This window comes from Trematomus bernacchii, unplaced genomic scaffold (genome assembly GCF_902827165.1).
Source record: "Trematomus bernacchii unplaced genomic scaffold, fTreBer1.1, whole genome shotgun sequence".
In the NCBI taxonomy this organism is placed as follows: domain Eukaryota; kingdom Metazoa; phylum Chordata; class Actinopteri; order Perciformes; family Nototheniidae; genus Trematomus; species Trematomus bernacchii.
The window spans coordinates 1,342,810-1,414,898 of NW_022987739.1; the positions used below are offsets into that span (position 1 = coordinate 1,342,810).

General features: G+C 40.7%; 1 protein-coding gene across 1 annotated transcript; it reads left to right on the forward strand.

Moving 5' to 3' along the window:
* The first annotated feature begins 4,025 nt into the window (after window positions 1-4,025).
* atp10a (ATPase phospholipid transporting 10A) lies at window positions 4,026-53,701 on the forward strand. Its single transcript, XM_034147968.1, has 21 exons — window positions 4,026-4,605; window positions 12,642-12,846; window positions 13,430-13,515; window positions 16,064-16,170; window positions 16,257-16,388; window positions 18,329-18,459; window positions 20,020-20,272; window positions 21,105-21,322; window positions 22,412-22,606; window positions 24,503-25,052; window positions 34,962-35,065; window positions 36,925-37,051; window positions 37,975-38,159; window positions 38,558-38,909; window positions 43,012-43,088; window positions 45,366-45,491; window positions 46,755-46,955; window positions 47,175-47,255; window positions 47,361-47,465; window positions 49,661-49,848; window positions 50,509-53,701. Exons 1-21 carry the CDS (start codon window positions 4,193-4,195, stop codon window positions 50,960-50,962), a joined length of 4,290 nt encoding a protein of 1,429 aa, XP_034003859.1. The 5' UTR covers window positions 4,026-4,192; the 3' UTR covers window positions 50,963-53,701.
* Window positions 53,702-72,089: the final 18,388 nt, after the last annotated feature.

Sequence of the window (72,089 nt, forward strand, 5' to 3'; positions counted from 1 at the left end):
CAAGGGCTCCCTTAACAAAAAGCCAATGGGAGAATCTCCACATATACATGTAGGCCTACGTACCATTTTATGATTTTTTTAGCAGAAATGCAATGACCAGAAGTAAAAAGATCACATTAGGCCATAAATGGAGATAAGCAGCTTTCATACAGTCATCATTCATTAGTTTAATCCATTTCCGTTGCACTTTGTTGCATTTTGCTTTTATCGATAAACCAACTCTTTCAGCTTAAGCATAAAAGGATTGTTGCGTGCTGTGGTATGTTTGCGTGTGTCTCTCTCTCTCCCCCTCTCTCTCTCCCCCTGATTGTCTCCCTCTGGATGCAGCCTCTCCCTAAAGTAATCCCAATCTCCTTCTCCTGTGAGCTGCATGGACGGTAGTGGGTGCCAGTGCAGCTTGCGTAGCGCTTGGTCTCTGTGGGAGAACGTTATCTAGTTTTGAAGAGGTTATTTTATATTTTGTCACTTCCCTTTCACCCTAGACTATAAGGGAACGTAACAAGGATGTACAAATGTTTTTTAGATATTTCAAGTATTTTTTTAATATTATTTTGCAGTTTTTTCATGTGCAAATAGAAGTCGGAACTGTTCACACTGTAACATGTTCAGGACTGCTTCTTTTATTTTGAAAAGCTCGTCTCGGATGAACCTAACAACCTGAAACAGGATCAGCCTTTTTTTTTATTTTCCAACATCAGAGAGAATATTCAAACGTTCTGTCTGTAAGCAAGACAAGTAACGTAATTAACTCAGAGCTGTGTGTACGGTAATTATAAGAAGCTCATTTTAGTTAAATCACATTTGAGATTTGATAATTTTATGCTTGACAGGAAGTGTTCTCTGTTTTATTTCCACATCTGACTGGAACACATCCACCTCTCAATCATCGATTAAAGGCTCGCACCACCCCACTGTCTCATAATTAAAAGTGATTTACCCTCTGGCACAATATCCCCATTGTTTATGCAAAGATCTCTCTCTGAGTGATTTCCCCGCGCTCCAACAGCTGCATGGTTCTGCAGATTTAGCAGAAATGTCTCGATTTTGCGGGGAAATTCATCAAATCAATTATTGAGTTAATTACTTTGATTTATTTGGGCCTCTGCACAGCGAACTCCTGAATGCATTACACATTCAATAGGCAGTCAGCTAAATCCTTAATAAGATGGTGCACACACAGCAGAGTGACTTCTGCGGATGAACAACAAAACAGTGTGTGAATTATTAACCACTATGGCTTTTTGTGAGACTAAACAGGGAGAGTTTTCTTTTGGATGTTTATTTTCCTATTCAATTTCTATGGTGGCTGACCCTTGCAAACACGTTGTAGGCCCAAAACACTAACAGTGGAATAAATGGTTGCAGCTTCAAAAACGATGCAAATATAAAACATAAATGTGCCAAAACACATCAAATGAAGAAACATCTTCACCAACTTGACAACTTTTGCGCTGCATAAAGAAACGCTGTAAGAAGCTCAAAACACAACGGAAACCATGGGGACAGTAAAAAGTGACGCACACAGCTGGGACCCGAGTGCTTGGTGAAGTTCAGGGTTATAAAGTTGGACAACTGTCTCTGTTGGCAGAGTTAGTCTGTTTCATAACTGTAAGTGTGTTGTTAGTATGACCAGGTTAGCTATTAGCTAGCTAGCTTACAGCAGATCTGCAGTAATATCAGAAGGAGTCATGTGATCTCATAAAATGAGCTGATAAAACATTTAAGGTACGTTTCCAACAACAGACAGTTCTATAATCCTGAATGTCACCAAGCGCTTTGAGCTTCTTGCAGCGCTTCCAGTTAACGCTACACATGTGATGTCAAGAAGGTGAAGATGTTTCTTCATGTGTTTTGGCAAATTTGTGTTTTTATATTTACATCGTTTCTAAATCTGACCGATTTACTACTTTCATCAATCATAACTTTTTTGTTTTACATTCAATTGCATCAAGGCTTTATGATATCCTTCACAGTAGACATTTGAACATATAAAATTGCTGATCACCACTTTCATTGAACTTTGTAACACCCATGGTGTTCCCGGTCAAAAATGACCGCCATAAAGAAAAGGAATTAGTAACCATCCGGATCAGATAAAACACACACACAAACACCCACCACACACACACACACACAACACACACACACACACACACACACACACACACACACACACACACACACACACACACACACACACACACACACACACACACACACACACACACACACACACACACACACACACACACACACACACACACACACACACACACACACACACACACACACACACACACACACACACACACACACACACACACACAGGGCACTGTTTGAGTATCATGCCCTCTTCAGGCTGTTAGCTGTCTGTGAGATGAGTAATATAATACAGATTTTTCAGGAGACACTAATAAAGAGTGAAGAACATGCCCAACTAATAGGTTTAACAACAAAAATACATTAATTGTATTTAGTGAATGAAACACTGGTGAGATTGCCAATGTACAGTAAAAATAATACATATAATACATTTTATTTAAGGGCGCCTTTCACGACACCCAAGGACACCGCACAACTTAGTAAATACTCCAAGAGGTTAAAGGCAACACGATAAAACAAAAAACAGGCGATCATAGGCAAGGCAAGTTTATAGCCCCAAATGTTCATTAACCAAAAACGAAACACAACCGCTCAGTTTCAATTAAAAGCAGCGGCAAAAAGATAAGTCTTCAGCCTGGATTTAAAAGTAGTAAGAGTTGCAGCGGACCTGCAGGTTTCTGGGAGTGGGGCATAATAACTGAATGCTGCTTTACCATGTTTAGTTCTGACTCTGGGGACAGAAAGCTGACCAGTCCCTGAAGAACTGAGAGATCTGGATGGTTCATAATTTAGCAGTAGATCAGAAATGTATTTTGGGCCTAAACCATTCAAAGCTTTATAAACCAGCAGCAGTATTTTGATCATAGTGGACACAAACGATGGGGAGAGGTTATTCAGGGGACTGAGATGATTTGAATAGGTGGGTTTTTAGTTGGGATTTCGCTGATTTTGTTATTTAATATTTTTTGTGTGTGTTTTTACTTTGCATATGTATTTAGTGACTGTTAGCCCAGTTACAATGGCTTATTTGCAAAGATTTGTATTTATTTAATACATTAGTAAACCTGTTTTTACATTTTGATAATTTGTTATGATATTTTTCCAAACGTACCAATCAATGACCTTTTTTCAAATTACATTTAGTATTACATTTCTTTAAAGAAATATATTTTAATGATATTTTTATGCCATTTTCTGTGAAATTATTTATGTTTTTAATATATTTTATGGATATGTTTCTGTATTTAACCCTAAACCCTAACCCCTAACCCTAACCCTTGATACTATGATTTTTTTTAAATTACATTTCTAATACATTTATGATATTTGTAATGTTTTTTCGGATATTTTTAATTAATTTCTTTGACTTTTGTTATGCCTTTTGAAATGATAAACTCTGCACAGTCAGTGTATTATCTGTTGCTCTTATTTGTTCTTATATTTGTATTTTATACTTTGATTTGTATTTTAATGCGTTCACATTTTTATTTATTTTTGCTTTTTATATTGTCTTAAAGTGATATGTCTTCCTACTTTTAATACAATTTCTGATGTAACAACCGTATAGTATTGCAAACCCCCCCAAATAAATTACAAATAAATAACTAAATAAATAACTAAATAAATCACTAAAGGTAATCTTTGTTATTGTTTATAAATAAAGTGTTTACTTCTCTATTTAGCACATTTCTCTGCTTCCTGTGACTCTCCATAATACCGCGTGGCACTTGGAGACACAAAAAACCAAGGAGGAGGGGCGAGCTTCCTGTGGGTGCGCATGCGCTGATCTACAAACACAGCACCATCATTCCACCAATGGCTGAGTCCCATCCGCATGGCTTACAGATCTACTGTGGGAAGTCTAACGTTGCTGAATGCCTCCCTACTATCTCAGCATCCTTCCCAGGGAAAAAAGCAGAAGCCAAACAAGAAAAAGTTTCCTCCGACGGGAAAGAGGAGTCGCCATGGATGAAAAGGAGCAAGTTAATGCGGATAAACCGGCGAAAACTTAAAGAATGATAACATAACTCAGGGTTTGTGTAGTTATTTATCTGAAAAACTCCCCAAAGTGAGGGGAAAGTTTGCAGATATGGCGCGGGACAGCGAGGAGGACCCCAAAGCTGCAAAAAGGCAAAGAAAGAGGAAACAAAAGGAGAATAAAACCAGGACTGTGCACGCTAATATACTGTACGACCACGCCAAAGGGGAGGAAAACCCCAACAGACACTATTCAAATAACAAGATAAAGACCACCAAGTACACCGTGCTGTCCTTCCTACCCAAAAACCTCTTCGAGCAGTTCCACAGGTTCGCTAATGTTTACTTTGTCTTCATCGCTCTGCTCAACTTCGTCCCGGTGGTGAACGCGTTTCAGCCCGAGCTGGCTCTGGCCCCGGTGGTCTTCATCCTGTCGGTCACCGCCATCAAGGACCTGTGGGAGGACTACCGGAGACACCGGTCCGACACCGAGATCAACCACATGGACTGCCTGGTGTACTGCAGGTGAGAGGCAATGTAAAAAGCAACATCAAGATAACAATCAGTAACTTATATATATTTTAAATTTTATATTGTTGCATCGACTCAGTTGTCTTGTGTCTTATCTGTCAGAGAGAAACCATTATTTATTTTATTTGTATTATCATACCTTGTACCTCCTTGTGTCTATTAACCTGATAACATGTTATATTTTGCTGCATGTACCTTTTAAAGTTCTTAACAGGTAATCTGAGGGGGATTTGTTGTTTGTTTTTAACTTGTGATGTGCCATTTTGTAAAGCACTTTGAGCTGCTTGTGTTGTATGAAAAGTGCTATATAAATACAGCTTTATTATGATTATTATTTATTATAAAATTCATAGTATAACATGTAGAAAAAAACATTACAAATATGTCTTTAAAAACTGAAATAATGTCACAGAAAAAAATTGAAAAAGAATGTCACTAAAATGCCATTAAAACAGCAATAAGTGCAGGTAAGATTCATACAATAACAACTGATAACAATTTTAACTTAGTATAAAATCATTGTAAAATTGTAACAACAAAAAACATTACAAATGTCACAAAAACATAAATAAGAAAAAGGCATACAAATAAGTGGAAAATTGGAATTAAAACATATTTTTGAAGAAATATGATTTAAAAAAGTGCATGTGTCATGCACAAACGTTCTGGCAACAATCTGAAGTTTTATATTTTGTATTTAGGAACATGTGTGCTAATTACCCATACCATTTAAGGATGAATGTATATGACAGGTTGTTCACAATATACATTTTAATGGATGAAAATCAGATTTTTAAAATACATTTTCACTACTTAGTATTCACATGTTGTTTCTCAATGAGCATGGTATTGTTAAAGTATGTATTGTTTCACAATAATAGTTTAGTTTTATTTATTTAGACAATAATACAAGCATTATTTATAGTCCAAAACTGCACTGATTTTCTTCACACTCGGTTTTGGGTGAACTATCCTCAGTATTATTTACCTCTCAATTACTTTAGCATGTTCAAAAAAGCAATATAAATGTGCATTTGGGTTAAATATCCTTTAAATCACCCCAACATATCTTGTTTATTTAAATGCTGTTGTGTTGTCTATCGGGACCACTTGTTGCAACCGTCTCCACTCTGTCAGCCGTGACACAACACCATGTGCAGCTACACACACATATTTAAACGCATGCTTCCCATGACACTTATAATTCAACAAAACAAGGATTAAAACAAAGTGAGGATGGATCAGAAATGACTTTATTGATAGTAAAACCTGCCTTTCATGAAGCATATTCAGGCAGCAGCCTATACACCAACAATGAAACACTTGAGCACAAACTACAAAATCTGAGCTGACAGAAAATGCTCCGTTTGAATTTAATACACACAGTTAAGATCACACATACTATTTTATGAATATATAGGTTCACCTACTGACTTAAAAACCGAACAAATGAACCAAAGAAAGTGAAAACCATAAAGCAGATTCAGGCAGTAGGCGTATAGATTCACACTTGGGCTGCCTTTACACGGGAACGTTTACGTTTATGCACAGTATGCGTTTTCAAAAAAGTCTTCCGTTCACATGCATTCGTTTCATTTAACGTGTCTGTTCACACGAGACCGCTGGAAACGCTGTAGTACATATGCCGGGACTGTAAGTGGCGCTGTAACTTCCGCCACAAAATACACCAAAAGCAGCGAAGAAGACCCCGGAGCATGGTTGCCATGGCTACCCTTCTGTTTATGCACTGCGGTGGATTTAGCAACATGTAGTTCATGTAATTCTCCATGTCCACTTGTTGCTGATGGTTGTGGTAGAGGAGCTGTAGATTTTGCACTAACATCTGTAGCATGGTCGAGCTGTAGATGTTGTACTAACATCTGTAGCATGGTCAGTAGCAGTAGCACTAGCAGTAGCTACTGGCCATGCTACAGCAGTGAGCAGCAGAGGCGGGGAGAGGTGGGGCTATCGTTATTTTTTCAGGAAATTATCGTATAGAGGCGATTACACGGAGCCGTTTGACCCCCCAGAGCGTTTTGTTTGCAAATCTATCCACCTTGGGACCCGTTATCGTTTGTGGGGTCCGTTTCTATCGTTTTGTTACGGCCTCGTGTAAATAATAGGGCTATACGCAAGAGAAACTATGCAGATACAAGCCGTTTCGTTCTCGTGTAAAGGGGGTCTTAAAGTAGTAGCCTATAGAACAGCACAGCTCACAGAGAAGAGATACAAAACAAACACTATATGATCACTATTGATAAGATATTTAGGGAGAAAGTCTTGTTTAGCTTTTTTCATCATTTTTCATCATTTGTTAAATGACTTAAGCCCTCAGGGTTAAAGGGACATATTTTGCTGATGTTAAGGTTCATATCAGTATTCAGTGTCTCTACTGTGACATGTCTCCATGCATTAATGTTCAAAAAGCTCTTTATTTTTCTCATACTGCCTGTGCTGCAGCACATTTTTTCACCCTCTGTCTGAAACCAGAGCCCAGTCTGCTCTGATTGGTTAGCTGGCAGACTCTGTTGTGATTGGTGAACCGCTTAGAGATGTCCCGCCCCTTAGCCCTATCACGTACAATGTGTTGGAGCGCTAGCCAATAGACGGGCAAGGGACAAAGGAGTCTTGTCGTGTTGAACGTTTTTTCAAAATCTGGCAAAAAACAATTTCCTTTCAGGGTTGATAACGTTTTAATGTTAATACAGATGTTCCTTCACTACTATCATTAATAATCAGTCCGTAAGTTACCTGACAACCTGTATCTGTCCTGAACTTCCTCTGCTGCTAACTTTACCGTGAGTGTGTGAGTGTGTGTGTGTGAGTGTATTCTCTAATGAAAAGCAGCACTGTGGTCCGTGCACAGAGCAGACTTCATGGAAATCAAAAGGCTCAGTGTGCAGCGGCTCCACAGTTTTAGCAAAGTCTGACCCGAGCTGCTCTGTCAAGGTTGGACATAATTGAATTTTCTCGTGCTGCTGCTGCCGCAAAACATTTCCTCTGTCAACCCGGCAACAGCTGACCGGACTCAACCTGAAGTTGTTTTATTCTCAAGGTTAGATACACACTCCCTTTAAACTTTGTCATTTATTTTTCTGCAGGTGAATGGTTTACCTGATACATCTTCATTTAAAGGAGAGGTGTCATGCTTTTCCGGTTATTACCCGTCCCCTTGTGTGTTATGAAGGGTTTTATGCATGTAAACGGTGTGCAGAGTCAAAACCCTCAAAGCACACCCTATAGCGAGTAAAACTCTAACACAGCCAAAACGCCTCGTTGGAGATACGTCATTGTCCATTTGATTCTTCCGGGTACGGCATGATGTCATCCCGTACCCGGAACGAAATGGACCAATCCGTTGAGCCGTTACGTTACGTCCAATATGACCAATCCACGGACTTCCTCACACACACATCTGGGTGCAGGGAGCAGGCAGCTCAGCTGATTTCTCCTCCCTGGCTGCAGGCTGATAACAGACAGTTGGGATCGCGGCGAAATTCTCTCTGCAGACCCATTCTCACAGCGTTTATCAACCTTTTTCTTACTCAATATCAAGCCACACTTATTGTTTTTACTTCGGCTGTGACTTTGTGTGTGCTCAGGATGAGTTTGGCTGTGTTTCGCTATGTATCCTAAACAAGGAAACAACACCTCCACGGAGCTCAGCGCGATTCACAACGTCCCGACCAATCAGAGCACACTGTGCTCACAGGGAGGGTGGGGGCTGGAGCTTTTGGAGCTACAACGAGCCGTTAAAGGCAGAGAGTGAAATTCAGTGAATACAAGTAGTTTACAGAGATGCTGTATGAGCAACCAATGTGAGTTTGGAAAAATGCACAGTATAAATCTATTTTAGTATACCTCAACAATGGAATTATGATCAGTGGAAATGGCCATGACACCTCTCCTTTAAGCTGCACCATTTGAAAAAAGACCTAAGATATTTAAACATCCGAAAAGACCAAATGTATTCTCATATCATAATTTCACGATATATTCAAGTTTTTCCAAGTGTCTACCAACTGCATTTGCTTAAGTTATTCACAGACTGTGGAGTAGTACCTTATACAAACACACCTAAAAACACTAAGAATACCCCTTTAATCTGAGCTGCTAAATATTTACATTCCAGTGATTTAACAGGGTGTGTCTGCATTTTTGTAATCTACATTTAGGAGGAAATCAGTCATGATAAAAAGGGAAGAGACATCAATCAGCACTGTTTGTAAGTCTTAGCCATTTTTGATAAAAAATCAAATCAAATCCTCCCTCTGCTTTGACACGCCAAGACGGTCTGGGTGAAGGTTAGGGTTGCACAATGAATTGAAATTTGAGAAAAATCGCAATATGGACTAGTGCGATATTTAATGAGCCCAATATTTTGTAAAGGTAAAATGTAAACGATATCTGCAGAGAAATTTCTGATATTTTATTGACATTTTTTGTGACATTTTCTGTCATTCAAGACATTTTAGTGACAATTTTTGGGATTATAAATACTTTTTAGACACTTTTTATAATATAGATTATATATCAGATTAAGTATACGTGAGAATATTATGACTTTTTAAAAACAATCTTATCATTTACAACACCTTTTCATGACATATTTAACATTTGTTTTAATTATTATATTTTTAGACATTTTCTGTGATATTATTTACGTTTTAAAGATATTTTTGTCAATCATTTTTTCATTATAAGCAGTAAACTACTATAGAAATGTTGGGGGGGGGGTGGCATTGGGATATTTTTTTTTTTAAATCCTCTGGAGCAGAGAGAGGAGCTGTGGATTATTGATTAATGCATCAGTGTTTCTTAGGGTCAAAAACACTAAACTCACAACTTAAAATGAAAGCGTTTAGTTTATTTAATAAAAGAGCACATGTTCAATGTGAAAAGTGACAGTAGATATAGATTAATTAGAATATATATATATATATATATATAAAAAAAATGTTTTTTATCTTTTTTTAAACACCTTGAATTTCAGGGGGGGGCGCGGGGCTCCGTTGGCGGGGCGCAGCGCCCCTCCAAGACAATGGTAGGGGAAACACTGTACGTTATACCAGTCTTATTCTGTTTCAGCTAGTTTCAAAGGTCACCTATCATGCTATTTTTAGGCAATAGCATAGGTCTCAGATATATAAAAAAATATAAAAAACATGTCTATGAAGTGTTTTGCTCAAAATACCAAACAGATCACCCATTCTAGCCATGCCTCATATCCCTCTATTTCACTTCCTGTTTCAAAAGTGCTGATTTTGGGTATAAAGCTTAAAAAAAAAAAAAAAAAATTGATCAAATAAAAAAGGAGGAGGCTGAGCTCATGCGGGACCCGGCAGCTACTGTCTAAACTAAATACTGCCGTGATGAAACGCCAGATCATGGATTATTTCTGAAACAGTATGGAGCTCAAAGGCTTTCTCTCTTGCCGGTTATACCACAAGGTGAGTTCCTTTTTTATTTCCTGCTTCTTCACACACATGCTCTCCAGTACAGGTTAGCTCTGAGTGTTAGCGATGCTAATGTAAACATGCACCGACCATATTACGTCCAAAACAGTCGGGCATTGTTTCTGATAGCAACTTTCTGATAGTGCCGTGGGTCCACATTTCAGATATTACGTCATATCGGACGCAAATCTGGATCAGCTCCGTTGTAGCCCCGTTTTTAGAGATTTGGGTATGGAGGAAAAGAGAGAGGGTTTTATTTTCAGACGCTGCATGAGTTCCCTGACACACCGGGGACACATATTGATGTATAAAGGACATCAAAAAGTGCATTTTGCATGATAGGTCCCCTTTAAATGTTTAACTCTCTTGTTGTTTTTGTCCTCTTCAATTATGTGTTTGTTATTTTGGTCATAGTCCACTAAGATTGATGTTGTCAATTAGACTTACTAATTAGTTTTTTTCACACTGAATGACTTAATCCCATACATTTAATGAGCCGATCTTTAATAAAAACAAGATTTATAGTGGTATTTTCCCCTACAAATAATCCCCAACAACTAAATTGAAAATAAGTTAGCAAACCTGCACGGTTGAATTGACATTTTATACACTTAGATGCATGTGGTTTCTGTTATCTTTGACTTCACACTTTATTAAATGTACAAAGTCCTGTGTAAGCATAACATACCAAGATGTGTATCTATAAATACTTTATTGGAAATAACCAGAGCACTCTTCTTACTGCCAAAAAGCCACAACAATTTGCTCTTTAAAGAAACGCAAAAGTACGATTCAGTTTGTTTTTCTACATTTACATAACAACACAGAAAACTATTCTTGGAAGCAAACAAGTACATGATAAGTTAACTATTTCTGCAGTCTACTGGCAGTCAGATGTTTGTCCTTCAATGCTGCAGGAATCTATCTTACATTCTTAGTGCATGCCTTTAAAACTACCACAGTAAATATGGCCCACACAAACTAATCAATTACCCAGTTAGGTAGGAATGTATGAGCTGAGATAGACAACAGCAAGATAACGTTTGGATGTTTTGAAGCAGGGTTGTTTGAGGTTTTCTCTCCAAAGTTGGTGTACTACCTACCTAAAATAAGTGTAATATGTAAGCTTATTACATGGCCACATACTAAATAAACCTACACCTTGACTTATAATATTGATAATAAATTATTTCATTGATTTAAAAATGATTGTATGTTTTCCATTCCACTGCGTATCAACGGCTGGAACTGATACCGTGTTCCTTTTAGTGTTTACTTCCTGTCTGTCTTCTTCTGCTGTTCCCTTTAGTGTTTACTTCCTGTCTGTCTTCTTCTGCTGTTCCCTTTGGTGTTTACTTCCTGTCTGTCTTCTTCTGCTGTTCCCTTTGGTGTTTACTTTCTGTCTTGTCTTCTTCTGCTGTTCCCTTTAGTGTTTACAACCTGTCTGTCTTCTTCTGCTGTTCCCTTTAGTGTTTACTTTCTGTCTGTCTTCTTCTGCTGTTCCCTTTGGTGTTTACTTCCTGTCTGTCTTCTTCTGCTGTTCCCTTTAGTGTTTACTTTCTGTCCTGTCTTCTTCTGCTGTTCCCTTTAGTGTTTACTTTCTGTCTTGTCTTCTTCTGCTGTTCCCTTTAGTGTTTACTTTCTGTCTGTCTTCTTCTGCTTTTTCTGTAAACTTCACTTCTTCCTGCGGATTGATATGACTGCACATAGTCCCTGGATCCTCCTTAGCAACGGTCTGCTCTCCTTAGCAACGGTCTGTTTGTGAAAAATAGCAGACCTGTAGAATGTCCAAATCGACCAATCAGCATCGAGTATTCTACAAAGCTGTGTAATCAATTAAATTAACCACCTCATGGAGTAAGTTCACATCACATATTGCACTGACACTGCTTTTACTTCTATAGCAAACGTTATAATCTGGGGAATGTTATTTAAAAATGATTTGCTCTAACTTTGTAAAGTCTATACTTTTAAATAAAGATCAATATTGCTATAAGTAGTTTTCAGTTGTCTTTTAGATTTTGTTCTGATCGAGTGCATGCAGTGTTTTCATGCACCTTATGCATTTCAGTGACAACATTCAAGGGAAGGAATGTTTTTATATATCCGGAAGTGAGTCATTAATTTCAGGGAAGCGAGGTTGTGATGAATAAATAACATTATGAGTGTTTTTCCTCACAATTCGTTACCGTATGTCGCTCTGGTGTATGCATTATTTATCATAACCTGCTAACAGGAATATCACAATGTTCAGAAAGGAAACATCGGTTACCATTTATGGAAGTATTTCCAGTCATGACTGTTTTCCCGTTAAAAGTCAAGAGTTCAGCAAGTTCCTCAAAATAGTGACATTGTTTAAAATATGCCAGCGTGACAACACATACTCATTGATTAATTGATTGATTTTGTGGACCTAAACATATAGGAAACTATTGAGATTTACTGTAAACAGCAGGAAGCTACCAATGTACTGCTGTGTTATTACATTTTCTGTGACATAATGACAAGTTGCTGTTTTTAGAAACCATCAGATATTGAAATAATGACTCCACATCTTTCTCATTGTTCCTGCAGAGTGGAGAGGCGTTACGTGGAGAAGTTCTGGAAGGAGGTGAGGGTGGGAGACTTCATCCGGCTGCGCTGTAACGAGATCCTCCCCGCCGACGTCCTACTGCTCAGCTCCAGCGACCCGGACCGCCTCTGTCACATCGAGACGGCCACGCTGGACGGAGAGACCAACCTGAAGCAGAGGCATGTGGTGCGCAGCTTCCTGGACCTGGTGAGACCCTTTACAGCCATCAAATAAGAGAACCGTGCTGGGAGAAATCCTGATTAATTGTATTAACCCATGTCACAAACTGTTCTCTCTCTTGCCTACTGGTAGGAGATACAGAAGCTTTAAAGGTCACCTATTATGCAAAATCCACTTTTCATGTCTTTTCTACATCACCATGTGTCCCCTCTGTGTAAAGAGATTCTGGAAGTTTCAGGAACAAAGACCCCCTCTCTTTTTGTCCTGACCCATTTATATAAAAACCTGTCTGAAAATGAGCTGATCAGATTTTGGCCACTTTATGATGTCATAACGATGTTTTGTCTTGTGTCACCATTAGCCATTCACCAACCAAGGTAACCCCCCCCCACCTTATCACCTGAATCTCCTCCTAGAGCACTATTGTGTTCTTTTTAACCAAATATCTCTCAGAGGGGCGTGGGGAGTGGCTCCTTATTTTCATCTAAAGTAACAGACGGAGAATCAGCACTTTTGAAACAGGGCAGAAACAGAGGGGATTATGGGATGCTGCAATGATCTGTTTGGTGTTTGGAAATTAGCAGCTGTTCTGTTTGTTTTTTGTTTTCAGGATTGTGATTTCGACCCCCTGAAGTACAACGGCATCATTGAATGTGAAAAACCAAACAACGACCTGAACAGATTCAGAGGCTACATGTGAGAACTCTCTCTGCTTCATTTTAATTTAAATTTCCCTGTCAATACGAGTAAATGTCGACTGATTTATTCTCCAGAATGGAAATAATGTGAAACGGTGGTTTGTTTACCAGAAGCCAGAAAGTCTCCAACTTATAATTATGACTTAAAGTTTTTCCAAGTCAGGATTAGGATTTGACTTCTTGGGATGTGGTTTGCCCGTTTTGACCGCGCTATAGATGTATGTGCTTTATCGTGACCAGAATATAGTGGAGCTGTAGTTCGTAGAAGTCTATGAGAGAAAAGCAAAGCAACAACTAAACTGTGGTAGCAATTTAATCATGTACACAAAGGAGATTGATTAGAAGCATTCAACTTAATATACCAAAATGGAGAAGTGAAAGCCTATTTTAAACTAGACGTATGGTAACTGAAAGGGCTTTAACTATGCAAGGTGGGACGAAAGAAAGATGCCATAAGTTGCTTTATGTTTTTATCTGTCTCCTGTGAGAAAATGCAATGCCTAATTACTTGAGTACCGTTTTACAAACCTGGATACCACTTAGTATGAGCTGGAACTTTTACATCTAGAGAAATTAAAGTGGACCTATCATGCTATATTTGAATAATATAGTGTAGGACCATACCTATATAAGGCATATTTATACTTTTTTTTTTTCAAAATACCAAACAGATCATGCATTTTAGTCATGCCTCATTTCGCTCAATTTGAAAAATGTTAGCTCTGTTTTTGCAAGGGTTGATTCTGTGAGAACAGCACCATCTAGAGGCCTGGCATATGTACTACAGCGTCTCCAGCGCTTTCGAACGGCAATGGCCGTGGCTGTCTCCTCCTGATTGGTGGAGTTGGCCCAATAGCCGTAGCGCCACCGTCCTGACGTCAGGACAGTGTTCAAATCTGGATCAGTTTTTATCAGATCCGTTGCAGCCCCTTTTTTAGAGATTTGGGTATGGAGGAAAATAGAGAGGGTTGTGTTTTCTGACACTTGGTGAGTTCCCTGGAACACCGGGGACACATATTCATGTATAAAAGACGTACAAAAGTGCATTTTGCATGATAGGTCCCCTTTAAGTTATTTGTGAAACTTGTTCACTTTTTCGACTATTTTAAATTGTCTTTCATTGCCTAACAACTTGATGGGGACAACAAGACCACAATGCTACCTTTTTACACTTTGGTTAAAACAAAGAAGGTGAAACATGTAAATAAGTGAGCAGATTGTGCTACCTTCATACAGAGCCAGGCTAGCTGCTTCCCCATTGATTTCAGTCTTGATGCTAAGCTAAGCTAACTGCGTTCTCACCGTCGCCTTGTAATCATACAGACATGAGAGTTGTATCTATCTTCATATCAAATCCTCTGCAAGAAAACCAGAAACTGCATTTCCTGAAAATATTTCTAGACATGTTTATCAGTAGGTGGCATCATGTTTTGAGTTTATAAAGAGGTTTTGAGAGCTGGGTTAATCCAAAGGGAACTTTTCACCATGTCTCCCGAAACAACGTCTTCTTGGCTTACAGTCGGGCTAACCCGTTCTCACATGTTCCTGACAGTTATATTTTACTTCTTCAGAAGAAGACCATATGCTGCAGGTTTTATGTTGCCAGGTTGCAGCCGAGCACAGGGCACAGCAGCGGGGTTAAAGGGGGGGGGGGGGGGGCAGTTATCTCAGCAGTGTTTTATTACATTAAGGCCAATGTCACTGAGTGTAATTTCAGCCGTGTGTGTGTGTGTGTGTGTGTGTGTGTGTGTGTGTGTGTGTGTGTGTGTGTGTGTGTGTGTGTGTGTGTGTGTGTGTGTGTGTGTGTGTGTGTGTGTGTGTGTGTGTGTGTGTGTGTGTGTGTGTGTGTGTGTGTGTGTGTGTGTGTGTGTGTGTGTGTGTGTGTGTGTGTGTGTGTGTGTGTGTGTGTGTCAGACTGCAGAGCTTCTGCAAGGAATGCTTGTTCTCAATTTGATGATTCATCGGGTCATGAAAGTCATTTGATTTGTTTTTATTACATACAGCAAACTCTTTCACGTGTTTATTTTTCACTTTCATTATTTAAACTGTTATAACTTTTAGCCCTAATGTGCTTATGCAATATTTTAAGCTCTTTATTAAAGTAGTTTTTATTTTCTTTGGCTAATTATTTTTACTGTTTATCCATATCTTAAGATACTTATTTTTAATCTAATTATTTAAATTGTTCATGGGCTTTATTTTTGTCTATATATAAATTGTCTGTCCATTAAGCTAATTATTTAAACAATTGTTCCATTATTTATAACATCATTATTGAAATTGAGATGTGTGTGAAGTACGGCAGAAGCTTAGGGACAAGATTAATAATCTGTAACGCTGTAGTTTCTTGTTTGTGTCCATCAATTGGTTTGTTTCCATGTATTGTGTTGGTTTTTACATCAAGTCCAAGCACTACTTGGGAAAGAATTGCTTTTAAGTAATTGTTTTAAATGCTACCCTCTGGGGTTGTTGTGTCAAGATACTCTTCCAGTTGTTGTGCTTTTAAATTCCTAAACCAAATCAATGTATTGGTATTTCCTCCTCAGAGTCCATCGCAGTGGCCGGAGAGATGCACTTTACAAAGAGAACCTGCTGCTGAGAGGCTGCACCATCAGAAACACAGAGGAGGCCGTGGGGATCATTATTTACGCAGGTCAGCTCCACCCCCAGAGTAACCTCGTCTCAGACTGTCTCTCTACTTGTTTGACCTCCGACCTCTCAAACCATTTGTCTCTACAGGTCACGAAACCAAAGCCATGCTTAACAACAACGGGCCGCGATACAAACGCAGCAAACTGGAGCGTCAGATGAACGTGCACGTGTTCTGGTGCGTCATCATCCTGCTGGTCATGTGCCTGTTCACTGCGATCGGTAAGAAACCCTCCAGAGATATTTTAAGTAGGGCTGCACGAAAATACCAACGCCTTCCATGACTATTCAAACCCCTGAAGGCAGCATCTCCCTGGTTCCCTCCTCAAAAAGCCAGTGGGATTTTTCAATTGGACTTTGTTTACTTCCAGAACATAGAGACATCACTATGTAACGCTGATGCTCCTATTGGCTAGTGCTTCAACACATTGTACGTGATAGGCTAAGGGGCGGGACATCTCTAATGCCCCTTTCACACCGGCGCTTTTCCAGCTCCTGCTCGGAGCTGGAGCTGGAAAAGCGCCGGTTTTTCCTGTTTACACCGCAGCGGCGGCGCGTCATAGCTCCGGAATGCGGTTCACTTCCAGCTCCAAAAAATTGTCGGTCCAGAGGCAAGAGCTTCGGAGCTATGACGCGGCGTCGCTTACGTCTCTTACGTCGAGGCGTGCAGGAAACCTTACTTTGACCACCCGTTCGCTGTTATTGATCATTGTGGAGATACATGGGCTGCACAGGTTGTAATGTCCGACTATCACAAGTAGAATCATAATGAAAAATACGCCGGTAAAATGTGCCTGTAGAAAACGGCTTAGCAAGTAGTCAGTTTAGCTTCGGTTGCTATGCTAACATCACCCATGTTATACCAGAGAAACTTTCATAACAGCGTTGTGATGCCAAACAGCGTCAATTCAGACTGACACACATTCACTTAAGGGGAACTGGGGATATGTATCAGCTGCTTGTGTGACAGTCAGACAGTGAATACTTTAGAGCCGTGTGAGCTAACCCGGAGCTAACGGGAGAATACACTCGTGGAAGAGCAGCCAGCACTGCAGCGGTCGGTAAATGCCGCTGAAACACATTAATAAACAATGAACCACGGCACTCTGGAGAAAAGTATAAGGTTGGAGAAGTCGTTATTTAATTTAATCTGGCTTCGTATGATTAAAAGCAACACGATCATCGACCCGACGCAGTCCCCGGCCCGTTGTTGTTGTGGGAGAAAATCTGTGACGTCATGACGCAGCAGCGGCAGCTCTGGGCAGTGTGAACAGAGCGGGAGCTGAAAAGGGAAACCGGAGCTGAACCAGAAAAGCTCTCGCTAGGAGCTAGAAAGGGAAAATCGCTGGTGTGAAAGCCGCATAAGTGGTTGACCAATCACAACAGAACCGGCCAGCTAACCAATCAGAGCAGACTGGGCTCTGGTTTCAGACAGAGGGTGAAAAGAGGTGCTGCAGCACAGGCAGTATGAGAAAATAAAGAGCTTTTTGAACATTAAAGCATGGAGACATGTCACAGTAGAGACACTACATACTGATATACCACCTGAAACATCAGCAGGAGAGGACTCTTTAAAGTAGAGACACTACATACTGATATACACCTGAACATCAGCAGGAGAGGACTCTTTAAAGTAGAGACACTACATACTGATATACACCTGAACATCAGCAGGAGAGGACTCTTTAAAGTAGAGACACTATATACTGATATACACCTGAACATCAGCAGGAGAGGACTCTTTAAAGTAGAGACACAAAATACTGATATACACCTGAACATCAGCAGGAGAGGACTCTTTAAAGTAGAGACACAACATACTGATATACACCTGAACATCAGCAGGAGAGGACTCTTTAAAGTAGAGACACTACATACTGATATACACCTGCACATCAGCAGGAGAGGACTCTTTAAAGTAGAGACACTACATACTGATATACACCTGAACATCAGCAGGAGAGGACTCTTTAAAGTAGAGACACTACATACTGATATACACCTGAACATCAGCAGGAGATGTCCTCTTTAAACGTGGGAAGCCAATTTGTGATTGCAAAATAAAATTGTGCCTCTGACTGTGTTTACTGTGCCTTTTTTATTTGTATATCTCCTCTCTCCTGTGTTTATGTGAGTTGACCTTGTGCTGTTTTCTGTTGCAGGTCACGGGCTGTGGATGTTTCAGTACGGAGATAAGAGGCCGGTGTTTGACGTGCTCAGCCCAGAGGGGACGGATTTATCACCAGTCATGACGGCCGTTTATCTCTTCCTCACCATGATCATCGTCTTCCAGGTACGCAGCAGAGGGGAGCAAAGGCGCAGATAATAAAATATTAAAGTTTGTAATGTTTTATCCCGCCGTACACTGAAGATCAACCGACCTCTAGATCTGTATCGTCACTTTTAATCTGGAAAACAGAGAGGACTTACTCCATGCTGAGAAATAATCTTTATAACAGCAGAAGAAGATTGACAGCTATTGATCTGTTTGTTTTTGTTGGCTTTCAGGCAGTAACGTCAGTGGAAATGTCACCCTGTCCTGTGTCACATGTTGCAGATAGTCCTGGTCAATTTAACGAATCAGAAATCAACACAGACAGCAGTTCAGTTTCACTTTGCAAACATGATATTTTTGGCGGTGGGTGACTTGCAGTACTGCCAGATAAACACATGACTGTGTTGGTGGGGGCTGGGCCTTTCCTCCCAAAAGCCATGACTCATTTCCACTTTCCAGAAATGTTGCCTGGAAATGTCTCACCCTGGATTTCAGCAACATTTCTTAAGACACCAAACATACACAAATTACACGTATATACATTTCTCCCATTGGTCCTTAGGATAAATAGACATCGCCCATTGAACATGCTTGAATGTATTTATTCTATTTAAGACTAGAAAGGTTTTACGAGCTTCTGCTTGTTCTCAATTTGATGATTCATCGGGTCATGACAGTCATTTCATTTGTTTTTATTACATACAGAAAACTCCTTCACGTGTTTACTTTTCACTTTCATTATTTAAACGGTTATAACTTTTTTTGCCGCCTTCTATTTTAACCATTTAACCATTATTATAATATAATCCTTTCCCGTATTTATTTAATGTCCTTATGCGATATTTTAAGCTCTTTATTAAAGTAGTTTTTCCTTTTCCTTTAGCTAATTATTTGACTGTTTATCCATATCTTTAGATACTTATTTAATTATTCATTCAAATAAAATCCCTTTTTAATGTTTTATTTTTAATCAAATTATTTAAATTGTTCATGGGATTTATTTTTGTCTTTTATTTAAATTGTTTGTCCATTACTTTAAGCTAATTATTTAAACAATTGTTCCATTCTTTTTAACATCATTATTGAATCTGTTTATAGACAAACAAATATATTCATTACTCATTGAGGATATTTAATTTAAATAGGTTTTTATAATTTTTTTAAGCTAGTTATTTAAACTGTTTATCCATTATTATCTTTTTAATTATTAAAACTGTTTATTTATTATTTTTAGCTTTTTATGTGAACAATTTATTTTTATTTTTAAGCTAATTAATTAAAATACATATCCATACTTTTTAAGGTAATTTTTTGTAACTATTTGAAAAAAATGGTAAGCTAATATTTAATACTGCATGCATAATTTTGTATTAAATTATTTAAAAATGTTCATGCATTTTAAAGCAATTTTTCGAGGTCAATATTTAAATAGAAAAAAAATCCATTATTTAAAAAAAAATGATGATTAAGTATGTTAATGCATTATCTTTAGCTATTTGTGAAAATATTTATAATAATTTATGTTCCTCTCATGCACCTCCTGTAGAAGTCTCTCACTCTGCCCTCCCCCCCCCCCAGGTGCTGATCCCCATCTCTCTGTTCGTGTCGATTGAGATCGTGAAGATCTGCCAGGTGTTCTTCATCCATCAGGACCTGGACCTGTACGACGAGGAGACCGACTCCCACCTGCAGTGCCGAGCGCTGAACATCACCGAAGACCTCGGACAGATGCAGTACATCTTCTCCGACAAGACCGGCACGCTGACGGAGAACAAGATGGTGTTCAGGCGCTGCACCGTCGCTGGGGTGGAGTACTCCCATGATGCAAATGGTGAGAAAAAAAACACCTATATTATTTAGTTTCTCAAGTTAATTGCACTAGTCTAGTCTAAGTGACATAAAGAATATATTATATATATAATTTTGTTTGTAATTATCTTTTTATTTCCCTTACTTTACAGGTTAATAAACATAGGAACAACACTCGCAGAAAAACAGACAGACTTATCCATAGACAAAAAAACAAAAGACAAATAATAACACAAAAGACATCACAGCAGGGCTATTTATCTCTTCCTATTGTAAAGTGGACCTATCATGCTATATTTGAATAATATAGTGTAGGACCATACCTATATAAGGCATATTTATACTTTTTTTTTCTCAAAATACCAAACAGATCATGCATTTTAGCCATGCCTCATTTTGCTCAATTTGAAATGTTTTAGCTCTGGATTTGCAAGGGCAGATTCTGTGAGAACAGCACCATCTACTGGCCTGGCATATGTACTACAGCGTCTCCAGCGCTTTCGAACGGCAATGGCCGTGGCTGTCTCCTCCTGATTGGTGGAGTTGGCCCAATAGCCGTAGCGCCACCGTCCTGACGTCAGGACAGTGTTCAAATCCGGATCAGTTTTTATCAGATCCGTTGCAGCCCCTTTTTTTAGAGATTTGGGTATGGAGGAAAATAGAGAGGGTTGTGTTTTCTGACACTTGGTGAGTTCCCTGGAACACCGGGGACACATTCATGTATAAAAGACGTACAAAAGTGCATTTTGCATGATAGGTCCCCTTTAAGCTAAACAAAATCTGGCCTTGTGGGCGACTTAAAGTATTTCATTGATATAAAGTCACTCTTAACGATGTGTTTGTGTGTTACCCAGCCAAAAGACTTGCCATGTACCAGGAGATGGACTCTGAGGAGGAGGAGTGCCCGTCTCGCGGCGGGACCCTCCCCCGGCGGGACAGTGTGGGCAGCCATCAGAGCGCCAAGGTGGTCCTGCGCTCACAAAGCACCAAATCCCACCGCAGGACCGGCAGCCGGGCCGAGGCCAAGAGGGCGAGCATCCTGTCCAAACACACCGCCTTCAGCAGCCCCATGGTCAGTACCAAACCATATGATACCATACAATAGAGCGGTGCAGTGATGACGTATTTTTGTAGGCCGACCCGGAAGTGCGCAAGGGTTTCCTCGACAAAAAAGCAATGGGATTCCTCCATAGGATTTTTGAATATTGTAAAAAACAAGATCTGTGGAAAACAAACCTGTTTGATAAATGCACGTTTTGTTCAGCCGGATAATCTCCACATGTCTACCCTACTTTTATAATTAAGAGTACAGCAGGGTCGCACGACTTTGACGTCACGCCAACTTAAGATCGATATTCAAAAATACAGATTCAAATGTCATACCATAAAAGAGGGCCAGCATCCTGTGAAAACACACTGCCTTCAGCAGCCCCATGGTCAGATCCATATCATACCGTACCATACCATACCATACCACACAATACCCTGAAAATACCGTACCAGAGGGCCATCATCCTGTCCAAACTCACCGCCTTCAGCAGCCCCATGGTCAGTACCAAACCATATAATACCATACAATATCATACCATAGAACAGAGCCAGAATTCTGTCCAAACTTACCGACTTCAGCAGTACCATACCATACCATATGATACCATATGATACCATACAATATTATATATATTATACCATACCACCATACCACACAATACCCTGAAAATACCGTACCAGAGGGCCAGCATCCTGTCCAAACTCACCGCCTTCAGCAGCCCCATGGTCAGTACCAAACCATACCATATTATACCATACTATAGTATACCACACAATACCCTGAAAATACCGTACCAGAGGGCCATCAACCTGTCCAAACTCACCGCCTTCAGTGTGCAAATATGATACAATATGACACAACACCATATGATAAGATTTAATAAGATACAACGAGAAAAGACAAAACCATATCATGCGATATGATGCAACACGATACAATACGGTACCAAATGATACCGATACAAAACAGAATGCTACGATACAATACAAAACGGTAAAAAACGGAATGATACGAAGTGGTACGATAAGATAATTATTCATACTTTGTTTTGCTTATTTTAACTGTTTTATGTGAATACTGAAGATTTTCTGTGCCTCCCCCGTCCTGCAGGAGAAGGACATCACACCGGACCCTCAGCTGCTGGACAAAGTGAACGAGTGCGGCAGTCAGATGGACTTCATGCGGTTCCACAAACAGCCGATGTCCCAGCTGCCCTCCGACCTCGCAGACGTCCTCGACTTCTTCATCGCTCTCACCATCTGCAACACGGTGGTGGTGTCCTCCCCCAACCAGCCCCGGCAGAAGGTACGGTCCTCCAACAAGCACTCGTTATCTCAATAAAACAAGTAAACCTTTTTACCGTTAAGGAATAAATATATATATATATTTTAGCCTCTTCACACAAACATATATATAACACACTACAGGAAAGGGCAGACCCCAAAGAGCAGAATAGGACTTCTTAACGTTGACGTAAAGTCGCCACAGTTAGGAACGTTTTTTCTCCATTCATTTTGTCAGCTCCTTTTTTAGACATCAGATTTGATTGAACACTCCAGTCAATCTTGTCCAGCCACATTTAAGAACAATACATATTTCCAAAGATTTAGCTAACCATTATTTTTCTTCCTGTTTCTTTTTCAAACATGAGCGTCCATTTAAAAAAAAAAAATTCCTGCACATTATATCTAAAAAAAAAAACGTTGAAAACCCCCCAAAATCGTGCAGTTCTCACACTGCTCTGGTGTGTGTGTGTGTGTGTGTGTGTGTGTGTGTGTGTGTGTGTGTGTGTGTGTGTGTGTGTGTGTGGTAGTGTGTGTGTGTGTGTGTGTGTGTGTGTGTGTGTGTGTGTGTGTGTGTGTGTGTGTGTGTGTGTGTGTGTGTGTGTGTGTGTGTGTGTGTGTGTGTGTGTGTGTGTGTGTGTGTGTGTGTGTGTGTGTGTGTGTGTGTGTGTGTGTGTGTGTGTGTGTGTGTTTCACTCTCGGTGTGTGTGTGTGTGTTTCACTCTCGGTGTGTGTGTTTCACTCTCGGTGTGTGTGTTTCACTCTCGGTGTGTGTGTTTCACTCTAGGTGTGTGTGTGTGTTTCACTCTAGGTGTGTGTGTGTGTGTGTTCTTTTCACTCTAGGTGTGTGTGTGTGTGTGTTCTTTTCACTCTAGGTGTGTGTGTGTGTTCTTTTCACTCTAGGTGTGTGTTCTTTTCACTCTAGGTGCGTGTTCTTTTCACTCTTGGTGTGTGTGTGTTCTTTTCACTCTAGGTGTGTGTTCTTTTCACTCTAGGTGTGTGTGTGTGTCCTTTACAGAGCTGATATCCTCTCCTCACCACATACTGTTCTCCAGCCGACAGTCAGAGGCACAAATGTGTCCAGATTAGACCTTGTGTTTTATTATTACTTGTTTCTGTTGGAGGTTATCTGATACGATGTGAGGAAATGTTCATTTGCACAGTATCACTGGCTTTGATACCGTCTGCTTTCTCTTTGTATTGTGTGTCCTCTGGGCCAATGTGATTGTTTACATTTTATTATGATGCCCTTGGGGCTGACCCGGCTCCTGAATGATTTATATCTGTGTGAGAACCAATGTGAGTCACTCCTGCTATTGTACCGCCCCACCTCGGGATAAAGAGAACGAGACAGAAGCTGCATTTTCATCAGTGCTGACATTTGTACTGGAAGATCATAACATAACACTGATTACAGATTAATTGGGGAAACCAAACGTGATGTTTTTATTTTAGTTTCTGGTCTTAACCAGTTAAGCACTGAGCCTGTTTTTCAGGTCTCAGGCTCGAAAATGACATTCCCAGAACAATGATAAACCTGTGAGTTGGATGTAGAAAAGTCAGAATCAATATAGAATTTTTTTCATTTGAAAGTAAATTCAGATTGAACATAGTCAAAAAATGTAAATTATAGTGTCCGTCCAAAAAAAAAACATTACCTATAGTGAAAACCACCCTTGAATGATGGTATAGTAGACTAAAAGCTTTAGGAATCTAAACTATAACATATAATAAGTACTTTGTATCAAGATTGATGCAAAACAAGTGACATTTGACCTTTTTAGAGAGGTTTAGCAAAAAAAAACTCCACCTCTGGGATAATTTGGACAACATAAGAACAAACCTACAGAATTGCAACATTTACATACTTTACAATCTTCATCGAAAAAAAACCATTTTAATTTCTCATCATCCTCAGGTGCGGATGAGGTTCGAGCTGAAGTCTCCGGTGAAGACCATCGAGGATTTCATAAAGCGCTTCACCCCGAGCCGCCTGACCTCGGGCTCCAACAGCAGCAGCTCCTCCAGCCTGGTCACCAACCGCTCCTCCACCCGTGGCTGCTCCAGCGTTTTATCCTCTCCGTCCGCCGAGAGCACCCTCACCAAACTGGACGAGGAGCAGAGCATGCAGCACGCCTTCAGCCCCGTGCCGCCGCAGTACGATGGGAAGGCGTGTAGCGCGGCGGAGGGCGAGCTGCGGTACGAGGCAGAGTCTCCGGACGAGGCGGCGCTGGTTTACGCCGCCCGCGCCTACAAGTGCTCCCTGGTGGGGCGCCTCCCAGACCAGGTGACCGTGGAGCTGCCTCACCTGGGGAAACTGAGCTTCGAGCTGCTGCACACGCTGGGCTTCGACTCCAACAGGAAGCGCATGTCGGTGGTGGTCCGACACCCGCTGACGGATCAGATCACCGTCTATACGAAAGGAGCAGACTCCGCCATCATGGACCTCATCAGACCCCCCGACACAGGTAGGAAAATCACCGTCGTCGAATCAAAGGAGCTCAGTTTGTAGGGAATCTCAGGGTCGCCGGGTTAAAGTCCCGGAGCGGACAAAGTTCAAAGGGTTGACTTGATCTTTGAGAGGTTCCTGTCCTTGAACATAGGTTTAAGAGGAGATATTCTGCTCATTTTCAGGTTCATATCAGTATTTAGTGCTTCTACTGTGTCATGTCTCCATGCTTTAATGTTCAAAAAGCTCTTTATTTCTCTCATACTGCCTGTGCTGCAGCACCTCTTTTCACCCTCTGTCTGAAACCAGAGCCCAGTCTGCTCTGATTGATCAACCGCTTAGAGATGTCCCGCCCCTTAGCCTATCATGTACAATGTGTTGGAGCGCTAGCCAATAGAAGTGCAAGTGTTACATAGTTATGTCACTATGTCACGGGGGGAGGGTTTTTAGCCAAACCTATACAACACTACAGGAAAGGGAAAACCACAAACAAACAGAATAGGCCAGGTGTTTTTGTTTATTTCCAGTTTTACGACAATATTTATACCAAAACGTTGTACTCTCACCTTTTCCAACACGTCTGATTATTGGCATCATAAAAATAAACTTCATCTCTCAACACTTATGTTGGATTTTACTGGATTATTAATGCCACATGTACTGTATACAAATATGGATTTCTGATTCTGATTCTGATTCTTGATGCTTGAATTTGTTTGGAAAAGGTGTACGACCCCTCCATTTGACATGTAGGTTACGTAAGGACTTGTATTTTTAGAACAAGCTTCACTGCCTTCACTTCCTGCCACGTCGCGTGTTTTCCTCTTGATCTTAAACCTTGTTCCACACTCGTCCAGTCTTTAATGGTTCAATGTTAGTATTCCAGGCACAAAGAGCCACACAGGCACTTTCACTAATGCTCTACACAGCCACCACACATCTGTAGACACACACACACACACACACACACACACACACACACACACACACACACACACACACACACACACACACACACACACACACACACACACACACACACACACACACACACACACACACACACACACACACACACACACAGTCTGTGGTGTTGCACAAGTTTATTTTCATTATTCGAAGACAATGGGCCCCATTCACTTACCGTGGAAGCTGCAAAAGTGTTGTTTCTTTTTGCAAAAGAACCCACACTTTGGGTTTGTTTTTGGGGTAAGAACTGAATGTACGCAAACTTACACACACACTTATTATGGCTGACGTGTTTGTACTAAATCAGAGGAATTTGATTTCCTCGCACGGGCCGTGAGGATACAGGATAACAGGCGGGAAAAAAATAATTTAATGTCATGTTTTACTTATAAAAAGTCAATGTGAACATGAACCAGAGTAGAATTAACAGGCAACATTATGTCACCTGAGCAGAAATGTAGAATTCGTTCCAATAGAGTCGTGCAGGAATGAGTTCAAATAAATTATTTATCACAGAGATTGTTTCTAAACCTCTCTATCAGAACATAATACAAACTGTTCCCGCTGTCAGCCAATCAGTGGCAGAATAGGGCGGGTCATCCTTGTAAATCAAATATCACCCTCCCTCTCCTCCACCATGTGTCTCACTTCAGAAACTTTAATGGCCGACAGGGTGTGTCCACATCATAGACCGTATACTATATAAAGGTCTACACACAGAGAGACAACACCCTGCTTTGTTTTTACCATTGGGTGAAAGCAGCCAATCAGAGCGCAGTATGAGTTGGGCCTCCTCATAACACAGACCTCCATAAAGGCTCCATTCAGGCGACAGTGAGGGGGGGGGGCTCAGTTTCACTTTAATAACAACACACATGGTGCCGAGTGTCATGACGTTACTCCAGACTCACTCCTACTGCAGAGACGTGATGTTTAACAGCAAGTTCCACCTTAAAACAGAATTTATATTTTTATATTCTTCATTTTAACTCATAATGAAGAGGCCCTATTCTGCTTTTGGGGGTTTTCCCCTTGTAGTGTGTTAAATAGGTGTTTGTTCATGTAAATGGCCCACAAACGCCTCCATTGGACTCCTTTATTTACTTCCTGAACAGAGTGACATCACTATGAAACAATTCAGTTCTATTGGCTAGCGCTCCAACACATTGGTGTTAGGCTAAGGGGTGGGACATCTCAAAGCAGTTGACCAATCACAATAGAGCAGACTGGGCTCTGGTTTCAGACAGAGGGTGAAAAGAGGTGCTGCAGCACAGGCAGTATGAGAAAAATAAAGAGCTTTTTGAACATTAAAGCATGGAGACATGTCAGAGTAGAGACACTACATACTGATATACACCTGAACATCAGCAGGAGAGGACTCTTTAAAGTAGAGACACTACATACTGATATACACCTGAACATCAGCAGGAGAGGACTCTTTAAAGTAGAGACACTACATACTGATATACACCTGAACATCAGCAGGAGAGGACTCTTTAAAGTAGAGACACTACATACTGATATACACCTGAACATCAGCAGGAGAGGACTCTTTAAAGTAGAGACACTACATACTGATATACACCTGAACATCAGCAGGAGAGGACTCTTTAAAGTAGAGACACTACATACTGATATACACCTGAACATCAGCAGGAGAGCACTCTTTAAAGTAGAGACACTACATACTGATATACACCTGAACATCAGCAGGAGAGGACTCTTTAAAGTAGAGACACTACATACTGATATACACCTGAACATCAGCAGGAGAGGACTCTTTAAAGTAGAGACACTACATACTGATATACACCTGAACATCAGCAGGAGAGGACTCTTTAAAGTAGAGACACTACATACTGATATGAACCTGAAAATGAGCAGAATGTCCTCTTTACACTATTCTTAAATAATCATCTCTCACCTTAACTGAGGAGAGCTGAGGTCGACTTTCAGATCTAAAATGTGTTTTCCCGTGGACTTCAGGATCTCCTCCTCCACCGCCGCACTCAGCTGGTCAACACTACATACTGATATGAACCTGAAAATGAGCAGAATATGGCCCCTTTAAGTTTACATTCAGTGTTCCTCACTCGAGGCCCTGACACACCAGGCCGAAATCGGCCGTTTTCGTTAGTCGGACGACGAAGCGTGCCCTGTCGCCCAAACTCAATTTGGTGTGTCTCGCACCGTCGGCCGTGACACGCCTTATTTGGCCTTTCATGGCCGACGCATTGAATCGGCCGTGCGTCTGATTGGCTGTTCAGCTAGCGAATCAGTGCATGAGAAGCGAAACGGTTGCTTGAGAATGTCTTCCACAAGCAACACTCCAATGGCTGATAGCTCCAGTACCGCACGAAACATGTTTTCGATGGACGAGAGTGAAATTGGAACGCACACGCTATTTGTTGTTTGTTTATATCACGTAGTCTGTTCTTCTTCTCTGTCTTCCGGTTGTTGCCTCTTTTGAATGACGAATACACACTACCGCCGCCTGCTGCTAAGGAGAGTTATTGCCACTCACGCATGCCGGCTGAAGTCTTTGCGGTGTGTTCCAGTGCGACACATGGCCAAGACGCAGGAGAACACGGCGACGCAACAGTCGGCGTCGGCGAGTTCTCTGGTGACTGCTTGGTGTGTCAGGGCCTTAAGACGCATTGTGTGTAGGGAGGCGTGTGGTGCAGTGGGTTGTGAGTTGGTGTTCGGATCAGGGGGTCACAGGTTCAAACCGCACTGCAGTCAGCATGTCGTTGTGTCCCTGGGCAAGACACTTCACCCCAAATTGCTCCTGTGGGGATTGCCCACAGTATTGAGTATGTAAGTCGCTTTGGATAAAAGCGTCTAACAAGTGACATGTAATGTGTGTGTCCTTGAAGTCCAACAAACGAGCTGAAATAATTTCCTTCCTCGCAGAAAACGCCCATTTGACACCTACATTGTTTAAATCCGTGCAAACTTGCCCTTTTGTGCTGCACATGAGTTTGTTTCTTTACACCTGATGACCAGAGGAGTAATAAATATGAGCAAACAGGGAGCCCAACATACAAACTTGATCTTTAAAAGTGGTCAAAAACTCCTCAGGGAACCTTTAACATGAAGCACACAAATCCTTTTTAAGGTGGATTTTCCTTTATTGCTGCTGCAGGAAAAATAAACATTGTGTGCAGTTCCACCTGCGTCTGTCGGTCATCTGCAGCTTTCTGCTGAAGGGAAAACTCCTGCTTCCTTGGAAATTCAGTTTTTTACAGCTAAGAAAGACTGTTAAAAACAACAAGAATAATAAAAGTGAGCAAGATTAAATCTGGGGCAGTTACTCATGAGCATTTTCATAATAGTAAAATAGAACGTTTTTAAAAGTCCAAAGAGATGTCTTGTTTCCTCAGACCAAAGAAAAACAACTTCACTTCACTTTAATGTGAAATAACACAGAGAAGAAATGTCAGAAAATTGTAAAACATGTCCATCCCAGTTTCTGAAAGTCCAAGTTGATGTGTTTAGATGTCTGGTTGTGTCAGTTATTATATAACACAGAGAAAGAAGCAGACATTCATATTTCAGAGGCGGAAAACTATTTCAATCAGGAGAGACTTCATTTTGTTTAAAGAACATTTATTGACACATGCCATATGATAAATGTTAAGTCTTTGGCGATTAGACCCCGATCCTGAAATCGTATATCTAAAGGGGGGATGCAGCCGTGAGCATATAGGGAACCCCCCCCCCCGGGGTCTAGACACTGGTGATGATGCTGAAGATCTGGATTTGATGAGGAGAAGGGATGAAGAGGAGGTGTGATGAGGCCTTTGGGTTAGCTCTCCTGGCACTGGATGTGATGAAAGGAGGTGGATGGGGAGGAGGTGGTCGGCAGCATGAACACCTGGAATCACAGCTGACTGCAGGAGAGAGGAGAACCATTTTAAAGTTTGGCTGCAGCACAGTGATTGGCTGCTGAGATTGAGGTGAATGTAATAGGTTAGCAGGAAGCCCGTGATGAGCTGATTATAAGCAGCTGCGGAGTGAATGTATACCAGTCTTCCTAAAAGAACTTGCGCTGAGCTTCATTTCAATCAGGAGAGACTTCATTTTGTTTAAAGAACATTTATTGACACATGCCATATGATAAATGTTAAGTCTTTGGCGATTAGACCCCGATACTTACCTTACGTGATGCGACGAGTCTAAACTGGGAAGCAAGCAAGGGTTAGACAGGAATGTGCGGGGAGAGAGAAGGAAAATAGGATAGGGTGAGCAGAGAGAGAAGGAAAATAGGATAGGGTGAGCGGAGAGAGAAGGAAAATAGGATAGGGTGAGTGGAGAGAGAAGGAAAATAGGATAGGGTGAGCAGAGAGAGAAGGAAAATAGGATAGGGTGAGCAGAGAGAGAAGGAAAATAGGATAGGGTGAGCAGAGAGAGAAGGAAAATAGGATAGGGTGAGCAGAGAGAGAGAAGGAAAATAGGATAGGGTGAGCAGAGAGAGAAGGAAAATAGGATAGGGTGAGCAGAGAGAGAAGGAAAATAGGATAGGGTGAGCGGAGAGAGAAGGAAAATAGGATAGGGTGAGCAGAGAGAGAAGGAAAATAGGATAGGGTGAGCAGAGAGAGAAGGAAAATAGGATAGGGTGAGCAGAGAGAGAGAAGGAAAATAGGATAGGGTGAGCAGAGAGAGAGAAGGAAAATAGGATAGGGTGAGCAGAGAGAGAAGGAAAATAGGATAGGGTGAGCGGAGAGAGAAGGAAAATAGGATAGGGTGAGCGGAGAGAGAGAAGGAAAATAGGATAGGGTGAGCAGAGAGAGAAGGAAAATAGGATAAGGTGAGCGGAGAGAGAGAGAAGGAAAATAGAATGGAGTGAGCTGCGCTCCCTGTGATACTGACTATTGCATGGAGCAAGACTTCTGATGGCTCAGGCAGTCTGCTGCTATTGCAAGACTTCTGATCGCTCAGGCAGTCTTCAAGGTTCTTTATTGTCAAACTGACATAGCTACAGAGTAATTATGTTGTTGAAAATCTTATGTCACAGGCTTCTCCAACAATGCAACATAATAACAATACAGATAGCAAGAGCAATACAAAAGAAAAATAGTTATAAAATAAAGTGAGCATGTGGAATAGTGCAGTACGAGTCTATATACAAGTTATTGGAATGATATATATTAGATATTAGATACATATTACTGAGTAGCAGATGAATGTTTTGAAGTTGTTTCAGCAGTTCAATTGTTTAACAGTCTCACTGCCCGCGGGAAGCAACTGTCTCCGAATCTTCTTGTCTTTGCCAGGATGCTGCGGTAACGTCTGCCAGACGGCAACAGAAAGAACAGTTTGTGGCTGGGGTGATGGGGGTCTTTGATAATCCGTAGTGATTTCTTCCTGAGCCGCTGGGAGTAAAGGTCCTCCATGGATGGCAGCTCCGTCCTGGTGATGTGCTGTGCAGTTTTCACCACCCTCTGTAAAGCCTTACGATTGAGGTCGGTGCAGCTGCCATACCAGGTCGTGATGCTGCCAGTCAGGATACTCTCTATCGTGCACCTGTAGAAGTTGCAGAGTATCCTGGAATCCATTTTGAACCTCCTCAGCCTGCGGAGGAAGAAGAGACACTGTCGAGCTTTCTTGGTGATGGTGGTGGTGTGAAGAGTCCATGTCAGGTCCTCAGTGATGTGGACCCCAAGGAACCTGAAGCTGCTGACTCTCTCCACCGTAGTCCCATTGATGGCGATGGGGGCGTGTCCCTCTCCCTGCTGCTTCCTGTAGTCCACAATCAGCTCCTTTGTTTTGCTGATGTTGAGATGGAGGTTGTTATCCTGGCACCAAGATGTCAGGTTTTCGACCTCCTCTCTGTACGCCGTCTCGTCATCGTCTGTGATCTGGCCGATGACGGTCGTGTCGTCAGCAAACTTCACGATGGTGTTGGAGCTGTGTGTAGCCACACAGTCGTGAGTGAACAGGGAGTAGAGGAGAGGGCTGAGCACGCAGCCTTGAGGGGCACCGGTGTTGAGAATCAGGGTGGAGGATGTGATGTTTCCCACCCGCACTGCCTGGGGTCTGCCCGTCAGGAAGTTCAGGATCCAGTCTCTGAGCTTGATGGCCAGCTTGGAGGGCACAATGGTATTGAATGCTGAACTGTAGTCAATGAACAGCATTCTCACATATGTGTTCCTGTTCTTCGGGGGGGTCCAGAGAGTCAGGGAGGGAGGAGGTGATGAATGATTTGACTAACCGCTCAAAGCACTTCATTACGGTGGAGGTGAGTGCTACTGGGCGGTAGTCGTTGGGGCAGGTGATTATTGTCTTTTTCGGGACAGGAACGATAGTGGAGTGTTTGAAGCATGTGGGGACTACAGACTGAAACAGGGACCTGTTGAAGATGTCTGTGAACACCTCTGCCAGCTGAACTGCACACACCCTGAGAACACGGCCAGGGATGCCATCAGGTCCAGGAGCCTTGTGTGGGTTAACCCTTTTAAAAGATTTACACACATCTGCCCCGTTTAAAACAAAAGGGCAGTGTAGCTCCTGGTCCCTCTGTACCTCCACAGTCTGGCTGCTCTCAAAGCGTGCAAAAAAACTGTTCAGCTCATCTGGGAGAGATGCGCACGCAGACACTCCCGCAGCACCCCCCGCTGCTCCTTTGTAGTCTGTCATTGTTCTTAGTCCCGCCCACATATTCCTGGTGTTACAGCCTTTGAAGTCAGATTCCACCTTCTCTTTGTACAGTCTCTTTGCATTGTTAATTGCTCTCCGGAGATCATACCTAGATTTCCTGTACTCCTCCAAATCTCCAGCTCTGTGCGCGATAGTGCGCGCTTTCAGCTTGCCGCGCACCTCGCAGTTTATCCAGGGCTTTTGATTTGGGAATGTTCGTACACAAACCTTCGGTACCACGTCATCGATGCATTTCCCAATGTAGCAGATGACGGTGTCCGTGTGTGTGTTGATGTTATTGTCCTCAAACACACTCCAATCCGTAGATGCAAAGCAGTGCTGCATCTGACTCCTCGCTCCATCGCTGTACTGTCCTTGTTACCGGTCTGTCCCTTTTAAGTTTCTGCTTGTAAGCAGGCAGCAGCAGCAGTGAGATGTGGTCTGATTTGCCGAAGGGAGGGCGAGGGAGAGCCTTATATCCATTTCGAAAAGGGGAATAAACATGGTCCAGTATGTTTCCCCCGCGCGTCGGGCAGCTGATGTGTTTTTGTCCAAATATTTTGGCAAGACCTTCTTCATGTTGGCGGTGTTGAAATCTCCGGTCAGTCTGCTGCTATTGCAAGACTTCCGATCGTTCAGGCAGTCTGCTGCTATTGCAAGACTTCTGATCGCTCAGGCAGTTTGCTGCTATTGCAAGACTTCTGATGCTCAGGCAGTCTGCTGGCTATTGCAAGACTTCTGATGGCTCAGGCAGTCTGCTGCTATTGCAAGACTTCTGATCGCTCAGGCAGTCTGCTGCTATTGCAAGACTTCTGATCGCTCAGGCAGTCTGCTGCTATTGCAAGACTTCTGATCGCTCAGGCAGTCTGCTGCTATTGCAAGACTTCTGATGCTCAGGCAGTCTGCTGGCTATTGCAAGACTTCTGATGGCTCAGGCAGTCTGCTGGCTATTGCAAGACTTCTGATCGCTCAGGCAGTCTGCTGCTATTGCAAGACTTCTGATGCTCAGGCAGTCTGCTGGATATTGCAAGACTTCTGATCGCTCAGGCAGTCTGCTGGCTATTGCAAGACTTCTGATCGCTCAGGAAGTCTGCTGCTATTGCAAGACTTCTGATCGCTCAGGCAGTCTGCTGGCTATTGCAAGACTTCTGATCGCTCAGGCAGTCTGCTGCTATTGCAAGACTTCTGATGGCTCAGGCAGTCTGCTGGCTATTGCAAGACTTCTGATCGCTCAGGAAGTCTGCTGCTATTGCAAGACTTCTGATCGCTCAGGCAGTCTGCTGGCTATTGCAAGACTTCTGATCGCTCAGGCAGTCTGCTGCTATTGCAAGACTTCTGATCGCTCAGGCAGTCTGCTGGCTATTGCAAGACTTCTGATCGCTCAGGCAGTCTGCTGCTATTGCAAGACTTCTGATCGCTCAGGAAGTCTGCTGCTATTGCAAGACTTCTGATCGCTCAGGAAGTCTGCTGCTATTGCAAGACTTCTGATCGCTCAGGCAGTCTGCTGCTATTGCAAGACTTCTGATCGCTCAGGCAGTCTGCTGGGATAAGTGAGAGAGGCATAGCATGTGGTAAAGCATTATCTTAGAAGGATTTGATACACCACCACCAGTTATATGCATAGCTTACCGTAGGAGTTTAAGAGTTTTTGATTAGCCAGTACGGTCATTTTTTTACTGATCAACTGATCTCTCAGGATTGATAAAATGATCCTTCTTGTGTTTTAATTCTTCAGATTTTGTGTGTGTGTGTGTGTGTGTGTGTGTGTGTGTGTGTGTGTGTGTGTGTGTGTGTGTGTGTGTGTGTGTGTGTGTGTGTGTGTGTGTGTGTGTGTGTGTGTGTGTGTGTGTGTGTGTGTGTGTGTGTGTGTGTGTGTGTGTGTGTGTGTGTGTGGTGTGTGTGTGTGTGTGTGTGTGTGTGTGTGTGTGTGTGTGTGTGTGTGTGTGTGTGTGTGTGTGTGTGTGTGTGTGTGTGTGTGTGTGTGTGTGTTGTGTGTGTGTGTTGTGTGTGTGTGTGTGTGTGTGTGTGTGTGTGACCAACCAACCAATCTGTTTGTCCTACTGCCAGTAAGATGCCAGAGACATGAAATAATGTGTTATATTAAAATATAACTTTTGTAGTCAATAAATTAATAGACAGACAGTAAATAAGAATATTTTACAGAATTCTTTTTTAATCAAATTGTACATGATGAGTAATATGAACATTTGGTATGAAATATATAAAGGTGCAGCATACAGGGTTAAATGTAGATGTGACGGCAGATGGCTCTTTGAGAGGAAGTTAATGTTAATTCTTCTTTCTTTTGCTGTTTTTTAAGCGAACTCCAAAGGGAAACGGCAGAAAAAGATTTTCAGCCGAACCCAGTACTTCCTGAACCTGTACGCTGCCGACGGCCTGAGGACGCTGTGCATTGCTAAGAAGGTAACACGTGACAAGACACACATGGTGTTTGAATGAGTCTTTTATTTGTTGTTGATGCAACTCTTCATATACGTCGTTCAAAATATAGGCTAATTTATATATAAATAAACAAAACAAAGAAACATGCCTTGCTTTAAAACCTTTAATTTTGTATATAAAGATACAATTTAACCCATTTCTAAAAAAAGATTAAGCAGAAAAATAAGAAATGCCCAAATAATTATTAAACTAATACATTAGAAATTAATTAAATAATAATAGGGAGTCGTGTGGCGCAGCGGAATAGTGCGTTGGTGTTGGGATCACGGGAGCACAGGTTCAAACCCCACTGCAGTCAGCATGTCGTTGTTGACACTTGAGTATATACGCTTTGGATAAAAGCTCCTTGCTAATTGACCCCTTTAATCTAACAGAGTATGTATTTTTAACGTGAATTTCACACTTTAATCTCCTATGGCATTCACATTGTTACTTGTAAATTTGTGAACATGTAATAGAAATTTAAAAAATTAACAGCCTAAATAATATTTATTAAACAAATAAATAGAAAATAAATTCACAGAGTTAATTTCCAAATTAAGAGGGGATAAAGAAAAGTTATAATAAAGAATAAAACAGATAAAGAGTTTGATTAAAGCTTAATTAAGAACGCTAATATATTAAAAGGGTTAGGGCATGGGTCGGCCGCCTGTTTAATATGCAATAATATTTGGCCCGGAAAATTAGCTTTGTTTTGAAAGAAAAGTTTTGGCTCATCGGACATTTATGAGAGAAAATCCCTAATGTCCGAGTGCAAGTGAATGCAGCACAAGACTCGATCCTTGTAACCCCTCCCCCGGCCCTGGCGTGAGCGTGGAAATGTGATTGGCGGCGATTTGATTTGAACGAGACGGTGACAGAGAAGAGACTGTCAAGTTTGGCTGTACTCAGCATTGAATCAAAACGCACTAAAGCTGTTGATCTTAATCAGTTTGTGAGGCGTCTTGCTGAACAAGATGGTAATCGCCGCATTCAGCTGTTATAGGCATGCCAACTTGATGCTCTGCTCACGGATGACTCGATGAGCATAAAAAACTGTTAAGATGATGACCTTACGTGTGTATATATTTATTTTTCTTTGTGGAGGTCTGCCCCCAAAAACAGTTTTAAGTCCTGAGAAAGTCAAATAAGACGGTGTGTAAAACTACACTGCCCAGCCAAAAAAAATGAACCACTTTGATTTAACTACGCCAGTAGGTAAGGGCATTCCACTGGATAATAACTGCAGCGATTTTAACAATCAATGACTTAAATTAGCCTTTCATTATGTTCGTGTGTATATATTTATTTTTCTTTGTGGAGGTCTGCCCCCAAAAACAGTTTTAAGTCCTGAGAAAGTCAAATAAGACGGTGTGTAAAACACTGCCAAGCCAAACAAAATGAACCACTTTGATTTAACTAGGCCAGTAGGTAAGGGCATTCCACTGGATAATAACTGCAGCGATTTTAACAATCAATGTCTTAAATTAGCCTTTGATTATGTTCTGGCCCGCCATCCAGTGGCTCAGAAATGTTTTGGCCCAAGGCCAAACTTACTTGCCGACCCCTGGGTTAGGATATCTTCTCATAATGTCATCACAATAATTCCCCTTGCTTTGTTTAAAAATAAAAATGATAATTCTCCAGTTTTTGGAGGTTTTTTGGACATTTCCGTGTTTGCAGCCCAGCTCAGAGTCATTCTCCGTGACTCAATCGCAATCTGTGCCACTTTCCCAGGCTGTTGATATATGCTCTCACCAGAAGCGCTCATTATAACCCTGTGTGCTTGTGTGATTATGTGTGTGTGATTGTGTGTGTGTGTGTGTTTGTTTGTGTGTCAGGTCATGAGTAAGGAGCAATATGCATGCTGGCTGCAGCGCCACCTTGAGGCGGAGACGGCGATCCAGGGTCGAGAGGAACTGCTATTTGAGTCGGCGCTGCGTCTGGAGACCAACCTGCAGCTGCTGGGTAATTCATGGATTTATCCCAAAAATACCTTAATTATCTATGTTTTAATTACATGAATACATTATTATTTTTGGCTATGAAAGCATAGTAGGGAAACTGTTGGTAAAAAAATTATTATGGCGTTAATGGAGTCAGGGAAAAAGTCTTAATTTGGGAGAGAAAACTCAGACATTCTCCAAAAATCGGAAAAACCTTGTATTCTAAATCACACATTTAATTTCTCAAATTTTGAAGAATATCTGAGATGTTTCCTTGCTAATTTACCCCTTTAATCTAACAGAGTATGTATTTTTAACGTGAATTTCACACTTTAATCTCATATGGCATTCACATTGTTACTTGTAAATTTGTGATTTCATAATTTAGAATCAAATCAAATCAAGTTTTATTTATAGAGCACATTTAAAAACGAATTTTGGTCGAGCCCAAGTGCTGTACATGTAATACTTTATTCGTTCTCAGAGAATATTTAAAAATCCTCATTAATTTGGGAGTTTCTTTCTCATAAATTAACCACGTTACTGTCAGTTAATCATATTTTTTGTTAGTTTTTTTTACCTTCAATTTCATTTAATTTGTATTTGTTCCGTTCATGGTATGCACAACTTAATGTATAACAATTATTTACAAAACATGTCTCTTTAAACACACCATACCCGAAAAGGAGCAGGGAGAAGAAAATAATCTTATATGACCTGCCCCTTTCTCAAAAAAAAATAGAACTAGATGGTATGTCCTTCATATTTTCTTATTCACAGCCAATCATAACAGTACTGTAGGAAAATAAGAGAAACACAAAAACGTACACAAAAAAAAAAAACTTAGTTCCCACTTGACAGTTATACCTCCAATACTCAGTCTAATTTTCCTCCTGCTGTTAAGGATGTTAGAGTTTGTATCACCGTTTTCTTTCTCCTCCTCAGGAGCGACGGGCATCGAGGACCGGCTGCAGGACGGCGTCGCTGAAACCATCGCGTCGCTGCGGCAGGCGGGTCTTCAGATCTGGGTTCTGACGGGAGACAAACAGGAAACTGCCGTCAACATCGCCTACGCCTGCAAACTGCTCGACCCCGAGGAGGAGATCCTGACGCTCAACGCCGACTCTCAGGTGGGAGGGAGGAGCAATACACAATAAAACTGAAAAACAGAAAAAAAAACACCAATACGTTAGCATTCTGACGTTAGCATTTAGCTCTCAGCTCCACTGTATCTGTATCAGCATTTATACAGCACCTTTCATGCTTGACATAGCCCAAAGTGCTTTACAGAGTATGACAAAAAAATCACAACAAGAAGATTAAATATCTACTTTACAGTCATGAAAATAGTATCAACGATTTCATCTCCCTCTTGGTGAGACATTCACTCACAATAATATTGAGTTTCTCGTCTCGGAAACACATTTTTAAAGAGGCCATTTGAGGACGATGTTAATTCTGAGCAGCTTCACATCTGTGTGCCAGATGTTGCTCAGTTTACCTGACTAGCCGCTGTGTTTCTGAACAGGAGGCGTGTGCTCTGCTGCTGGACGAGAGTCTTCACTACATCCAGGCCAAATTCCTCTGCAGCTCCTCAGATCACACCACCACCAAATCTTTCCACAGCAACGTCTCCCCCTTTGGGATCTTCACCCCCCCTCCTCCCTCCTGCCCACCCGCCCCCCCCGTGGTGCACCAGATCGGCCTGGTGATCGACGGCCGCACGCTGGCCTACGCTCTGGATCAGAGTCTGGAGGAGAAGTTCCTGGCCGTGGCTCAGAGCTGCCGCGCGGTGCTCTGCTGCCGCTCCACGCCGCTGCAGAAGAGCATGGTGGTCAAACTGGTGCGCAACAAACTGAAGGTCATGACCCTCGCCATCGGTACGTTCAGGTTTAAAATCCACGCCCCTTTCTGTCTCAGCTTTCGAAATTCTGACTTTTTGGTAAAAATCTCAGAATATTTTTTTCTCAGAATTCTGACTTTTTCTGTAACATTTTCAAATCCTGACTTTTTTCCCCAAAAATATCAAAATTCGGTCAATTTTTCTGAAAATCCAGATTTTTTTTCTGGAAATTCAGATTTTTTTCTGAAATCTCAAACTTCTAACTTTTTTCTAATATTCTCTAAATTCAGACTTAAGCAGAACATCTCAGAATTCAGACTTTTTTCTCAAATTTCAGACTTTTTTCTCATAAATCTGACATTTTGAGACCAGAACACCAATTCTGACTTTTTAATGAAAATCTCTGAATTCTGATTTTGTTTTCAAAACGTTGACTTTTTCTTCAAATTTTGAAATCCCGAAATGTTGTAGCTACCAGTGGAAATCCAACCATCAGGATGTTTATCTAATATTTTCCCGATGCTAAGCTTAAACTTTAGAGCTAATACTTTTTCATGAAATAAGTGAAACGGATGTTTTATTTCTGCTCCTGGTGATTTCTCATGTGTTTGAGGCGTTACAGAGAGCTGCAAAGGTATTTAATAATATTTTTTCTGGAACTTCAGAAGTGTTTTTCTGACTAAAAGAGGCTGTTAGTGAAATATTGCTCTTTGATTTCACCTGTTGGCAGGGCTTTAACATTCCCCTCAGATTTATCCTCCGAGTCATAAGGTACTTCATGTACTCGCTGCTCTGGCGAAGAAACAAAGAATTCATCATTAAATAAACTGCTACTGACGAATAAATAACCTGCAGCTGATATTATTCATACATTTACAAACTTCACCAACTCTGGTTTGAGAGTTTGTAGAAACAGAATCAGGAACAGATACAAAAAATAAGTGACCAGTGTCCTATTTCTCTTGAATGTCAATCTGGTTTTCCTGTGTTTATAAAATTAGGTTAGATTAGATTTATTGTCACAACATGTACAGAATATACATACAATGTATAAACAACAACACAGACAACAAAACTGCCTCTAGAGGGAACAAAGGGCTTTTAGCCATTGCAGACCTTTGAAAACCCCAAAAAACAGAAAAGGCCTCTTTAATAAGATGTATAGCATGGCTTAGTTGAATACTCAATTCTGATTGGTCAATTCGGACATTTCAGAGGTGACAGTAGTACAGGCCGTTGTTAAGCACTATAATGACCGTTGCTAAGGAGGATCAAGAGAGAGCAAAAGGAAAAGAGGTTAAACGAGGGTGCGCTGGACGTCAGATAAATCACCAGAAGAAGACAGACAGGAAGTAAACACCAACAAAAAGACGGTTTGGTCTCTGTAGTGTTTAAGGAATTGTTAGTGGAAAGGAACTCTGAACAGACTTGGGCAGTCACAGAAAACATAAAATCAGAGCTGCCTTCATTTTAAATTGTTGTCGGAGAGCCAGCCGTTGGTGCGCCGTGTAACAGAGTTTTATTTTCTTAGCGCAGGCGTGGCCAAACTTTTTTCTCCGAGGGCAACATACAGACAAATATACGAAGGGCTGGGACACTCACTAGAGGTATATTGCCTCATAAGTTCAGTTATAAGTCAGCAAAATCAATCAAAAGTAGGTAAATGATGTGAGTGTTGGCAGCTCATCCCTCAAAACAGAAGCCTCAGATTGATTATAATAAGGAGAAATATGAACGGTGTATTTCAAGCTTGTTATGGAAATAAGTCATTGGGCTTTTTTCTTATCAACTAAGATTTGTTAGAAAATGTTTCCAACTTTAATTGACTGAATGTATTTGAAAAGTGTTCTTATTAACACATGAATACTACTGTGTAATGTATTTTAACATTTATATTCAAGAAGTACAATATAAGACAAGCTCAAGTTTAATCTGTGGGCCATATTCCATTATACTTATTTAATTAGCTGAGGGCCGATTCAAAATGGTCGGCGGGCATAGTTTGGACACCCCTGTCTTAGCGTTATCCCTTACTAATAATGTCATAAAGAGGCACACACTCATCACACACACCTTTGTTGTGGCAATTTAGCACTCACAACAGGAAAGAATGAAACAGAGAGGAATCAATAAAACACAAACACAGATATAGTTGATCAATTATTATTTCGTTGTACAACAAACAATAATAATGAGGAAACACTACCTTTGCTCTCAAGCAGTCAAATGGTGTAGTGGCCCCATGAGTACAACAAAACAGACAGCAGATATAGGTCGCTAAATGACACACTAACATTTCCCCTAACCGTGTTTAACGCACGAACATTGTCAGGTGTCCTAGGAGGCGTGTGGCGCAGTGGGTTGTGCGTTGGTATTCGGATCAGGGGGGCACAGGTTCAAACCCCACTGCAGTCAGCATGTCGTTGTGTCCCTGGGCAAGACACTTCACCCCAAATTGCTCCTGTGGGAATTGCCCACAGTATTGAGTATGTAAGTCGCTTTGGATAAAAGCGTCTAACAAGTGACATGTAACGTAATGTCCTAAACTTGGACATGTTCCAGATGTCGAAAGGTCATCATCTCATGACGTCTTTAGGAGTAATTCATATCTTATCAGGATATATTAATTTCCCAATTAACAAACTATATATACGTTTGCACATGACCGCACATACAATTTTCTTTACATTAAAGGTGGGGTAGGTAAGTTTGAGAAACCAGCTCGAGATCGCTAGAATTTGAAAATACACAACCGGAGAAAATCTGCCACTTCCTTATAGAGCCCCTCCTCCAACACACACGAACGCGCACATGACCAATGAGGGCACGAGATAAGTTTGTGCACAGATGGAAGGCTGACAGGCAGGTAGGCCATCCAGTTATTTTAGCCGGGCCGGCTCAGATGATTGGTCGTGCTTTTTACAGTATTACGGCTTCCACAGATGACATTTTTTTATGGATTTTTTGTCAAAGCACTTCAGATATTCATTGCTATCGGGATGTTAAGAGCATTCCATGGAATATAACAAAAAGTGTATCTCGAGCCGGTTTCTCAAATGTACCTACCCTACCTTTAACTAACACACGAACCTCTATAATGATGATTATAATCTAATCAGCCTCTTTGTACTTCCTCTCTCCACTAATAATTGCGGAGGAGACGAGGAGCTTCTCTAAATCTGGAAACTGTAATTCAATAACTTACAGTTATTATATAGTTATATTGAGAAGGTCCAAGCCTGACATAACACCTTCATCAGAATCAGAATACCTTGTCGTCCCACAGAGGGGAATTTTTTTTTCTCAGAATTCAGACTTTTTCTGTAACATTTTCAAATCCTGACTTTTTTTTTCCAAAAATATCAAAATTCGGTCAATTTTTCTGAAAATACAGATTTTTTTCTGGAAATTCAGATTTTTTTCTGAAATCTCAAACTTCTAACTTTTTTCTAATATTCTCTAATTCAGATTTAAGCAGAACATCTCAGAATTCAGACTTTTTTCTCAAATTTCAGACTTTTTTTCTCATAAATCTGACATTCCCCTAATAATTGCGGAGGAGACGAGGAGCTTCTCTAAATCTGGAAACTGTAATTCAATAACATACAGTTATTATATAGTTATATTGAGAAGGTCCAAGCCTGACATAACACCTTCATCAGAATCAGAATACCTTATAGTCCCACAGAGGGGAAATGTACTTAAAGACAGCTTAATGTTACCTAAGCATACAAAAGTACTTAAGATAAAAAAAAAAAAAAAATGACAATAAAAAGTTACACATTTTACAAAATACACATCCTGTAACAGTTCTGAGGATTTAGCTGCCAGGTATATATTGCAAAGTTTTTAACGGCATATATCACCCTCGCTGTGACCGCTGAGTCTGCACAGCGTGACTTTAGATCACCTTAGTAATTAACTCTTAGTTTTAATGAAGCAGCAGAATGATGAAGGTGACTCGGGGGTTTCGGGGTGACTCTCAACGTGTTTCCTGTTCGTTCCGCTCTCTCTGGAGGATTCTCTCTGCTCGCTCAGCGCTTTCCTGCCATTGCCGTGTTAGCAGTAATGTGGAGGAAACCAAATAATGTACCCGAGTGTGTGTAGTTACTCTCTCTCTCTCTGTTCACTGATCTCAGGTGACGGGGCGAACGACGTCAGCATGATCCAGGTGGCGGATGTGGGCGTCGGCATCTCGGGACAGGAGGGCATGCAGGTGAGGAGGGGGGGACAGAGAGGGGGGGGGGGGTTAAATCAGGATGTGTTTGTATATAAAGGGGTGAAATTGGGTCGTAACTATTTCTTAATTTTATGATATAAAAATGATATACAAATGTTTAGTAAAACATTGGCAATAAACAAATAAAATAATTAAAACATTTTATTTAAAATGTGCAAAAAGAAGATAATTTAAATTAATATAAACGTGAGAAAGTTTAATTAAAAATTTCCATAAAAACGATTGATTATAAAATAAAAAGTTAAGTAAAAACATGCAATAAAAGATACGAAATAAAATACAAATTAAATGTAAAAAGTGCAATAAGCAGATTAATTAAAAATGTCTGATACAAACATAAGAAATTCACCTGAATTGTGCACATTATACTAAATGTTATAACAAAAAGAAATATGTACAAATAAATTGGTGTATTACAATATATACAGTGGTGTGTATAACTTAAATTCTTATACTAACTATTACAAAATATATTAATTGTGCCTCGAAATGAAGGGTAAGGAGATAATAAGAGGAGTGAAAGGAGGAACAGGATAGAAGATAAGGGGATAAGGGGAGGACGTGGAGTGGAGCATATTAGTGTGTTTCCATCACTCTTAAGTGTGTGTGCTACAGCCCACACACACACACACACACACACCACACCCTTAAGTTAACAGCAGTGTGCTGCTGAGTCAGGAAGCATCTCACTGTACATCTGCGTTACTCCTCACAGCTCGTCCCTGCACTGAGGTCAGGGCTAAGGCAGGATGCATGGTTAAAAGGGGATAAATGTCCAGGGAGGCGATCCTGCAAAGCATGATGGAGATTCCCAATTAGTCTGCAGAGGCTCACTGCTGTTCAGCACATCTGTTGAAACTCCGCTACATTAATCATTTCTAATCACCAGGCAAACCATGCTCATATATTTAAGTCAAGTGAAGATAAAAGGGGCTTCTGGGATAATACTTTAATACATTATATATATCAAAACGTATTATATAGCCCCTGCTATGCCTTTTGTTGCTTCCTCTTTCCTGTAGTGCGTTCTATAGGTTTCTGTGCATGTAAATGGGCTGCAAAGGCTAAAATCCCTGTGTTACCTCCGAAACATATGGACAACACTATGTAACACTACCGCTTCTATTGGCTAGCGCTCCAACACATTGTACGTGACAGGCCAAGGGGCGGGACATTACATTGCATTTAGCTGACGCTTTTATCCAAAGCGACTTACAATAAGTGCATTCGACCAACAAGATACAAACTTGAAGAAAACAGAATCATATAAGTACATCAGGTTTCATAGAGCCAAAACATTTCAAGTGCTACTCAACTAGCTTTAGATAAGCCAGTCCTTTGTTAGTATATAAGTGCTTTGTTAGTAATTTTAGGGTTAGGGTTCGAAGTGGAGTCGAAAGAGATGAGTTTTCAGTCTGCGCCGGAAGATGTGGAAGCTTTCTGCTGTCCTGATGTCAATGGGGAGCTCATTCCACCATTTTGGAGCCAGGATAACAAACCCACGTGTTTTTGCTGATGGGAACTTGGGTCCCCCTCGCAGTGCGGGTGCAGCGAGCCGTTTGGCTGATGCAGAGCGGAGTGCACGTGCTGGGGTGTATGGTTTAACCATGTCCTGGATGTAGGAAGGGCCAGATCCATTCACAGCATGGTACGCTAGTACCAGTGTCTTGAAGTGGATTCTAGCAGTTACTGGAAGCCAGTGAAGGGAGCGGAGGAGCGGGGTGGTGTGGGAGAATTTAGGAAGGTTGAGGACCAGACGAGCCGCTGCATTCTGGATGAGCTGCAGAGGTCGGATGGCACATGCAGGTAGACCAGCCAGGAGGGAGTTGCAGTAGTCTAGGCGTGAGATGACGAGAACCTGGACCAGAAGTTGCGTCGCTTTCTGGGTCAGGAGGGGACGTGTCCTCCTGATGTCCTGACATCTCTAAGCAGTTGACTAATCACAACAAAGCCCGACAGCTAACCAATAAGTTAGCTCAATTAATAGTGGAATTAAACTGTAATATATTAACATCTTATATTACACCTTTTGATTTATCTAAATATTTCCATAAATTATTTTAAACTATTCCTTGCAATCTTCCAAAAAAATAGATATGAACTACATGTGTTCTCAATAAATACACACAATCCTGCACGATTATGACCATCTCCATGCTGCTGTAACTTTGCTTCAAGCCTCCACTGGGGTTAGCTTGAGTGTAGTGAAGCTTTTGCTTTCTAATCACTAACTGTCTCTGTGTTTTCCTGCAGGCGGTGATGGCGAGTGACTTTGCTCTTCCTCGGTTCCGGTACCTGCAGAAGCTGCTGCTGGTTCACGGACACTGGTGCTACTCCCGCCTCGCCAACATGATCCTCTACTTCTTCTACAAGAACGCTGTGAGACGCTTTAACTGCTGCACAAAAACACTCCTCTCAGCATCCCTGCAGACACTAATGTCCCTTAAAGGGGACCTATCATGCAAAATGCACTTTATGATGTCCTTTATACATAAATATGTGTCCCCGGTGTGTGAGGGAAATCACGCAGCGTCAGGAAATAAAACCCTCTCTCTTTTCCTCCGTACCCAAATCTCTAAAAACGGAGCTGATCCAGATTTGCGTCCGATATGACGTAATATCTGAAATGTGGACCCACGGCCCTATCAGAAACGTTGCGATCAGAAACAATGCCCGACTGTTTTGGACGCAATATGGTCGGTGTTTACATTAGCATCGCTAACACTCAGAGCTAACCTGTACTGGAGAGCATGTGTGTGAAGAAGCAGGGAATAAAAAGGAACTCACCTTGTGGTATAACCGGCAAGAGAGAAAGCCTTTGAGCTCCATACTGTTTCAGAAATAATCCTTGATAATCCATGATATGGCGTTTCATCACGGCAGATCAGCACTTTTGAAACAGGAAGTGAAATAGAGGGATATGAGGCATGGCTAGAATGGGTGATCTGTTTGGTATTTTGAGCAAAACACTTCATAGACATGTTTTTAATATATATTTATATATCTGAGACCTATGCTATTGCCTAAAAATAGCATGATAGGTGCACTTTAATACAAATATGTGAATAAGATAGTTTCAGTTAAACTACCAGACAGTCCAAAACTCTTAATAACACCAAGAAAAAATTAAAACAAATGATCTTCTAGCTAAACATACTTCTTCTGTCTTCTGGATAAACCCCCAAAAACAGTGGCTAAAAAAAACCTTGCTTTGAAGAGATTGTTTTGTTACAGCAGCATGTCAACAAGCCACAACTCATGAGTGAAACATATAAAAGAATTAGTATAAAATACTGTAAATAAATAAACAAAATTGTGGATTGATATTTATACATATCTTCTTAAAATGAAAATTATAAAAAATAAAATGTAATAAAAAAAAAAAAAAAACATTAACAGTAAATATACACATATTAACCAATAAAAAAGAGTGTCTATTGAGTGCATCATATAAGAATATACAGAATTAATTGTTTTACATTAATATTGTATGTTATCTGCTAATTATTTTTATTGTATATTTTCTTTTTTAGGGAAAAACACATTTCTAAATGTCTTTGGCTTGAGATTCAAAGTGGCAATAAAAATGTAAACCAAAAAAAAGTGAATAATTGATTTCCCTCCGTTATGTTTTGTCCCCAGATGTTCGTGGCGCTGATCTTCTGGTATCAGTTCTACTGCGGGTTCTCCGGGTCGGCCATGGTCGATCAGTGGTACCTGATCTTCTTCAACCTCATGTTCTCCGCCTTCCCTCAGCTCATCACCGGCACGCTGGACAAAGACGTGTCTGCAGACACTCTGCAACAACTACCTCAGCTCTACGTCAACGGGCAGAACTCTGAGGTCCGTGCGCTTTTATTTTGAAAATATCTGTGGTTAAAGCAGAGAGTGCATATCTTTTTAAAGAAGCTAACGGTGAAAGGAAGAAGTGTTTCTCATCCGGTGTGTTGCAGTATTTAAATGGTTGTTGTTATCATGCTATAGATCTATATAACCTGGGTATGAATATAATGTCGTTCACAGTTAGTTTCTGTTTTACATTTTATTGTTTTATTGTGACAGGAATACAAGCCATATATGTTCTGGATGAATATGATCGATGCCTTCTATCAGAGTCTGGTCTGCTTCTTCATCCCCTACTTTGTGAGTCTAATTTTCATAATTTTCCTTATAAATCCATAACTTTACTTCAGATTGTTTATCTGCTTGGACTGACTCATCCCTCCTCCTCCTCCTCCTCCTCCTCAGGCCTACGCTGACTCTGATGTGGATTTGTTTACGTGGGGAACTCCCATCACCTCCCTGGCTTTATTCACCATACTGGTGCACCTGGGCATAGAGACCAAAACCTGGGTAAGAAGGAAACTCCGTTTTCTGACTGAAAAAAACGGATCGCTTGCTGTCCACCGCTGACGTTAAACTGCCGGGACCTCTTTCTGCGGATTGATATGACTGCACATAGTCCCTTGATCCTCCGAGGCAACAGTCAAAATAACAGACCTCCAGAATGTCATAATCGACCAATCAGAATCAAGTGTTCAACTAAGCGGTGTAATTATAAGATTTCATCACTTGGAAAGGCTTCTCTCTCTGTGCTGCTTTTTATCACTCAAATGAAGAAACATTTAGCTGCAGCGGATGAAATTGGATCAGAAAGCTTTAAGAATCAGAGGCTATAAATCACTCTGACAGCAAACTGCCTCCCCCAATGCTCCAAAATATTTATATACTCCCTCCCTGCTCTCTTGGTTTTACTCTCAGGTGTCCACATGTTTCCCGTAAACGTGCTGGTCAGGATCCATTTTAAATTTACGACCGTGCAGTGGGTCAGAGTCTCCTCCATTATGCTGAGGCTGTAAATTCCCCCCCCCCCCGACATGTTGAAAATGTCCTTTTCTGCACAGAGAGGTTTTCACGGTGAGCGGCAGGTAAACATCCTGCTGCTCCGGATGAATGATGAATGATGCATGATGGGAAAATGCTGTGAAAGTCAATTAAAGGTATTTGAGATGACAGCAGGCAAGAGCTGTGAGGCTGTAATTAATTATGTGTGTGTGTGTGTGTGTGTCAGGCGGGACAATACACACTCTTTATAGCATTCACCTTGTCAGATGTCTGTCAGTCATGGGGGCATGAGGACAGTTTTGCTGTAACAGCTTGAAAAGAGAATATAAAATGATTTTTGTATCATGCAAAATGCACTTTTTGATGTCTTTTATACATAAATATGTGTCCGCGGTGCGTCGGGGAACTCACGCAGCGTCAGAAAATAAAACCCTTTCTCTTTTCCTCCGTACCCACATATTTTAAAAATGGGGGTACAACGAGCGGATACAGATTTGCTGCCGATATTACGTCATTTCGGATGGTGGACCCACAGAAAGTTGCTATCAGAAACAATGTCTGACGTGTTTTGGACGTAATCTCGTCTTTGTTTACATTAGCAAGCCTCGCTAACACTCAGAGCTAACCTGTACTGGAGAGCACGTGTTTAAAAAGCAGGAAATAAAAAAAGGAACTCACCTTGTGGTAAACCCGCAAGAGAAAAAACATTTGAGCTCCATACTGTTTCAGACATAATCCTTGATGTGGTTTAGAACAGGATTGTGTCTTATCACAGCAGAATGTAACTTGATCTCCGGTAGAATTCTGATCAGGCATTAGCTAAGAACCCAAAATCCGCGTTTCTCTAACAGGGCTAAAACAGAGGGATATGAGGGATGTCTAAAATGCATGATCTGTTTGTATTTTGAGCAAAACACATCATAGACGTGTTTTTACATGTTCTTATCTGAGACCCATAATATATGCCTAAAAATAGCCTTTTGAATGTATAGGTTTTTTTCACCTGCTTGAATGTATGATATGTTCTAGATAGGGCTGCAAAATAAATTGTATCTAAATCCAAATATCAACCAATGTAAAATATCTGATAGAAGTATTGAAGTGCTTCAGAGGCAAACATCTGCAGCAAATAAATACTACAAATATCAAATGCATATTTCTTATCTCTTATCATTAAGATAGATCGCAGCTCATACAGACTGCATGCTTTTATTTTGAAGTACGAAAATAACGGATATATGGAAATAAATTAAAGTAACATTTGTTTTCCTTCTTATAAATAAAAACAATAATAATAAAAGTTATTGGATCAAATAAAAAGATAATGGACATAAATTAAAGTTATATATTTATTTACCTTTTACATTTTTTGATGTCATTCATGTAATCTACTTTTGGATTTAAGTCATCTAGTAAAATACATTTATTTTTCAAACTTTTACTCCCTGAAAATAAATAAGTTTGCCTTTTTGATTCAAAACCATTTCAATGAATAAAAAGTGCAAAAGAAAAAGGTAAAAAGTGCTTCAGGAAACGTCGTATAGGTTTTTTTTAAATCAGATATTTTTTGTGTCCTTCATTCTAAATTATGCGACCGACACATTCAGACATTTTGTTTCTTGTTTTAAGGCTTTGAATGTCCATCCTGGTGTATTTTAATCGAATAGAAAGCTAATACCCCTCCTCCGTGCCCTCTCCCTCAGACGTGGATGAACTGGCTGTGCATCTGCTTCAGCATCTCGTTGTTCTTCACCGTGGCGCTGTGCTACAACGCCTCCTGCCCCACCTGCTACTCCCCCTCCAACCCGTACTGGAGCATGCAGCGCCTCCTGCAGGACCCCCTGTTCTACCTGCTGTGTGTGATCACACCTGCAGCCGCTCTACTGCCCAGGTACCCCCCCCCACATCTGTGTCTCACTGAATACCCACTCCCCTGTTCCTCAGATTTATTTATTTAATTCTAATTTATGACCCATGCAACGAGCTCTCTCTGCACCAGATGTTCTTCAGGTTTATCCAAAGAGCCGGCATTCTTTCACTGTTCGAAGCAATGCTGTTCTTATTTTAAACAGGCCCTATTTTTCTTTTTGGGGTTTTAACTTCCCTTTAGTGTGATCTTTGTTTACTTCCAAAACATAGGGACATTACTAATGAACATTTGTGCTTCTATTGGCTAGCGCTCCAGCACATTGTACGTGATAGGCTAAGGGGCGGGACATCTCTAAGTGGTTGACACATCACAACAGAGCCGACCAGCTAACCAATCAGAGCAGTCTGGGCTCTGGTTTCAGACAGAGGGTGAAAAGAGGTGCTGCAGCACAGGCAGTATGAGAAAAATAAAGCGCTTTTTGAACATTAAAGCATGAAGACATGTCACAGTAGAGACACTACATACTGATATGAACCTGAAAATGAGCAGAAAATGTCCTCTTAAATAGATTAAAGTAGTGGTAAATTGATCATTTTAACTTCCCTGGCTACAGTTATTGCTGTGAGAGATGTTTTGCAGAGGAGTATTTCTGTCTAATGTGTGTCTCTGTTTTGCTTCCAGATATTTCTACAGGGCGTGTCAGGGCACGCTGTTCCCCAGCCCGGTGCAGGTCGGCAGGCAGTTGGATAAACTCCCCTACGAAACCCGGAGAAACATCCTAAGCCTCAGCGGGGTCAAAGCGGGGTCGCCGCTCGGCCCTAAGCCTCACTTCCTGTCACTCGGCAAGACTTCCTTTAGCGATAAAAAGCAGCAGAGGAGCGGGCCGGTGTTGCACACAGACAGTGAGAAGGAGCTCCCCTCTGCAGATAAAGACACTCTGCCTTATACCAAAGACGCTGCTCCTCCTGCCTCCAAAGACTGCCTGGATCAGACTTTAGATGCTTCCTCCTGGATCACCTCCACGCCGCTGCTCTCCCCGTCAGACGGCATTCAGTTTCCCCCCGACGGAGACTCGTTCTGCGTCAAATACTCGAGAAACTCGGAGGAGAGACTGAAGTCCGATCAAACCTCCTGATGTCTTAAAGATGATGCTCAGACTCCAATTTGCACGCTAGTTTTTATATAAAAATCTAATTTTATTGAGATTCTTTTATAAGAGAGACACATAGGTACTTTATATTTGGGATGTTTTTTATAATGGAAGAACTGGAATACTTCCTGTTCGTAAATCCTGGATTTTGTTTATGCATCTCAGTAGCTGTTTTATTCCATAGCTGCCTTTTTTAAGGAGTTTATTTTCCACCTGTAAGTGCATAAAGACGTGGATCACCGCGGCCTTTAATCAGTGTTTTTATACTCCTGAGAAGACAGACTTTATGTTTTTCTACATAAACATTTCGCAGTACAGATTCTCAAAGAGTTTTATCTTTACCTAAATCAGCAGGTCGGTGTCGTGTGCACGTTGCAGTGTTTTTGCTGGATTTGCGAACATTTGTTTGCTTAATGTTTTAAGACTGTTTATCGAATTTACAGCTGTTCTGTCCTGCAGTACTTTCCACTGAAGAATTATGTCAACTTTATTCATTGATCATGCATTATAAGTATACACCAAAAAAGCTATTATACAGCAACAATCTACCAGTAATTATGCTCATTCTGACTCATTAAACCTGTTATAGCAGTGGCACATTAAAGGAATAGTTTGACATTTTAGTGAATACATATATTTACTTTTTTACAGGCGAGCTGCAACAATTAGTCGATTTTAAATATCTCTACGTTTTTCACTGAAAAAACAGGAAATCAAAAGACATCTCCTTGGACTTTGAGAAGCTGGGATGGAGATTTTTCAATATTTTCTCACATTATACATGCAAACCATTCATCTAGAGTCATTGGTGAGATTAAAGAAAATTCAACTTGTTTGTTGCAGCCCTAAGAAAGAGTTACATGGGAGAATTTACGTCTTTTTTATCGTGTATTTTTATATAGACTGAATGCAACCCCCCCCCCTAAAAAAAACTTATTTTAAATAATAAGAGTAAACCAACAATAACACATGTTGATTATGAAGGTCTTGATGTAATGGCACTCAGATTGTTAACAACCTTTTACAGAGATATGCTAGCAGTTTCCCTTAGTTTCCAGTCTCTAAGCTAAGCTAAGCTAAGCTAAGCTAACCGTCTCCTAGCTGTAGATTTATTTTTATGCATCTGCCCCACCATAAAAAATATGTATGTTGGTTTTTATTCAAAGCAAACCAAAGATAAGACATTGATTTTATGTAACACTACTCCGATAATTTATTACCAATGGAGAGAGCCAGGCCAGCAGTTTCCCTTCATTTCTAGTCTCTATGCTAAGCTAGGCTAACCGTCTTACAGGGCAATTTACAGTCTCTATGCTAAGCTAACCTTCCCCCTAGCTGTAGCTCCATATTTAGCACACAGAGGTGTCAATCTCCTCATCTAACTTTCAGTAATATAACATGTTGTCAAACTATCCCTTTAAGCACTGTAATCATGTTTCATAAATGTGATTTTACTTTACTTTCATTTTCAAACCGTTTAGTTTATTTAAGTTGAATCTGTTTCTCAGCTGGAAACCAAAAACCTCTGTGATGTAACACGGTCTTTCCCAAATGTAAAAAGATGTGGCTTTAAGATACAAAATGTGCACTTTGAAAGGCTTACTTTAGAGTTTTGCTGCTGCAGGTTGCATGCTCCGTTCTCTGTTGGTTCGTTTTATTTCTTTCCCTCTTCTGGGAGTTATGATGCAGACACCTAAAACATGTAAGTTTGTTTAATAGCATTCAAAGCAGCAGCACCTTTAATATGTTATGATTGTTTAAATGACATTGCAGTAACCAAAGATCATTTATATTCCTGTATTAACAGAGCAATAGTTTGTGCCTTAACACTGGAAAAGAGATTACAGGTCTGAGCGTTTGAAGCTGTGTGCAGAGGTGACGGAGCGTGTTGTGTAGGTGCAGAGGATTTTTATGATGAACACACGATGTGGTTCCACCCCTCGTCTGTTCTCTGGCATGTTGTTCATTCTGCCCGCCGATCTGTTTTAAAGCTTCGGTCTGTTCTGGGTTTGTTTTGTTGGCGTCGCACTTCATGTGACAGGATGGAGCTCGAGGGCTATCACTGCTGAATATTAAACACTTTCACAAAAAGTTCCACATTATCATATCTGAGCTCCATTTGTTGGGTTTCATTTGCATTTTCATTCCTAATTGAGTTTAAAGAGGCCCTGTTATTCTTATTTTCAGGTTGTTATACATTTTTGGCTCTACTGTCTCCATGGTTTCATGTTCAAAAAGCAGCAACTCTTTTCACCCTCTGTCTGAAACCAGAGCCCAGTCTGCTCTGATTGGTTAGCTGGCCAGCTCTGTTGTTATTGGTCAACCATTTATAGACGTCCCGCCCCTTAGCCTATCAAGTACAATGTGTTGGAGCATAGGACCGCAAGTGTTACAGTCTTATGTTACAGAAGTAAACAAAGGAGTCCAATGTAGTGGTTTTCAGGGGGGGGGGGGTTACATGCACATAAAAAAGCATAATAGGGCCTCTCTAAATCTGTATAGTTATCTGCTGTTAAGTTCAGTATCATTCCAAAGTTTTAAATCGAATTGACCAAAAATCACACAAAGTTCTTGGTTTAGCCTCAAAGGAAACACCTTTTCTTTTCTTTTTTTCAAATAGTTTATTTGACGTTGAATACAGTTTTTATTTGACCAGTTCTTTGTCCTTCGAATTATTGGAGATTACTTGTACTCGTGAACAAAATAATAAAGTATTCATCCTTTGCTGCCTGTTCAGGAAAATGTGCTCTCTGCTTAATGACAATGTCTCTGTCCTTTGTTTCACCTGATCTGCTTCTTCTCCCCTTTGGGGTTGGAAGTCATATACATGATGAAATAGTTCAAGTTATCCACCGTACATATCTCGAGGTGAATCAAATAAACATGCAATCCTTTACAATAACTTGTTACCTTTAAGAAAAGTGTAATCTAAGTAACCTAACCTGATTACTTCCTTTACTTTTGGATTACCTCAATATCAAATGCAATGCAGATAAACACAAGAAGAAAGAATTATCAATAAGATGTTTTTTACTGAAGTGTATTTTTAAGACACCACAACAATGTGACCTTAGAAAATAACTAAACTAGATATTTAGGATCAGAAAAGATTGTATTTATAAGAAAACCTGCCTTTCATTCAGCATATTCAGGCAGTAGCCTATATACACCAACAATGAAACATGAGCACTATTAAATACATCTAATGCTAGCACCTTCAGATATATACTATTGACTGAGGCTTTCGGCCAGTAGAGGATGTCGTCAGGGGGGGTCCAACTCTAAAGATGGCTAAAGTACACACATCCTTTACTCAAGTAGAAGTACAGATACTCGTGTTTAAAAATACTCTGGTAAAGTAGAAGTACTGACTAAACTTCTTTACTCAAGTAAAAGTAAAGAAGTATCGGCTTCGAAATATACTTAAGTAAAAAGTACCCATAACTACCAGCTGTTTTAAAGAGTACCTGACCTTTCTTTATATTAATAGAACAATAATGTCATTGTTAGCTAATGAATGTTTCCATGCTGAACAACGGCAACATGACAACGTTTTCATTGGTCCCTCTTCTTTAGAGAAGATCAGGAAATGATGGATACACGGATCGTGTTCAAATCAATAGGCACGCAATGACTCTAAATAATAATGATCACGCCACCAAACACACATTCAAACTAAAGGAACCAGCCTGTTTGGAAAATGTAAGAAGTAGAAAGAGACAGGTATTTGTGTTAAAAATGTTAAAGTAAAAAGTCGTCAGAAAAATAAGTAGGGGAGTAAAGTACTGATACCAGAAAAATGTACTTAAGTACAGTAACAAAGTATTCACACTCCACTACATCCCACCTCTGTCCAACTCTCATCGGACATTCCTCCCCTGGCTTCCAGCACAACTTTCACGCCTGTTCCAGAGCCAACAAGAGGCTCTTTCCACTGCCTCCCTCAACCTAAGAGCAGCTGTTTTTTACTACCAGCTATTCCCAGAGCATCTTCCACACAGATTGCACTGTGAAGCCCCTGCAGCCGACCTCAACTGGGAAAGGCCAGGCCTGCCACCCTTTGTCCCTGCATTGAGGGACCAGGTCCTGGTACTTGGTGGCTGTTTTACTTACACATATTACAGTTTTAGTTTAATACACACAGTAATGCTCACACACACTATTTAATGAACATAGGTTCACCTGCTGAATTGGACCCGGAGGAAATGAACCAAAGAAAGTGAAAAGCATAAAGCAGATTCAGGCAGTAAGAAGTATATATTCACAAGTATTATCCTACAGAACAGTACAGCTGACAGAGAAGAGATAACATCTGATCCTTTTACAACAAATATGCTCTTTTTAGGGTTTTACTAACACTCTAATCCTGATAGTAATCTAACGTTTTTATAAATGTAGCCTGATTTGTTTTATGTAACTCTAAGGAAATACAGTTACCTTGTTTAGTCTCCTGATTAAATGCAATCCTGGTCTTTACATGGTGTGTGTGTGTGTATAATCTGCGATGTCGTGGGGGGGGTTATTAATGTTTCTTCTCTGGGTGGAAAGGGACGGGCGAGGCTCTGCTGATGCTGCCTTTGTTACAGAGCCACGCTGCACTTTTATTCCGGTGTGAACATGGAGATAATGATGACTCCTCCGCCCTCTCTGCTGCTGCTCCGTCTCTTTTAAAGCCCGGGTGTAAAGCAACCCAACGATCAGCTGTTTTTATCTGCAGACCCTGTGTAAGAGAGGGACTTCTGTGCCCTTGTGCATAGCGTTTACTTTATAAACAATATGTCCCTGCTCTCAGTGGCTTTAGATAAGCAGCACGTGCAATAATATGGATTTTGTCATAGGATTGATACTATGATGAAACAGGCTCCTCTCTGGACATCCTCACTGTCCACTTTACTTTTCTCCAATGGGGAAAAGACGTCGTCCATCCATACAGGGAGCGAAGTAGCGTAACTTTTATTACATTAAACGTTTGTACAGCGTTGTTAGGAACTGTTATGTCCCTCCTATGACCAACGAATAAAACAAAAAAGGACCATGGGATTACATTTTATTCTTTTAAACTAACAGGGAGACGTCGCAAACATCCGCAAGAGACGCTGAATGTGTTGAACTACAGGAACAGAGCACTACACTGGGAAATATGATTCAGGATATATCACAGTACATATATGGGAGATCAATTATTCATGATATGCCGACGTTTGGTTAGCATTCAGTTAGCATAACATTAGCCACGTTACCGCTGTCCACATGATTCTATAGCCTTCAATAAACCTGTAGATCTGAGGGTCCTGTATCCCCCCATTTGTAAACTTGACATGGGCCTTCAAATATTTCATATCTTTAAATTGCTGACAGGTGTAGACACTAACTCCAAACACCAGAGAGGACCGACATCAGTAACAGTGATCGGTCGTTCTTCTCTTAAAGGTCACCTATTATGCAAAATCCACTTGTTCATGTCTCTTCTACATCAACATGTGTCCCCCCTGTGTAAAGAGATTATGAAAGTTTCAGGAAAAAAGACCCCCTCTCTTTTTGTCCTGATCCATTTATATAAAATCCTGTCTGAAAATCAGCTGATCAGATTTTGGCCACTTTATGATGTCATAACGATTTTTTGTCTTGTGTAACCATTAGCCAATCAGCCCCCCCCCCCCCCCCCCTAGATCACCATAGCCGCGTTCACACCGGAGTACTTTTCACCGTACTTTTCGCGTTTAGTTCCGTGAGTACCCCTTATGTCGCGTTCACACCAAAAATCGTACTTAATCTCGGGAACTTTTGCCCCCATTTTTAGAGCCCGCTGAGAGATCGTACTTTCCTGTGGGTGAAAAGTGCCCCAGTGCTGATTGGCTGGGCGAATTGCAAACCACGCCCCGTACAACTGTGAAAATGTTTTGTAGAGCCGCCATTGTTTTTCCTCGCTACAAAACCCCAGCGCACCGACGGAGAGAGTAGACGGAGAGAGTAGTTTGTTTTTTAACGCAGTTATGGCAAACATCAGGAAATCGGAGCGATGGAGTGATGAGGAGGTATCAGCACTTCTGGACATCTACGCCGAGGACGCGACCCAGGGAATGCTGCTGAAGCCAGTACCCAACTCGAAGATGTTCGATCGTTGTTCGAACAAGTTGCTTGAGATGGGAATCTTGCACAGCGCCATGGCATGCCGGCTGAAAATAAAGAAACTCCGGCAGGACTACAAAAAAACTAAAGACTGGAACAATAAAAGTGGTAACGACCGGAGGACCAGTAAATGGTTCGACCGCTTGGATGCTTTGCTAGGCCACAGACCTTCATTCTCAGGTACAGCATCGAGCCTTGATTCAGGCAGTATGGCATCGGAGGCCGCTCCAACGGCGGATTTAGAGGGCGACCACGACGAAGGTAAAAGCAACTACATGCACTGGGGTTTTAATCTGCACAATAATGGTCTCAGATGTACTTTTATTTGCTCAGTAGATCAAGTTAGCCATGCTAGGCTGAACTAGCTAACACTGGCCCCGAGCTGGCTACTAACATCTAGCTAGCTAGATATTCTCGGCCGCTATGAAAACGTTTTGACTTGTGAATAACTGTGCAGTGTTTCTGTAATTTGCTTCACTAACTCATGGCACTAATCATGTGTTTCAGGCGAGGAAAATCATCAACTCTCGGGATTGGAAACAAGCGAGCTTGGCGTTGAAGATCAAAGCGCTTGCTCGTCTCCCTTACCGGCAACCAAACGCAAAGGTACACACACTGTAACTTTGTCTTGAAAGAACGTTACGCATGGAACTGATGTTCACAATCATGTTTATTTCCTTCTTGGTATAATTATGAAACAGCGTGAAAACGTATTCGCCTAGACCGGCATTTACAAAAGTTTGCGCCTTTTTACTCTCTCACAAACATTGTAAACATCCGGGCTAGAGGTCACATGACTTCCGGTAAGAAATCGCTTCCACTTGGAGCATATATCGCCACCTACTTTTGATTTATTAAATGTTTTTATTAAATCCTTGTCCTCAGACCAGTGCTTTTGAGGAATTTGAAGATCAGCTTGTTTGCTTCATTTCTTGATTTACTTTCATATATTGACTTGAAATCCATGTCCTTGATGTTGAGTTGTTCCAGTGCAGTTTTCAGAATGAGTCTTTGTCTGTTATAATCCGGGCAGCTAAAAAATACATGATGTATTGTCTCTGGTTGTTGATCTTGTATCTTGCTTATTTTCCCCTCTTAGGAAAGCGGACACAGGATGCACTTTTCTTTGAGACCGTCCAGGCGTTGGAGGACCGGCGTGCCGTGGTGAATGAGTCGCTGCGCGGAGATCAGGTGGTGCAGTTCACCAAGGCCCAGGAAACGGAGGACAAAATGCTCACCTCGATGGAGCGCCAGGCAGAAGTGTTCCAGCAGCAGATGGAGCGCCAGCAGCACCAGGATGAAGTGTGGGCGCTGCGCCATGAGGAAGCGTCGGCGCAGCGCGAGCGGCGCCAGGAGCGGCAGGATGAGCGACAAGCTGCATTTAATACTGGGTTTCTGGAAGTGCTTTCCCAGCTAGTGAAAGCCAACAGGTCTTCCTCCCTTTAGTGGCCACTGTTAATGTCTGCTGCTGAGCCTATGCCTAGTTTAGGCATAGTTTAGTTTAGTTTAGTTTATTTGGTATAGTTTTTGTAAATACTGACACACGACACACAACTTTGCACTAAGGTGTGTATGCTGCTGAGACTATCCCTACACCTGGGACTGTTTATTTTATATTGTTATTACTGTTATCACTTTATTTTATATATAATGTTTACTGACATGTACAACTGACACTTTATTTACATTAAAAATTGTTCTATTTCATGTTATGTCTTGAGCAGAGTTGGGTGTAACGCGTTACAAAGTAACGCGTTACTGTAATAATATTACTTTTGTCGGTAACGGAGTAGTGTAACACGTTACTTTTATAATTCAGTAATCACACTACAGTTACTAACATTGCCCCGACACGCGTTACTTCATTACTTTTATAAAATCAGTCATAATCACACTGACAGACAAGAGGGGTTTCCGCCGCAGGTTTATATGTACGTAATCTGCGCGACTTGCACGTCCACATCTCCACGTGCAGTGCTGCATAAACATGGCAGAGTCAGCGATAACTTTCGAGGGGTGGAGGTATGCCCATTCTTTTGAGTTTGTCCGAAGAATAGACAGGAATGTGACGGTGAGGTGCAAACTGTGTCCAGGCCAGAAGCTGTTATCCACTGCTGCAAACACCACGTCAAACCTCAACAAACACCTGCAAAGAACACATGCTAAGGTGCAGCTAATAGCTAAGGACCCCCGAACCCAGAGTGAGGATGTTGTGAGTGCGCCGCCGCCGATTCCGAAGCAGCAAAAATTAGAATTTGGAGGACCGGTAACCAAAGCAGAGATGGACAGGCTTGTAGCATCCTTCATAGTAGAGGTAATGTTGCCCATTTGCACAGTGGAATCACCATCGCATCGTTCAGAGATATACTGCGCAAAATACAGATAGCAGGAGACAGAGGACAGCCATAGTCAGAGCTATCTGGATCAGTCTTATGCGACAATGGAAACTGAACTAAAGAGAACATTTGAAACTTTAGCAGTCTGCGTGATCTTTAGCAGTCTGCGTGATCTTTAGCAGTCTGCGTGATCTGCCTGTAGGGAGGGGCGAGTAAAGTAACGAGTTACTTTATGTAGAGAGTAACGAAGTAGTGTAATACAGCGGTTTTCAAAGTGTGAGGCGCGCCTCCCCTGGGGGGCGCCAGAGAGCTTCAGGGGAGGCGCAGCGTGAGAAAAAATAATAACGAGAAAAAGACGAGTAAAGTGACATTTGCACACTTTTGCCTGTCTGTGGAGACCGAGTTCCCCCCACCTCGCCAAAAAGGCTGTTAAAGTGCTCACTCCCTTCACCTCCACCTACCTGTGTGAGTGCGGGTTTTCCGCATTGACTCTGATCAAAGGAAGTGCCGGTCAAGGCTGCAGCCAGAGGATGATCTGCGTTTATTCCTGTGTGCATCAAAGACGCAGACTCATTGTTCCCACTAAAGTAGGGGTGAGTGTAATAAGGAGATAAAGTTGACGTTCAGTGTGTTGCCGGGAGCATATAAGGATGTATCCACGATGTTGAAAATGTTAAAAATGTTTAAAAGATATGTGTTGAGAACACGGCGTGCGAAAATATACGGGTCGTGCTGCAGCTAGATGTGCCTGTCCTCTAAGAAGGTGTCGGCGACTGACATGCAAGGAAGAACGGCTGTCCACAGGCTGTTCCAACTTTAACAACTTTATTAACTTCCAGGGTAGTGAATTGAACATGCTATTGTAATTGGGTGTGTGGTATATTTTCATGCACGGACACGCATGTTCCACAACACACAAACTGAACAACACTCAATTGTACGATCGCTACCAGTGTCCTTGCGATCTTGTTATAACAAGTCAACAAGTGCACGTTATTACTGATGCAATATGGTTGAGACCATTCGGGCTTATTCTAGAGGGGTGCAAGGAATAGTCCAAGTAGTGGAGGAGTTTTATACAATATGTTTAAAACATAAAGATAAAAAGGTTTTAAAAAGTGATTGTTTAATGTTTTAAGGAGGTGACGCTACTCAGCCAATCAAATCGGTGCAGTCAGTGAGTCAGCACAATAGATTCAAACACTCACAGAGACGAGACAAGAGGAGAGAAACAGTCGGAATAATTTCAAATGGCGGAAGGTAGACAGCGAAAACAGAGCATTTAATGACATGTTCTCTTACTGGACCTCTTTGAAATGCAATGTAATAACAACAATAATAATAATAATAATAATAATAATAATAATAGCAATAATAATTGGGAGGGGGGGCGCGGCTGTTCATATGTTCTCTGAGGGGAGGCTCACCTTCCCACACTTTGAAAACCCCTGGTGTAATATATTACTTTTTTTTAGTAACGACCCCATCTCTGGTCTTGAGAGTGCAATAAAGAAAACCGACATGGCGATTAAACAGATCCTGTATCTTGCTTATTTCTGACACTTTATCTTTTGTGACCTGTGTAGCATCCTATACATCACATGTAAGTGATTATTCTGATACCATCATGTTTCATCGGTTATAAACTGGCAAAGCTTTATTTGTCATTTATTTATCATCAATGTTGCAACCTTGTGGAGGAATGGCAGCGGCACATACACAAATATGATAATTTATATCATTTTAAATATTATTTGACCTAAACTTTTAATTCCCCCCCATTTCACACAACACAACATGGAGTCCACTATGGGCCAAAACTAACATGTATGTTTCCATTTTTTATGTTTTTATTTCCAAAATGAAACCATAAAAAAACTAGGGTTGTGAATGCTAGGTTAGTATCATCATAGGGCAAAATAAAGACTTTGATGCACCAAATGAAACTAGGGGTAGATGGTGACTTAGTTTGAATACAGTCACGTCATGTTCAAAATGGCCCATGTAAAAAGTAAAGTGCTCAAAAGCAGCTAGTTTACTATGAATTCAAGTTTACATTAAAAAGCAGAACAATTATCAATACATTTCTGAAGTTATTTACCGATTTCTACATTCCCCTCGTCTCCGTTTTCCTGATTTGTTGACAGCAGAGCCGTATAATAGAAGAGTTACGACATAAAAATTGTTCTATTTCATGTTATGTCTTGAGAGTGCAATAAAGAAAACCGACATGGCGATTAAACAGATCCTTATTTTATATTGTTATTACTGTTATTATATAGTACAACTGACACTTTATTTTATATTGACAATGTTTACTGACATGTACAACTGACACTTTAGTTACTAACATGTATGTTAGTTTTGGCTACTATTACACTATTGTAATGTTGCCTGTCTTGACTGCAAAATGAAAGAGAGAAACAAAAGCACTGTACAAATGATCAGCTTTATTGTCAATGTTTACATTTATTGTTTACAATGTACAATTTACACGCTGTTCAGATGCGTCATAAGGGCTGTGCGTGTGTCTTGCCCCCCAGCCTCGGCAATGGCTGGCGCTGGCCCATCAAGCTGGGTCGCCGGTAAGGCAGTCCATTCGTCCCTGTACTCATCATCATTACTTTCACAAAGGTTATGTAATACGCAACATGCTGCCACCTGGATTTTGATCTTGTCCATCTTGCAGTCGTTTCTTTTCATCAAGCACCGCCACCTGCCCTTCAGTCTGCCAAAAGCGTTCTCCACCACCACTCGTGCTCGGCTTGTTTTGTGATTGTACACAAGTTGCTCGGGTGTGAGCCTTCCTTGGAAAGGTTTCATCAGCCATCTTTGCAGGGTGTAGGCTGAGTCACCAAGGATATAGTAACCCACATCATGTCCACCAATATTCTTTGTTACATGAGGAAGTAGACCACCCTTATCCACAAAACTACACAGTGATGACATGCCTAACACTCTGCTATCATGCATGCTACCTGGTAAGCCAACAAAAACATTCCAAAAGAGGCCTCTACCATCCACAACACCCTGCAGGACGAGCGAGTGCCAGCCTTTGCGGTTGAAATACTCGTTGTGGTATTCCTCTGGTCTCAGAATGGGGATGTGTGATCCATCTACTGCACCTACACACTGTTGCACACCCCATCTGCGCTCAAAAAATAACGCCATCTCCTCTAACTTCTCAGCGTTCGGCCATGGCATGAACTCACAAAGGAGTATGCTCACAACAGAGGAGCAGAACTCGTGCACACAGTAACACACTGTAGATCTGCCGACTCCAAACAAATGAGAGATGGTCCTGTACTCAGAGTTGGTCGCAAGTTTCCACAGTGCCATGGCGATTTTTTTAGGCACAGGGACACACTCCCGGAAATTGGTGTCGCTTCTCCCCAACGTTGCTTCCAGGCGACTACAGAGGTATTGGAAAGAGTGCTTGGACATTCGGAAATCTTGGATCCACTGCACATCGGTGTACGTTGGCACCACGTTCTCCCACCAGGCCGAGGTTCTATTGTTCACCCAGAGAGAGCGCGGGACACGACGCGTCCCGTAGTATTTGCATATCTGGAACACATACAAAGGCGCAAATTAGCTCTACATAACTCCACAAATCCTACATTAGATAGTATTAATAATTTACTGAACTTACCATTGCTGTTCTTAGGGCGTGAAAACGCTCATCGTCATCAGCTATCCTACGGTGAAACATGGCAATCATGTGTGCTTTCCGTCGGCCAATCCTTTTCCTAAGGCTTTTAAACTGCCTTTGATGCTGAAGAAACTTTGCGATTATAGCATTCGACGTGTGGCGGCTCCGGATTTGTGTCGGACGCCTAATAGGCTCAGGCTCTGGCCGCATTAACGAAGTTACAAAGCTGTATAACATGAGCACAAACAGCACAACTTCAGTCGACTCCATCTCCATCATGTCTGAGGTCGGAAGGTAAACAACAGACAGTATACGCGGGAAGTTTTTCTTCTTCTGCTTGTCTTGTTTTGTAGCGGATTGCAAACAACTTTAAGGTGCATACCGCCACCTACTGTACTCGCCGTGAAGTGGTTTGTGGCCTGCCAGTAAAGCCAAAGCAGAAGAAGAAGAAGTGACGTCAGCGGCTCATTTGCGTAATCTTCCCTCAGGGAAAAGTACTCCGGTGTGAACGCGATCTGTACTAAGTGCCCTGGGGTTAAAAGCGCCGGGGCACTTAGTGCCGGAACTAAGTACAGGAAAGTACTTGGTGTGAACGCGGCTATTGTGTTCTTTTTAACCAAATATCTCTCAGAGGGGCGTGGGGAGGGGCTCCTTATTTTCATCTAAAGTAACAGACAGAGAATCAGCACTTTTGAAACAGGGCTGAAACAGAGGGGATTATGGGATGCTGCAATGATCTGTTTGGTGTTTGGAGCCAAACACTTCAGAGACATGTTTGTATATATCTGAGACCTTTAATATATTGATGAAAAACAGTATAATAGGGGACCTTTAAATCGGGATATTTTCAATTTCCTAAACTGCCTCGTAAATAATCTGTTCCAATGAAGCTGCCAGAGAGGTGCATTATGGGTATTCTTTATGTTTTTAAAGCTTTGCAGCCGCTCCTCTCCACTTTGCTGGTTCGTTCACACCAGTGGAAATATGCATCACGTTTCAGTCCAAATAACAAGTGAATGTGAGCCAACGCCATCTGTCCTCCAGTTGGTGGAGTTACTGTGAGGCTCTTTCTGCAGCAGACTATCACTGGAGGACATTCAGAGCCAAAGCATTATTATTGCTCTTTTACACACTGACTTTACACGGACTCAGGAAGCCGTCCAACAGACACTACAGAAACACTGAGAGACAAACACCTTCAGGTCATTTATTGACTCCAGATCCAGTGTTGGAGGAGGCACGAGCAATAAGAGACACATTATAGATATTAGCATGTTTATTTTAGCATTTTAAGAGTATTTTGACACATTTAAACAATCATACCAGAGCTTGTCATAAAAAGTAATATTATAGTATCTTGCAAAAAGTCATAAAAAGTTAGCATAGTATTTCAGAAAAACTAATTGTTTACTGGCTTTTTATACAAAAGTCATAAAAAGCCAGTATTATATATAAAATATGTTATAGTTTAGTTCGTCATAAGTGGTTGTCAAAAGTCAAAGTCTTAAATAGAATAGAATCGGAGGGATGAAACCCCTCTTTAATGGTCACAGTGACATTTGGCCTCTGCATTTAACCCATCCTAGTACCAGGAGTCTAGTACTAGGAGCAGGGGGCAGCTATTGTACAGCGCCCGGGGAGCAATGGGATAGGGGAAGGGGGTTGTCCAGTGCCTTGCTCAAGGGTACCACAGCAGGGCCCAGGAGGTGAACTGGGACCTCTCCAAGTAGCAGTCCACACTCCATATTTAGGTCTGTTCGGGGACTTGAACCGGCGACCCTACGGCTCACAGTCAAAGCCCCTACTGACTGAGCCATCGCCGGACAAAATAGTATGTATAATAAATAGTATGATGTAAAAGTTTCATAGTATGTCGATAATAAGCTCATAGTATGGTCAGTCAAAAAAGTCATAACAAGTCTCAGTATTGTATGTTGTTAATGGGCAGAGTATAGTATATCAGAACAAGTCATAGTTAAGTTTGTCATAGAAAAGCCTATGGTATGTTTTAAAAGTCATAAAAAGTCACAGTATGGTATGTTTTAAAGGGCGTCACTAGTCATAGTAAAGTATTTCATGAAATTGTAGTATAGATATCCAGGGGAAGTCACTGTCATGGGTCTTACTCACATTGTGCTCACTTCTCCAGTGAATTAAACTATTCCACGTTTCTCAGAGGACTGCACCCTCCTGGATGATCTCCTCTCCTTTGTTTCCTCAGTCCTGACCTCCTCACTGACCTCCTGTCTCTACTCCCTGTATGGCTCACTTCCAGAAATCTCCACAGCCATGATAATAAGATAATCCTCCCTGCAGCACTGTCCTGCCCTCTATCCTCTTGAACCATCATCTGAGGTTAATAGAAATGTCCCAGGGAAAGAGAAGATGACGGTCATTTCAGGCTCTCTAAATCCATGCCAAATGTCTGCGAGGGAAACGATGTAATTACAGATTATCACCACGTTCAGAGGAAAGGAATCCGCTAATGTCCAGAGTCACAGCTTCACCTGAATCACTTAAACACAACCTGAGGTTAATCTGAAAGGATGAATTCCTGTGTGCACAGATATTAGAATATATTTCTGTCTCCTGCAGCAGTGACTACATTAGAGGACTCTTGTGTTGTTTCTAACAAGTAAAACAAAATCCCAATAAAAATTCTGTGTGTTTTGTTTTATTTGCTTGATTTTATTTTAATTTAATTTTGTTTATTTTATTTTACTTTATTCATTTATAACTATAATTTTTGCATTTAAAGGGAACCGTAAAAATAAACAGTGTTCCAAAACAAAGCAAGATGTTATTGCTATTGCTCATTTTCAACAGCACAGGCAGTATGAGAAAAATAAAAAGCTTTCTGAACATTAAAGCATAGAGACATGTCCCAGTAGAGGCACTAAATAAATCTAATATGAACCTGAAAATGAGCAGAATATGTCGTCTTTAAGGCAATACTGTAAATATGTATAGGTCCAACGCTCAGTGAATCACTACTCTACTCAAACGGGGTATTCTTCTACTTAAAAGTGGGGTATGTAATTTATTTCAGAAACACTTTTTGTTATATTCCATGGAATGCTCTTAACATCCCGATAGCAATGAATATATTAAATGCTTTGACAATAAATACATAAAAAAATGTCATCTGTGGAAGCCGTGGCGCTGTAAAAAGCACGACCAATAATTTCAGCCGGCCCGGCTAAAATAACTGGATGGCCTACCTGCCTGTCAGCCTTCCATCTGTGCACAAACTTATCTCGTGCCCTCATTGGTCATGTGCGCGTTCGTGTGTGTTGGAGGAGGGGCTCTGTAAGGAAGTGGCAGATTTGTTCCGGTTGTGTGTTTTCAAATTCTAGCGCACTCGAGCTGGTTTCTCCAAAATGACATACCCCACCTTTAATGTCTCTTTATATTTACAGTTTAATGTCGAAATTAAGACGTCCCTGCAGTGCCCCCTAGCGTTCATGTGGTGTATGGCAGACAGCACAACAGCTACAGTGTAGTTGTTGGCAATGAAATCCCATGCTCCTACATACTATGCTTCAGACTTAAACGAAAATAAAGTAGAAATAAGGGGTTGAAATTCATTTGCATTTTGTAATCTCTCTCATTTATTAATAAAGCGAGTTTGAGCGCATGTCATACATATGTAAAGTAGCAGGACAGCTTTCAGGAACATCCTTTTAACAACCTGTGAATGCACTCAGTTATAGTATACGTATATATTTCCTCTTCTCCCGTATAATCCCTGCAAGCGACCCAAATGTCTGATAGTTACAGAAACTAAATGTCACACTGAGTTAAACAAAAACACTGCATGTGAGACTCAGACGCTGACAGAATAACAAAGATCTCCTCACACCATCAGAGCGACGCACCGATGACATTATGCATGATTTACAAAGCCCCATTACAGAATGAGATGACTTATATACCTGGTATACATAGCAGGTTTTATTTATGGTTTATGAATATGATTTAGAGGTTACTGATGAGATTGCTGTGGCCTCCATACACACTTCTACTACACACTGTCTGTGTGCATCGCTGCAGAGAGGTTTGATTTAGGTAAATTACTCTTATTTAGCACAGACTTACTGAATAACAAATGTATGAACAAACTGCTTTACTCATGCATACAGCAGGGACATTGACTACTTTAAAAAGCATGAAAAAGTCTTTATAATTGTCTTATTCTAGTATGTCATATAAAGTAAAAAAATATCATAATATAGGATATCACAAAAAGTCTTAGTATAGTATTTCATAACAAATCCTAATAGGTCATCAGAGGTGGAAGAAGTACTCTAATCTTGTACTTGAGTAAAAGTTGAAGTACCAGAGTGTAGGAATACTCTGTTACAAGTAAAAGTACAAAAGTATTGGCATCAAAATATACTTAAAGTACCAAAAGTAAAATTAGTCATTGTGCAGATTGGTCCATTTCAGAATAATATATATGATATGTTTTATAATGATTGATCATTAAAGTGTTCTCAAAGCTGGTAAAGGTGCAGCTAGTTTGAATGACTGCAGGGTAGCTTGTGAATTTACTCCAGGTGGAACTAAAGTTCATCCACATCTGTAAAGTTACTAAAGGAACTAAATAAATGTTCACCATTTACCTCTGGGGTAGAAGTACACAGTAGCATAACATGGAAATACTCAAGTAAATTACAAGTATCTCAGTAATGTACTTAAGTGCAGTACTTGAGTACATGTACTTAGTTACTTTATACCTCAGCTAAATGTGAGTCTTTTTTCAAACACAATCTGCAGAAACCTTTAATAAACTGTTGTTGTATTACACCAAAAGAATTCAGAGAGTGTGTGTGTGTGTGTGTGTGTGTGTGTGTGTGTGTGTGTGTGTGTGTGTGCGTGCGTGCGTGCGTGCGTGCGTGCGTGTGTGTGCGAGCGTGCGTGCGTGCGTGCGTGCGTGCGTGTGTGTGTGTGTGTGTGTGCGTGCGTGCGTGCGTGCGTGCGTGCGTGCGTGCGTGCGTGTGTGTGTGTGTGTGTGTGTGTGTGTGTGTGTGTATTGTGAGCCCTGCAGACTCTGTGTGATGTTAGTGGTTTGAAGGTGTGAGGTGTGAATGGAGCTGCAGGAAAGCCCTCAGACTGAAGAGAGGACGAGTCCCTCAGCAGGAGACTCACTCTGAATCATCACGCCTCAGAAATGTTAAATCAAACCTTTAATTAGTCTCTGAGTGGATTCTGAAATACACTAAAGAGTGTTTAAATGAAGAGTCTCTGCATCAAAAGACACTGCAGGAAAACTGAGTGTTAAACGTCCTTTTTTTAAACCCCTTAAAGTTCATCTTACAACTGAAAGTCACTTACAGTAAAAACTGTTTTTCATAGGACTCTTAAACTTGAATTTATAAACTCAACCCTTTAAACTTGTTATGACTTGAAGATACTTAAGAAAAGTAAAACATTGTTCTTTGTAAAGCTTTCTGGGGATTTAAATGTCGTTACTTTTAAGCCCTTTAGACTTTAATTGAACACTTAGGAGCCACTTAAACTTTAATCGTATGCCTTAAAAAGAACACATTTTAAACTTGATAATGTTATGCCTGGAAAATAGATAGGGAACTGCTGAATTAATATTTAATTTGGAAAAGGAAACACATATAAATACATGATTATCGGTCTTTAATATCACTAGATAGATTCACATGAAAAGTTTCCAAAATGTAATTTAAAAAAACACTTAAAAATCCTTTAAGATCTCCAATAGTTACGAAATATATATATCTTTGTTAGTGAGATGATTGTGGTCTTTAACGTTTTCATATAATACTTAAAACACATTTTTAAACAAGTAATGTTTAACCTTAAAACCCCCGAAATTGTACAAAATAAAAAGAGGCATTAAATGTCTCTTACACAAATGTAATTAATACATTAAAACCTCTTAAACCTTATATTTTAATCCACATCATATTTCTCAATTATTTAATTTATTTTGTATCTTCAAAGTATCATATATAAGTCCAAATGTATATTGTTTGCTATTTTATCAAACATCTAAGGGATTTACAGGCAAAATATAAGATAAGGATGTTTGGTTTAAAATGAAGTCTTTTAGGTAAACAATTAAAGTGTCTTAAAGGTTATGAATGTTTTGATTAAATGTCAAAGGGTTTAAAGGAACAACATCTTAATTTATATAGTGATTAACTCAAGAAATCCAGTCACATGATCCATCAGAAGTTAATGTGTCCTTTCACAATAAAAGCCCATTACTAACCCTGTGGACCCGAACAAAGACTCTAAAGATCCTTTAATGACTCCCATAGTAAAATCTATCAACAAAAAAACATGACTTTAACAAAGAAATACACATTTAAGGGATAGTTGAGGGGTTTTACAGTGATTGATTATGAGGAGGTTTTATCTGCAGACTGATGAGCTCGTTAACAGCCAATCACAGCGTTCATTAAGGACACGTCTGAAGTGGAAGTCAAACGGTCACATGATGACATCACTCTATCAAACGGATCCTGTGACGATTCAAGAATACCTGTGTTTTAAAAAATCAGTTTTTATTAAAACCTCAGTTAAAATACTTTTAATCAAGTGTTACAACCCTTAAAGATGTCTTAATAATACATGTTTAAAGCTTTAAATTACATTACATGTCATTTGTTAGACGCTTTTATCCAAAGCGACTTACATACTCAATACTGTGGGCAATCCCCACAGGAGCAATTTGGGGTGAAGTGTCTCAGGGACACAACGACATGCTGACTGCAGTGGGGTTTGAACCTGCTATCCCCTGATTCGAAGTCCACCACAGCCTCCTAAATAAATGTTTAAAGGGGACCTATCATGCAAAATGCACTTTTTGATGTCCTTTATACATCAATATGTGTCCCCGGTGTGTCAGGGAACTCACGCAGCGTCAGAAAATAAAACCCTCTCTCTTTTCCTCCGTACCCAAATCTCTAAAAACGGGGCTACAACGGAGCTGATCCAGATTTGCGTCCGATATGACGTAATATCGGAAATGTGGACCCACGGCACTATCAGAAAGTTGCTATCAGAAACAATGCCCGACTGTTTTGGACGTAATATGGTCGGTGTTTACATTAGCATCGCTAACACTCAGAGCTAACCTGTACTGGAGAGCATGTGTGTGAAGAAGCAGGAAATAAAAAGGAGCTCACCTTGTGGTATAACCGGCAAGAGAGAAAGCCTTTGAGCTCCATACTGTTTCAGAAATAATCCTTGATAATCCATGATATGGCGTTTCATCACGGCAGCATTTAGTTTAGATCAGGGGTGTCAAACTCAAATACACAGTGGGCCAAAATTTAAAAAACCGTACTAGTCGAGGGCCGGACTGGTTCAATGTTTATTGCAAAACTTATTGAAATGAACTTATTGCACATATTAAACCTGGAACTAACAAAGCTTAAATTATTGCCTATAAAAACAACATTAAACATTAAATAATCAGTTGCATTCATTTCTTATGGCTCTATCTGCAGCTTTTCCAGAGTCATTTCTTATGATTACATTTTTCAGCTTCAAAAAAACATTTCCCTCAAAGAAAAAAACCAAGCATGCCCTGTTGTCTCAAGAAAGAAAGTGCAGAAGGAAACATCCATTGAAACTCAGGTTGCTGCTCTGTGATGCTAGTTCAAGCCAGATACTTGGCATCTCATCTTGGGTTCATCAATGTTTGGGGTCAGGCTCTGAGCTGATTTGGCCCCCGGGCCTTGAGTTTGACACATGTGGTTTAGACAGTAGCTACCGGGTCCCGCATGAGCTATTTTTTATCAATTTATTTTATTTTTTTAAAGCTTTATACCCAAAATCATCACTTTTGAAACAGGAAGTGAAATAGAGGGATATGAGGCATGGCTAGAATGGGTGATCTGTTTGGTATTTTGAGCAAAACACTTCATAGACATGTTTTTTATATATTTTTATATATCTGAGACCTATGCTATTGCCTAGAAATAGCATGATAGGTGACCTTTAAAGGTCGAGGGTCCTATAATAAAAACGGGTAACGGACAATAAAGACATGTTTAAGAAGATTTAAAGACACACAATACATTTAATAAAGTGGAACATGAGGAGCAGAAGAGTCATTGGAAGTTTAAAAGGTTGCTTCTCATCATCGTTAGTGTCTATTATGAAGCGTTAATGACCAGCTGATCACATGTCACTGAGTTTATTAAAAAAATTGTTTAATGAAATGATTGACGCAAAATAATCGGATAGAAACTCTTAATTTAGTCTCAATAACTACAGAAAAACTTTTGAATAAACCAAATAAATGATACAATGTTTAATGTAAAGGAGGAAAACTGGGAGCAATTTTTCTTAAAAATTAAAATAAACTTAAACAAGTCTAAAACCTGTAGTTAAAACAAGTCCATCCAAATAACAACTGTTAATTTAGTTCAAATAACCACAATTAAAATCCTCTAAAATATAACAAAATATTATTATTATATTTGTAAAGGAAGAAAAGTGACAATAGTATAATATATAATAAACCTAAACCATGTGTTAAAATCGTTTAAACATCTTGATATCATAAATAATCAAATACTTAATAATATTATTACCGTTTCATCCTCCTGTAGTACCCAGATCAGACCAGCAGGTGGCAGCAGAGGATAAACCTCACCAGAAGAAGAGTTTATATTTGTAACTTCAACATGTCTCTCAGTTTATTCTGCAAACCAAACTCTGTCTCATGTTGCACGGCAGACACATTCATATATCTGATTACATCTGAAATAAACTGATTAAACATATGTTTAAATTAGGTGAAAATAGATGGGTCATCGTCAGATAATAAACCTGGAAATCCCTTAAAGACTTAAAACCCCTTAGGGTCACCAGAGACCCTTAAAGTTTACTAATATGAACCTCAAAAATAACATTTGCTCATCATATTAAAAGCTTTCAGTCAAAGGCTTCTCAAACTTGAAACCTGAATCCTACATTTGATCTGAAGACATAAATAAGCTTC

Coding starts and splice junctions, on each gene's coding strand:
- atp10a (XM_034147968.1), top strand. CDS start 4,193: ATGGCGCGGGACAGCGAGGAGGACCCCAAAGCTGCAAAAAGGCAAAGA. Junction 16,171..16,256: donor GGGGATCATTATTTACGCAG/GTCAGCTCCACC, acceptor TTGTCTCTACAG/GTCACGAAACCAAAGCCATG. Junction 47,256..47,360: donor GCTTCTTCATCCCCTACTTT/GTGAGTCTAATT, acceptor CCTCCTCCTCAG/GCCTACGCTGACTCTGATGT.